This window comes from Ipomoea triloba, chromosome 4, assembly GCF_003576645.1.
Source record: "Ipomoea triloba cultivar NCNSP0323 chromosome 4, ASM357664v1".
NCBI classification, from domain to species: domain Eukaryota; kingdom Viridiplantae; phylum Streptophyta; class Magnoliopsida; order Solanales; family Convolvulaceae; genus Ipomoea; species Ipomoea triloba.
Genome location: NC_044919.1, coordinates 14,113,052 through 14,185,140, shown reverse-complemented (window position 1 = coordinate 14,185,140; position 72,089 = coordinate 14,113,052). Strand labels below are relative to the sequence as shown.

The 72,089-nt window shown below is 34.0% G+C and overlaps 2 protein-coding genes across 3 annotated transcripts; one reads left to right on the top strand and one right to left on the bottom strand.

Annotated features, from left to right (window-relative positions):
- Positions 1 to 1,394: 1,394 nt before the first annotated feature.
- LOC116017721 (equilibrative nucleotide transporter 3-like) lies at positions 1,395 to 3,698 on the top strand. Its single transcript, XM_031258348.1, has 8 exons — positions 1,395 to 1,433; positions 1,531 to 1,686; positions 1,770 to 1,913; positions 2,370 to 2,475; positions 2,569 to 2,741; positions 2,832 to 2,992; positions 3,322 to 3,572; positions 3,673 to 3,698. The coding sequence occupies exons 1-8, from the start codon at positions 1,395 to 1,397 to the stop codon at positions 3,696 to 3,698; spliced, it is 1,056 nt and encodes a 351-aa protein (XP_031114208.1).
- A 42,291-nt stretch (positions 3,699 to 45,989) lies between these two features.
- Positions 45,990 to 54,277, bottom strand: LOC116017771 (CDP-diacylglycerol--serine O-phosphatidyltransferase 1-like). 2 transcript variants are annotated; one of them, XM_031258406.1, is made up of 14 exons: positions 53,908 to 54,277; positions 51,978 to 52,032; positions 50,366 to 50,560; positions 49,248 to 49,313; positions 49,086 to 49,145; positions 48,817 to 48,907; positions 48,580 to 48,634; positions 48,397 to 48,476; positions 48,142 to 48,258; positions 47,927 to 48,011; positions 46,933 to 47,024; positions 46,594 to 46,847; positions 46,407 to 46,495; positions 45,990 to 46,320 (listed from the first exon to the last, which is right to left on the bottom strand). In XM_031258406.1, the coding sequence occupies exons 3-14, from the start codon at positions 50,527 to 50,529 to the stop codon at positions 46,202 to 46,204; spliced, it is 1,272 nt and encodes a 423-aa protein (XP_031114266.1). In that variant the 5' UTR covers positions 50,530 to 50,560; positions 51,978 to 52,032; positions 53,908 to 54,277; the 3' UTR covers positions 45,990 to 46,201. The 2 variants fall into 2 exon arrangements, with proteins under 2 accessions (XP_031114266.1, XP_031114265.1); XM_031258405.1 differs by lacking the exon at positions 51,978 to 52,032.
- Between the last annotated feature and the right edge of the window lie 17,812 nt (positions 54,278 to 72,089).

Genomic DNA, 72,089 nt, shown 5'->3' with positions numbered 1-72,089 from the left:
ATGTTAATGTACGTAATTAAATTCCTCTCATGATAATATTCAAAAGAAAATTCCAACAATCAAATTACAATATGATGTATATTATAGTATTCCAACAAAAATATTACTATATTATGTTAATGTACGTAATTAAATTTCTCTCATGATAATATTCAAAAAAAATTCTAACAATCAAATTACTATATGATCAATGTATATTATAGTATTCCAAAAAAAAATATTACTATATTATGTTAATGTACGTAATTAAATGCTATTCAATTATACGGTTCCGTGTTTGTAGGCTATATATGTATTTATATATTTATTAATTTATTTATTTAAAAATCTGAAATCAGTCAACATAATATTACAATACTTAACAAAATTATTTATGTACATATATTAACAAATATATATATATATATATATATATATATATATATATATATATATATATATATATATATAACTCTCGGATTCTAACCGCTTTTGGGTAACTAGAAATTCTTGTATTTGTTCTCAAAAAAAGAAATTCTTGTATTTCAAAAAAAAAAGGAGATGAAATTCATTTATTTCTATAATTGATAATTATGGGTTTCTTATCATCATATTTTGGTTATTTATTTATTATATTATTTTAATTAGATTTCATTGTACATTAAATTTATACAAATATTTTAATTTATAATCTCATTACGGATATAATTACCATTCTTGGTTTATGTATTACATCAGCCTTTATTGCTTTCCTAGATACCTGCACCAATTGTCAACTCCATGCACCTGTAATACGTTTGTTATGTTTTATTAAAAACCGTGAAATGCAAAAAGCAAATGCAACCATCAATTAGGGACGAACGGAGTAAAATTTTAGTAATATATTGTAATTTTATTAATGGAAAAGAAGGAAAATGATAAAATTTCTGGAATACTATTTTTTCTATATGAAACTAGAAATACGAATAAGATTACTCTCACAGTGGACCAGTTTAATGAATTCATAAAATTTGGGAGAAGATTACTCTCAGAGTTGACCAGTTTAAGTACTTAGTAAAAGCCATACCTTGAAAGAGGGAAAGAACGAATATCAAGAGTGTCGGAATCTTTAATTCACTGCAGAAGCTTTAACGTTAGAGGCCGGGGCAGACATTTTCCTAAACGTTAGCTTGTGTTATTGTAGCAGAGAAAATAAACAGACATGACTATCACCATTGATGAATCAAGCAGAAACACAATGAGGCTTGAGGTTATGTCATACTATTTTTCTTTTTTCTTTTTTCCTTGTGTTGAAAATGTGGTTTTTTTTGTTTTTTTCTTGGTGAAATGAAAAGAATTCTTTATTTCAGGGGAAACTGAGTGCAACAATAGTATGTTGGATTCTTGGACTTGGATCTCTCCTATCTTGGAATACCATGTTGACAATAGGAGATTACTATTATGAAGTGTTTCCTGTGAGAATCCTTTGTCTCATATGATTGTATTGAATCTGTTTTATGGTTTTTAATGAGAGCTGAGAATTATGTTTGTTGTCTTTGTTTTCCCCTCAAGAAATACCATCCTTCAAGGGTGCTTACCCTTGTCTATGAACCATTTGCAATTGGAACAATGGCAATTCTTGCATACAAAGATGAAAAGCTCAATACAAGAAACCGAAACTTAGTCGGATATATACTATATTTCTTGGGCACATTAGCTCTCCTACTGGTATATTTTGCTTGCCCTTTTTACTCTCGACATCAGTTTTGTAAGTAATTTATCCAAACTGATTCGATTCCCATTGTTGGTAGTTGGATTTAGGCACATCAGGGAAGGGTGGACTCGAAAATTACATAGGAATTTGTGTTATTGTTGCATCTTTTGGAGTTGGAGATGCCTATGCTCAAGGTGGAATGGTTGGAGACCTGTCTTTCATGTGTCCTGAATTCATGCAAGTATGTTTTCAGATTCAATCTTCTTGAATTTGTACATTTTCTTTTTAGAGGCAGAGTGCTTTTATCTGTCATCACTACATTTTCAAGAGGCAGGGTACGGTGCTAGACTTGCCCTTTCAAGCCTCCTTCCAAAATCCTCCTAACTACTTGGGGCTGGACTTTTATCCGTCATCACATTATCGAGAGGCAGGATACTGAACTTAGCCTTTCAGGGCTCTGCCAAACAATCTTCACATTTTGGAGAGGCAAAAGAGTTGAACTAGGCTCTTTAGGCCCTACCTAACAATCCCCACATTTTCGAGAGACAGGGTATTACTTGACCCTTCAACTCTTTGCCCAACAGTCCATTAACCACCTGGAGCTGGACTTGGCCCTTCACGACCTCCACCTAATTTAACAAAATATTTCATTTCACATACAGTCGAAGAGCTTTAATCTTTGTCAACTTAAATGCAGTCATACATAGCTGGTTCAGGTGCTTCAGGGGCACTGACTTCTGTGTTGAGATTAGTGACAAAAGCAGCTTTTGAGCACTCCAGCAATGGTCTCAGGAAAGGAGTTAGTATGTGCTTCTTTTCAACTTTACAAATCCAAAACATACTAAGCTATTATTAGTCTTTTGTAAAGTATTTTAGTTTTGGCTTTTAATTTGCAGTCTTGTTTCTGGCAATCTCCGCTTTCATTGAATTCCTATGTATTATTCTTTATGCAATCGTCTTCCCCAAATTTCCAATCGTCAAATACTATCGCTCAAAGGCAGCTTCAGAGGGATCAAAAACTGTTTTAGCAGATTTAGCTGCAGCGGGCATCACAACGCCAACTGAAATTGTACAGAAACTAAAATTTCCTCTTTATCCAACAACCTTAAACTTATAGCTAGTTGTTTTTATTTTTTAATGTATATTCTTGTGTACACAGGGTGATGATGCAAATAACCAGGTGGGGAGGCTGAGCCAGAAGGAGTTGTTCATAAAAAACATTGATTATGTTTTGCACCTCTACCTCATATATGTTTTAACCTTATCAATTTTCCCTGGATTTTTATACGAAAATACTGGAACCCACAACCTTGGCTCATGGTAATCATTGTATTTCTTCATTCTCTTTTGAATCCATATAAGAGTTATACCCTAGTTTTTACTCTTGGGACTCAAACCTATGACTTGCCTCTGATACCACACTATAGCTCGTAGTGAAGTGCAATTTTATTTTCTTATACCGCCACCTTTTCGAGAGGCAAAGTGCTAGACTTGGTCTTTCACCGCCCTACGCCCAACAATCTCTAGCCACCAATGGTTGGACTTGGCCCTCCACCCAACACTAAGTCCCACCTTCATAGATAAAATTGATTGCATCCTAAATTCAACTCTTCTGACAGCAATGTACAATATCAAAATACTCATTGCAGGTATGCTGTTGTTCTGATAGCAATGTACAATGTCTTGGATCTTGTAGCAAGATACATTCCCCTTATCAAGAAAATTGAGTTGAAATCTAGGAAGGGGCTGATGGTAGCAATATTATCCCGTTTCTTGCTGATCCCGTGTTTCTATTTCACTGCTAAATACGGCAATCAAGGATGGATGATCATGCTCGTATCTTTCCTCGGACTGACAAATGGTTATTTCACAGTTTGTGTCTTCACTGCTGCTCCTAAAGGTTACAAGGTAGGTTTTTCTGAATCTTGATAGATAGTGTTAATGGCAATCATTCAATTGTGTTTAACATAAAACTAACTTAATTATGTTCTTGTTCATAGGGACCAGAGGCAAATGCGTTGGGTAACATTCTAGTGCTATGTCTTCTTGTTGGCATATTTTCTGGTGTGGCTCTTGGCTGGTTGTGGCTAATTGGTAATAGTGATTTTTGAGGAAAAGTCAATTATACATGTTTAATTTACAATTAATATTGTATGCCTCCGCAGAGGTTAGAACAATGGACTGCCATGATGATTACAGACTTTCAAAGCAGACGTTTCAATATCGTAGAAGGTGATGAAATGATCTAAATTGTTGAAAATTACATGGGAGATATTGTTAGGGTTGCATGCGAAGTCTTTAAAACAAATTTTCCAGACCAATTAGCAGAATTAATTGCTCAAGGGAGCAATATACATAATTTTGCTTATTTGATACACATAATTATCACAGGCAGAGATGCCAACATGGATTAACAATTAGACAAGCAAAAGCTATATGAGACACTAGAAACAAATTCAACTATTTGATTGGAATCATGAAATAGAATTCCTCCAAAACTTTTATGCTTTAGCAAGTATCTTAGGAAATTATTTTTCTCCAAATTAGAGACTTTTTATAAAGTTACCCGGACCTTTGGTAAAGAATTCCATGAATCATGGAAATTGGTACAAGCCAATGATATTTTTGACAATATAGGAATAATAATTAAACACATTATTAGTGAATTAAAGAAAAAATGTACTTACATTCGAATTCAAAAAGAATTGAAACAATATAATGAAGTTTTTTGCAAATAAATTGACACTCCTCAACAGTACGGAAAACATCGTGATGATGGGTACCCAAGAAAAAAATTAAACAAAAGAAAAATTATTTAAGAAAATCAAGTGCAAGAAAACCTTATAACCTAAATAAGGCAAGGCATGTTAGGAAATATAATCCTAACAAAACATACAAGAAAACTGTTACTTGTTTTGCCCATAATAAACCTGGACATCCATCTTCTGTTTGCCCAAACAAACATAATTTCTTTACTATGGAATCAAATTTAGTTTCCACAACAAATGAAGATTTGGTAGATATAACATCTGATATTTCTAGTGAATCAGACATTTAAAGTATTTGTACGTTCCATAGATAAGTTTCACTATCACTTATTTTACTAATATGTTATATAAATATTTTTGGAAATAAAAAAGTATATTTTTACAATGAACAATATATTTCAAAAAGATTTATTAAAATTAACCATTCAAACTCAAAATATTAAAAGTAAAGAATTAAAAAATTATAAATAAAAATTCATATAATACTCAATCATCATCATCAACTTCCTCATCTTCAGTTGTTGGAATCTCATCATCATCATTAATAAAAACATCTCCATCACTATTAGTTTCATCTTCTTCGATACTCATGGTATTAATATTTGATGAGCTTACTTCAACAGTTGTAGCATCCAAATCGGGCCTATGCAATACTGTAACATTATTATCATCCTCCAAATTAGAACCTTGAATGGTAAAGCCAAAATTTTCATTTTCTTGACATGGTTCATCTTCTACAACATCATCAGGGAGATCATAGAAATCACGGGACTTGGTCTTGACAACAACATGCCAATTAGGCTCCTTAATATCACTTACATAGTAAACCTGCTCAGCTTGGGAAGCTAAAACATATGGTTCATCAGTTTGTAACTTCCGTGTAATATTGACCATAGGAAACCCAAATTTGTCAACTTTGAATCGCGTTTTATGATAAACATCCCACCAATCGGCCTTAAATAAAATAACATTATTTCCTCCCTGATAATTTAACTGTATGATATCTGTTAATACACCAAAATAATCCAAGTTACCTGTATCTGCATCACCTTTTACAAGAATTCCACTATTTTATGATTTTAGTTGCAAATCCCTGTCTTTTGTATTAAACTTCCGGCCGTTGACAAGTATGCTTTTGTATCGATAAATACGCCTGTCTGGCCCATAAGCTAAATGCAACAATTGATCAGTGGCTATTTCACTTCCTTCATTATGTAATTCATTGACCTATCATGAAGAATAGTTAATATTAAATTAAGTCCGTAAAAATTAAAAAGTTATATGTACAAATAGATTTTTATTACTCACATATTTTTTGAACCACAAATAAAATTCGGTTTTGTGTCTTTTTTTGACATTTCTCGGATCATCACTCATTAGTATTTTTTTATGCATGCTTTACATGTATAATAAAAAAAAATAGTAACCAGTAATATGATATATATATATATATATATATATATATATATAAATATAATGACTATTTAGAAGTTAAGGAAACTTACTTGGCAAACTCTGTAACTTCTTCACAATTTTCTAGTACATACATTCTTGCTTCGGCCCATTTAGTTAAAGTCAACTCAGCATATTTTTTTCCAAACAAAGGCTTACTAGCTTGTGAAAAAACTTGTAACCCAGAGTGAGAGGAGGCCGCATCACTTCCCTCATAATTTCTCCCAACACGATTCAATGTAGTTTTAGATCCATGCAAATATCTAGAACAAAAATGCATGCATTCTTGTACAATATAAGCCTCAGCAATTGATCCTTCTGGTCGTGCTTTGTTTCTCACATATGATTTCAGTGTACGCAAATATCGCTCTATTGGATACATCCATCGAAATTGTACTGGCCCACCAAGTTTATTTATTTTTTTAGTTGTGGTTCGTGTGTCTTCAATTTTATTTTTTATTTATTTTTTTTAGTTGTGGTTTTAACATTACAATATTTTAATTTTTAGTATGATACACTGCTTTTTATGTTGTTAATATTTTTTGCCATGACATTTATTTTTATTGTACGATAATTATAATATAATAAAATTGTACTGAAAATTGAAGGTTTTACAGTGTTCATATATTTTAATTATATGGTTGCTAAATGCCTAGATCACATTGCATAAACTGTTTTGGTATGGAATATATATTTTTTATTTATTAATCTATGCATATTAATCTTTATTCATTAATAACTCAATTTTTATTTATGTATGTGTAGAATGGTCAATTTTAAAAGATTGATATCATTAACAAGTTCAACTGATAAACATAATTCTCATGTGGTGGACAAGCCTCAAAATAATGAGGTTTCTAATCAACAACTCTCCAGGATAGTTGAAACATCAAACATTGCACCAAGATTAGAAGAACACGTTAGTGGTTGCGCAGGTGATGTGATTTTTTAAAAAACTTTTTTGAGTTTAAAATTTAATATTCTTTTTTATATATAATATTGTATACTTATATATTGTTTTTTTTATTGTATTGTAGGAAACGAAAATATTAAAAAGCGTGGTCGAGTAGGGCGAGCAATCAATACAGGACTTGCAAAGAAAAAAGTTAGAGGTGAAGAAATCTGTATTTTATTTCCTCCACCATACCATAAGGTTTGTGGTAAAGATGCTAGTTTGTTTAAAGCTGAAGTCACTATGTGCATTCGACAATTTGCGCCACTTCGAGTCTCTAGTTGGAAAGAGATTCCTAACAAGGATATTAATACAATGTGGATATTTTTAAAGGTAAGACTGAAACTTTAAATAATTTCAATATTATATTAGGTTTGGAATAAGAAGTTAGAATAAAATTGGAATTACTTGTTCAAATTAATGAATTTATATACTTTTATATTGCAGGACAAATTTAATTTGTCAAATGATGTGCAACACCATGCTATGAAACAAGTACAACTACAATATAAAAACAGACATTATCATTTACGCCAGAGCTATCTAAAATGCAAAGACTGTCCAAATGATGTCAATGAAGATGATTGGAGATGGCTAATTGAAAAAACATGGGAGACTCAAAAGTTTAAGGTAATTTTAATATATAATTATTTTATATTATAATTTTAATTGGTAGTTATTGTTACCCCAATTTGTGGTTTTTATGTCTCTTAATTCTCTTCTACTTTATTTTTAATTACTAATAACTTTTTTTTTATATATAGGACCAAAGCGAAAGAAACAAAAATAATAGAGAAAATCAAGAGATCAAATCAGTTAGTGGTACAAAGTCTATTGTACAAATTGCATATGAGATGGTAAAGTAAATTTTGTTTAATAAAAATTGAATTCATATTAGTTTATTCACAAAATTTGCACTTAATTATTTCTTTTTGTTATCTTTATTCTCTATTTTACAGAAAGACAAAGATTCTAATGAATGGCCAAATGCTGTTGAAGTTTGGAAGGCATCAAGAACAAAATCTGATCTAATGGAACTTGGTCTGTTCCAAATAGAGAGGAAATCATTGTATGAAAATTAGAGTCATATAAATGTTGTGACCTTTCTTAAATGAATTTAGTCAATTATTAATATTTATTTTAATTGTAGAATAAACTTCAAGAAGAGGGAGAGAAGAATAAAGAAAAGATTTCAGCTGCACCTCTACCACTTGTTGAACATTTTAGTTTGGTATTAAAAAGAAAGTCAAGCTATGCACGTGGTTTAGGTCTTGAGGGGATAACTTCAAAGGTCCAAGAAAAAATTCTTCTTTAAGCAGAAATAGAAGTTTCGAAGAAGCGTGAAAAGAATTTAGAAGAAAAAGTTGCAAAATTTAAAGAAATAGCACAAGCTGCTTTAGATAAACAAGCTGCTGAAATCAAGTAAATTTTTGCTCACTTAGCAAGCAATCAAGGGCTTCAAAATATGCTAAGCAATGCATCTCCATCAACTACCTCCAATGAAGAATAATCAAGACATTTTATTTTAAAAAGTTTTTATTTGGATTCTATTGTATTTCTTAAAACATATATTTTTTAGACAATGAAGTCTTTTTATATATATTTTTTAATTTGATGAGTAATATTTATTGAATGAATTATTTTATTCTAAATAATAATTAAATTAAAACATTTTAATTATGAAAACATTTTAAAATAAATAATTTTATATTTTGTGTGCATTACGCTAATATTATTTGAAGAAAAAAATTGTGACCAAGTACTGATCACTTATAAAAACATTAAGATTGACAATTGTGACACTATTTCAACTTATTTTAGTGACACATTTTCACCACTACTTTTCAGTATTTTAGTATCAAATATGTTGCCACTATTTTTAAACATATCAGTGACGAAGATGATGGCTACAAGAAATTGAATTATTGTACGACTTTAGTTAACGCTAATAATTGTTTTAGGGTTAACTTCTTTTGTCACAAATAAATACAATATTGGTTACCATGATTGTTGTAACAAAAAGTAATTATTTGTTACCACTTTTTAGGTCACTGATAATCATTTTTTGCGTCTAGAACATTTCTCACAAATAAGTACAACTACTGTGACTAAAGTGTTGTCACAATAAAATAATTAATTACAACGATTTTAGTTGTCACTAGATCAATGTTTTGTAATAACATATTTGGTCACAAAATGTACTTTTATTGTGACCACTATTGTTATCACTCAAATACTACTTTTAGTGTACGTAAGCATTGTCACAAAAGGCTTGACTAATTGTGACAATTTCTCAAAAGTCGTCACTACTACAATAGTGACGGAGGATATAGTGACGACGGGTGACGATTTCAAAAATTGGTCACTAATTTAAATAGTGACCAAAATCGATACTTTTGGAGACAACTTCTATTGTCACTAAATGTGAAATTTCTTGTAGTGAACAAGCCAAATATAATTTTGACAATATAGGAATAATAATTCAACACATTATTAGTGAAAAAAATGTACTTAATTACATTCAAATCCAAAAAGAATTGAAACAAAAGAATGTAGGTTTTTGCAAAAAAATTGACACTCCTCAACAGTATGGAAAACATCTTGATGATGGGTACCCAAGAAAACAAATTAAACAAAAGAATAATTATGTCAAGAAAAATTATTTAAGAAAATCAAGGGAAAGAAAACCTTACCTAAATAAGGCAAGGCATGTTAGGAAATTTAATCCTAACAAAACATACATGAAAACAATTACTTGTTTTGCTTGTAATAAACCTGGACATCTATCTTTTGTTTGCCCAAACAAACATAATTTCTTTACCAGGGAATCAAATTTAGTTTCCACAATAAATAAAGATTTAGTAGAAATAACATCTAATATTTCTAGTGAATCAGACATTTGGAGTATTTGTTCCTTAGAAGTAATGAAAATTGAAGAATTTGAAACTCAAGAAGATAATTTTCCAAATAATGGAATTCTTTCGGAAAAATTAAATAATTTCAATCTTTTCTAAAATGGAAAATTGCATACACAATTAGAAATTCAAATCAGGCAGTGACAATATTATGTGTCACAAATGTAATTGGTATCCAACTTTTAATAAAAGGTGGAAGTGCCAATTATGTAAGAAACAAATTTGCTCAAATTGCAATAAAAAACATTCTGAGATAGAAATACCAAATTCATAAAAAATTAACGTAATAAAAAATTGTGAAAATAAAACTGATCATTTAGAAATTAGAGTAATCAATTTAGAAAAAAGGGATGGATATGCCGCAAATTATATCGTGGACCGACCGTGGTCCACAATAGATTGTGGACCGCACATCAAAACGACGTCGTTTTGATTAATGAAAACAAACGGATGAATTCGCGCCACTCACTTTCAGTTCATATACACTGCAGTTACATTTCAACACAACTGCAGTTACATTTCAACACAACTACAGTTACATTTTGATATAACTACAGTTTCATTTGATAATATAAAAACACAAATGTGAAACTGTTATTCAGTATCAGTTCATATACACTGCAGTTACATTTCAGCACAACTACAGTTACATTTCGATATAACTACAGTTTCATTCGATAATATCAAAACAAATGTAAGGCAATATCATTTAAGATGAACTGTAGTGTCAATTACGGAGCTCCGTCTCCCACTTACTGAAACGACGTTGTTTTTGGACCACGGTCTATGATATAAACGACGAAATCACGGAATTTCCAACCACCCAAAAGTGGTCGGAAATACCATAGCGGTGGTCGGAATTTCCGACCACAATCAGGAGGGGTCGGAATGAAACGACCACCACCAAATTGGGTGGTCTGGCGTTTCCGACCACTAGTGGTCGGAAATTCCAACAATTGGGAAAAAAATTTATATTAAATTTAAAAAATTTTATATTTTACTGCTCTAATAATTTAATGCAGATTATCTACCCTGCAATAGTAATTTTGAAACAAATAATACTTTAATAACAATGTAACATCACTAAAAAAACAATTTTAATTGCATTTAAAGATTATCAAACTTCACATCTCCAAAAGTAGTAGCTATTTAGGTTTCAAAAAGTAGTAACCACTTTACAATTCCAAATATTTCTACATGTATATTGACAAATAGCGTCACAAGTTCTAACAAGTACTTAGTCAAAAATTGAACTGAGATTATGATGGAGATTGTGTATCATCATTCATGCTAAGATTATCCAACCCAACATCACTACTTTGACTACTATCGGCTGTAGGAACAACAGATTCTGGATTCCACTTACATGGTTCCTGTGAAAGTTTAAAAAAATGTAATTAGTAAACTTAAGTAAGAATTCTTGTCCCAATTGCAGTTTTATGTTGCCTGTCCTCCCCTAGCTGGGGCGATCAGAAACCTGGAGTGTATGGACTGGATGGTCTATAGAAGCTTCTCCTGTCATTCCACGCTCATCAGAGTACCAAAGACTATAATCCCCTGAAATCAGGGCTGGTCTTGAGCAAGTGCGGGTTGGGTACATTGCATATATATATATATATATATATTCCTTTTTAATAAATAGTGTTATTTACTTCTGCAATTTTGTACATTGCACACAAGCAACATAGGGGCTATTTTTTATTGTTGAAAATTTTCTAATCGTATTTCAATGTTATTTGATATTATTATATTTTTAGTATTATTAAATTTAAATTTTAGTATTTCATGTATGAGCCTTTTTTTAATTTCGTTCTAGGGTCTAAAATGTTTGGACGGTGTGGAACAGTGGAGGCTGTACTCCACTGTACTGGTCTAGTAGTTCAAATACTGGCATTCCCTATGTTCCTAACAATGCTGCTTAATAGGCTCATGTTTTTTCATCCAACTCTCAATTTCCTCACAAAAACGTTAATTCCTTTCTAAATAATCATCCTGAATTAGAAGAAAACATAAACAAAAATTGATTGCAGATATATAGAAACTAATTAAATATAATTTCATCATCTAGCAGCATATATATGCATTTAAACCTTATTTAAAATTTCCAAATTGGTAACCTGAGTTCAACACATGGAGCTCTATCTTGGTTGTAGGCTGATTGCATTCAATCCTTCCTTCCAATTCACACTAATTTAGAATTCATTATTATCTCTTTCTCCACGTACTACTGGCATGACAAAACCTGATGAGTTTAGGATAGTTTTTAAATTTTTTGTCCCAACTATTTTTTAGCACGACCAAGAATGTGTTGGCATGAAAGGGCTAAACAGTCTTGATTTTTTCTTTTTTAACATGTACTAAGGCTAAAACAACAATTAAGTAATTAAATTTATTTTTAAAAAGAAGAATAAAAAATCCATATAACCCCTAAAAATCCATATAACAATAACAATATAATTTCACACACAATGCAATAGCCGAAAAACTTGCTCACTTCTTTCTTTGGCTTCAAACCGAATTAAGTTGGCGGCGCGCCACTCTCTCTTTCTTCATTTCTTAATACAATCTTTTATTAAACTTACTTTCTAATTCAAATCATAGCATACAATCACCTAAAAGGGTGACTATGGGGTGAAATTAAACAAAATTCGATTGGTGGTAAAATGAGAAAATTTGAATTTGAATAAATTGAATAAAATTAGAAATGAGACTTATGAAAATACGAAAATTTATAAAAATTTCATACATAACGGGTCCTTAATAGTCAACCCGTTAACGTTAAGTCTAATACTGCTTTTGATCGATTTGTGTAAAATGGGAAAAATTGAATTGAACTAAATGCAGTGGTCATCCATAACTGCACTCCTGCTCGTTGATGAAGCGGTACGTGCTTCTTAATAAGTGCGTTGTGCTCTGCATAACCAGTTCACCTGCTCTATGCTACGCTCTTGACAATTACCATATGACAGCCTTAGCTGCCTTTAACGGGTCTGGTCGAGCCAGGTCTAGTACCATGCCCAATTATCTTGTCATAGGATAATTGCATTGGGCAGGATGCACCTGACCCAGAGAGCGGCCCCGGAAAACCCAAGGGCCACATAACAACCACTTAAGCTCCTCATTACTATGTATCATTACCTGAGTAAAGGGACGTTGTAAACTAGTATAAATAGTAGACCCTGTAGTAGGCAGGAGGACACAATATATTTTGTACTTTAATCATAGCAACAATAAGATTACTTTCCAAAGATATGTCTGTAACTTATTTACCGTCAATAACCATCAAATCATACATAAAAAAGAATCCAGATTAGCCCACTATTATCATTTAGGGAGTAGTTCTCGTATGAAGTAATTGATGGAGATTCCATTCTTGTAGAGAAGACCTCGGAGACGTAGAGGGAGCGAGGAACTGAGGAAATATGGTGGAAAATTAATTTTTAACTAGTATCAAAACTTACTAGTTTTATTTTGAGGGCCTTAGCTTGAGTTGTACAAAAGATACTAATAAATGAAGCAATAAATATTATACTAATCTAATATATATATATATATATATATATATATATATATATACACACACACACTAGTAAGAGCCAATCAAGTTAGGCCTATAATGAGAACTAAAAAATGTCTGTCAAATTATATGATAAAATGAATTGTTAATATTATTTTGATTTTAGTATTTTTATGATTTTCCTTCATTACCCTCTATTATATTATTTTTCTTCCCTTAAATAACCCACATTCCGTTAGTATTAAACTTTAGTAACAGAATATAATAGTCTGTTAATTTTTAACTTACCCATTAATTTCTATAAGAAAGGTCTTAGTTGGAACCCATACCAATTAGAGTTGGCATTATTATTAACATATACTATGAATATGTTAAAGTATATTATTGAAAAGTAAGTACCACTCTATTATTCTTATTAAATTAAACAAATTATATTAGTAGCTACAAAAAAAATACATATCCATTTCTTTAATTTAGAATTCGATCTATACAATGCCTTTATTAAAAAAATTATTCATTATCGAAAAATTTAAAAAGAGACCTAATTTCATTAGTTATATTATCTTTATTTTCTACAATGTAAAGATTCATTACCTTCAAATTCATTAATTATTAATTAATTATATTCACTACATTGCTCATTGTTTTCTTTTACACTAATGTTACATATTTATTTACGAATTATTCTATTACAAACATGGAATTTAAAAAAATAACAGTTTGAAACCAATCATATTAACTTCTTGGTGAAGATTTGTTGACAAAGAAGACATTCAAATAACCCAATAAATTGAAGCGTGAAAACTATCTCGTAATATCTTTGGACTATATCACAATTGTTCACTTTAAAGGTAAACCGTATTGCTTTATTAATATGATATAAAGAGAGAGAGAGGGGCACTTTAATTTTTTTAAAGAATAGATTGCCGCACAACCGCACGGGAATCCTTCCACGCATGCACCTGAACCATTCCCTGTATATATATAAAATGAGGATGATAAGTATTGATAAAAATATTTGAGCTTTTTGAGAATTCAAATATTGCATAAAACAAATCCTGTACATACATTCACTAATGAGGCAATCATTGAATTTTGTAAGAAAGAAAGAATATTATAATTTTTTGAGTATTACTGACTCTGCTATAATGCAGTATCTGTTTATAACTATTTTTTCAACCTTCCATATGGGAGTGTAACTTGGTGTCACTAGACCACAAAGTTTTGGTAGAAAAAATATTATATAATCACCATTGAATTGAGAAAAATATTATGTAAAAATGTAAACACGGTTTATATTAAGATGGCCAATTTTAAAACTTTCATAAAATATATAGGCATAGATAATGTTGGATGTTTATATAGTAATGGAGATTAATGGTTCAGATGTCTACCATGAAAGCTTAAATGATGTTTTGGAGTTGTGGAGTAATAAATATTATTTAGTTTGGTAGAGATGGTTTTGGGATGTTCGAGAGATCTCGAGAGATGTTCGAGAGATCGCGAGAGATGCATCGAGAGGTCAGTTCGCACGAGAGATTGGTTCGCGAAAACCGATGTCTCGCAGGTTCGCGTGGAAACAATGTCTCGAAGGCAATCTGCGTACTGCATTTTATCTCTCGAATATAATGGTGTTGTATCTCTCGAAGGTGATGTCTAGCTAAGCAAAAATACATGCATGGAAATTGGGTTATGTCTTCATCAAAGGTGATGCACCTTTTACTGCCCTTTTTGGTTAATATATTACGTGGCATTTTTGCATGGATAAAATGCATTAAAGTCATTAATATATATTGCTTGTTATTTTTAAGTAAGATTATTGTTACGTAAGAGCCTTTTACCTCTCGAATTAGGTAGTGAGATTATTACTGTGCTGACTTCACTTTGATTATTTCATAATGGCATGTACTCATGCTTTGAAATATTAAAGTAATTATATAATTGTTTGAATTATATTTTCATGCATACTAAGATAATCCTACATACACTAATCCAAAATCAGATATATATTTCATATATATCTTTGGAAGTTGGTTTTAAAACTGGTATAAACTTCCAGTAACTGTTCCTAACAGTTAGAATTTATCTCTATAAATTCTAGGAGTGTCATCTGATCAAACACGCAATTATTTTGCATGATATCTTGATATATCACAGTACAATAACTCTCCAGTAAGTTCTTATCAAAGCAACTTAAGAACTTTGTTTCCATCTTCTTGTATCCCATAAGATTTAATCTTGATACCTCGTTGCTTTCATAGAGGAAAGATTAAAAGTTTATAGGAAAGTGATATCACGCCTGAAGATCTCATTTCCTCTCCTGTTTTCTCCTCTTACCCGAAATTTCTCCAACAATCTATAAGCTTTTAATTCCGTTTCTGAGGAATGATGAATTCTGGGTACCTTGACTTTGCTGTCAACATCCCAAAGTTGGAGCACTTTGAAGGCGTGGGCTTTCGCAGATGGCAAAAGAAGATGAAGTTCCTCCTTGCGGCCCTGAACGTGGCATATGTGTTGAGCACCCCGAAACCAGTGGAGCAAGAGGATGAGACGCTTGAAGCTACCCGTCGCCGGCTCAAGTGGGAAAATGATGATCTCGCCTGCCGTGGCCATATTCTGAACGGTATGTCTTGAAACCCTCTTTGATATTTATCAATATGAGGAATCCTCTAAGGACCTGTGGGATGTGCTTGAGGCAAAATATATATATCTGAGGATGCCTCTAGCAAGAAATTCCTGGTCAGTGAATTCAATGAATTCAAAATGGTGGACAATCGTTCTGTCATGGAACAATTCCATGAGATTGTCAGAATCCTTGGACAGATAAGGCAACATGGCATGAATATGGATGACTCCATTGCCATTGCCAGTATCATAGACAAGTTGCCACCTTCATGGAAAAAGGTGCATCGTGCCTTGATGCAAAGGAAGGAAGAAATTACCATGGAGCAACTTGGTTCCCACCTGTATGTTGAGGAAGGGATCAGACAGAAGGAGAGTAAGAATAAAGGCGGTGCAAGAGTCACCGGGGCATCGGGTTCTACCATCAACCTTGTTGATGAAGGCAAACCAAATGGGAACCGCAAAGGGAAAGGGAAACCGGGAAAGGTCACCAAATCTTCTAAGTTTAAGAAGAATGGAAAAGGAAAAGGGAAGGAATCTGTTAAATGCTGGGTGTGCAACGGTCCACACTTTAAAAAAGACTGTGAAGTTTGGAAGAAAAGAAAGGCACAAATGGAAGGTAAATCTTCTGGTGATCATGGCCAAGTAAGTGGCCAATGGAAACAAGGTAAACTTATTAATCTTTTTTCTGATAGTATTGAAAATTTCATTGCTATGATATCTGAAATTTGTGTCATGCAGACTGATGACTCGTGGTGGGTTGACACTGGGGCAACCAGACATGTCTGAAAAGATATAAATCTTTATAAGACTTATAAGAGTCTTGAAAATGGTCAAAGCTTGTACATGGAAAATGATTCCATGGTGAAGGTGAAAGGGATTGGACAAGTTGAGTTGTTGCTCACTTGTGGAAAGAAATTGACACTCACAGATGTGTATCATGCCCCAGATGTTAGGAAAAATTTAGTTTCTGGCATTGTATTAAACAAGTGTGGTTTTAAGCTTGTATTTGAAGCAGACCGTTTTATTTTATCCAAGGCCGGTACGTTTGTAGGCCAAGGATTTCTATGTTGTAATATGTTTAAATTAAACATTAGTAAAGTTGATGGTTGTGTTTACACAGTGTGTTCATCATCTTTATGGCATTCACGGTTATGTCACGTAAATTATGTGCGTTTATTTGACATGGCTAAAGATGGATTAATTCCGTCATTGGAATTAACCAAAGAACCATGCACTGCATGCATGTTGAATAAAATAACTAGGAATTCTTTTCCTAGTATAAAAAGAGATTATTCAAATTTACTTGAATTAGTGCACAGTGACTTGTGTGATTTTCATAGCACCCCTTCACTGGGAAATAAAAAATATGTTGTCACCTTTATTGATGACTATTCAAGATATTGCTATGTGTACCTCCTGCATTCTAAGGATGAAGCCTTAGAAAAATTTAAAATATTTAAATTGGAGGTGGAATTGCAAACTAGTCAGTTCGTAAAAATTTTACGTACTGACAGGGGTGGTGAATATTATGACCTGGCATTTTTCCAATCTGTGGGTATCATTCATGAGACAACAGCACCCTACACACCACAACAAAATGGTGTAGTAGAAAGGAAAAATAGAGTACTCAAGGAAATGGTAAACTGCATGTTATCAGTTTCCAGTCTGAGTGAAGGATTCTGGGGAGAAGCCATGTTGACTGCATGTTATGTACTCAACAGAGTTCCAAATAAAAGAAATAGGGTAACACCCTATGAACTTTGGCACAACAGAAAACCCCATTTGAATTATTTGAAAATATGGGGATGTAGGGCCGTGGTACGGTTGCCCGATCCTAAACGAAAGGCTCTGGGAGAAAAGGGCATTGATTCTATTTTTATAGGATATGCAGTACACAGTAAAGCATACCGGTTCTATGTTATAGAACCAAATGACTTTGTTTCGGTTCATACCGTAATAGAGTCCCGGGATGCTATTTTTGATGAAAATAGATTCTCATCAATAAATAGAACTAAGGATTTAATTCCTAGTTTTAGTGGGTTCAAAGTTGATGATCAAATTCATGATCATGCAGTGTCAAAGGAACCTGAACTTAGAAAAAGTAAAAGAGCAAGAAAGATGAAAACATTTGGTCCAGATTTCCAAATGTATTTAATTGAAGGATCAAGGGAGTCTATAGAGACGAAAAATCTATATTTTAATATAGAAGATGATCCTAAGACTTTTGAGGAAGCTATAAATTCTCATGATGTTGCTTTCTGGAAAGAAGCAATTAATGATGAGATGGATTCCATAATGGGAAATAATACATGGATTTTAATTGATCCACCAAATGGTTGTAAACCCATAGGGTGCAAGTGGATTTTCAAAAAGAAAATGAAAGTTGATGGTTCAATTGACAAATTTAAGGCCAGGCTTGTCGCACAGGGCTTTAAACAAAAAGAAGGAGTTGACTTCTTTGACACTTATGCGCCAGTAGCAAGGATTGCTACTATTAGATTGTTAATTGCCATTTCGGCTATACACAATCTAGTAATTCATCAAATGGATGTGAAGACTGCATTCTTAAATGGTGAATTAGAGGAGGAGGTTTACATGAAGCAACCAGAAGGTTTCGTGGTTGCAGGACAAGAACATAAAGTTTGCAAATTAATTAAGTCACTTTATGACTTAAAACAGGCCCCTAAGCAATGGCATGATTGGTTTGATCAAGTAGTGCTGGCTAATGGGTACAAAATAAATCAGTCTGATAAATGCATCTACAGTAAATTTAATAACCAAAGACAAGGGGTTATTATTTGCTTGTATGTAGATGACCTATTAATTTTTGGAACTAGTCTGGAAAAGGTTAAGGAAACTAAAGAGTTTCTTAGTTCCAGTTTCTCCATGAAAGATTTGGGAGAAGCAGAAGTTATTCTTGGAATAAAAATAACTAAAGTACAGGATGGTGTTAGATTAACACAATCTCATTATATTGAGAAAGTGTTAAAAGATTTAATCACTTGACTGGTTCTCCAGTTTCTACTCCTATGGATCCTTCATTGAAATTAATTCCAAATGAAGGTGATCCGGTTTCACAGTTGGAGTATTCGAAAGTGATAGGATGCTTAATGTATGCAATCACAAGTACTCGTCCCGATATTGCATTTGCAGTAGGAAAGATGAGTAGATACACTAGCAATCCTAGTGCAATGCATTGGATGGCATTAAAAAGAATATTGAAATATCTTAATAAAACCATTAATTATGGTTTGGTATATTCAAAAGATATTTCCATCCTGGAAGGATATTCTGATGCTAGTTGGATATCAAATCAGGAAGATTATTCCTCAACTAGTGGATGGGTTTTTCTGCTTGGAGGAGGTGCAATTTCCTGGGCATCCAAAAAGCAAAGTGATGAGCACAAATGATGAGTGTAAAAAGGGTGTAATGTCGTTCCGCTGAGGATTGGTGTTATGGCACGTAACTGTGTGAATTACCAGGCACTAGAGTATATGAATTTATAGAATCCAAGCAACAAAGACTGAATGATGTGGAGTAAAAGAAAATAATTGATTAAGATGAAAACTATATGATAAAGGTATGGGCCAGATCAGGGGGATTGTAACCTTGATGTTCTAACAAACTCAGAATTAGGAAAAGAATGATTAACCAAGGGATTTATGGGCAATGCACAAAAGAATTCAACTCAGCTACTTTCGTAATCAATAAGTGAATTAGGCTGCAATTGCCCCACTGTCGTGATGCATCAATTATAACCTTAAGCACCTAAGCATTGTAAGCCCCCAAAATTACCCCTATTTTCATAGTAGGAAAATTAGGTTGAAATTGGTAAGGCTCGAGGTCTCCATCCAACTTTCGTTGTAATGAATCCCTCTCCCAGACTAGCAATTAATTGTGGCCATCAATCAATAACAAGTACAAAGAAATCCCCAATTCAACATAAACCCTAGGCAAAGATTCAATCCCTTTATGCAATTATCATAAACTGAACATCAAGATTAACAAAGAACCCCTAATCCAAACCCATAAACGAATTACTCCCACATGATGAGAGTAAACACAGCAAAGCAAGAATAAATAACCATAAACATCATAAGAAATAAAAGGGAAGAGAAACTTAACTAATAAATAACAAATCCAACTTCAATCCAAGATTCCAAGCATGAAATAAAATAATCTAATGTCAAACTAGTCTAAACTATGCTGGGGAAATATAAACTAAAATCTAGGGTTCAGAACTCTGTAAGGGAACATCCTCCAACTGTAGAGAATATGTAGAATATATAGGAGATAGATGGGCCTTGGCCCATTAGGCAACTTCTAATCCTTTTCCCATTTGTATTCTTGTTTCCTTTCTTCCTTATAATTCCCTTTTCTTCCAGAACTTGTCCAAAATGCTCCAAAATTCCTCCTTTGTAGTTCCTTGTAGATAATTCAACACTTGGACAATATAACGCACAAACAATTCCCAATTTCACTAGGATAAGGGAAATACAATTGAAATAAAGGGGTGAATTATTGTATAGGCAATGTTTATAATGGCAAGTCAAGGCACATAGGCATGCGACATAGCTATGTGCGAGAGCTCCTAATTAATGGTGTTGTAGCACTTGACTTTGTACTGTCCCGGTTCAATTTAGCGGATCCATTTACTAAAGCCTTGGCAAGGGACATGGTGTTAAAAACATCGGAAGGGATAGGTTTAAAACCCGCATCTAGTCGAGAGGTGAAGGAAATCACAACTCACGCCTAAGTTATAACGTTAGGTCTTGTGTTCAATGATTGATGAGTACTTCATTAATTGGCTGCAAGTACTAAATAAAAGGTATCCCTAAAGTCAGTACTTGGTCTGCATTGTTATAGGGATGAGTCTTACTCTTAACTAATATTTTGAGAAAATGATTGGTGCATGGCATGAATGTAAAGATTAGCCTATGTGAACATGAGGTGTGGCCGCTTCAAAGAGCTTTGGGTTTTGGCTTGGATATGTTCATGAAAGGATACGGACACATGGCCTTCAATAGTGTCAAGTTTATTGAGTATTGTGACTGTAAAACTTGTGTGTATTTTACCTACATTTCTTCAAAGAGACTACATTTCTTCAATAGTGTCATGTTTATTGATGTATCGCGTATTATACTAAGTGAAAGTTCAATCTTTAAGACACTTTCATTTATGCATGAGTTTTGGATTTATCTTGGTACAATATTTACTATATAAATAGAGGAGGATTGTTGGATATTTATATAGTAATGGAGATTAATGGTTCAGATGTCTACCATGAAAGCTTAAATGATGTTTTGGAGTTGTGCAGTAATAAATATTATTTAGTTTGGTAGAGATGGTTTTGGGATGTTCGAGAGATTGCGAGAGATGCATCGAGAGGTCAGTTCGCACGAGAGATTAGTTCCGGAAAACGATGTCTCGCAGGTCCGCGTGGAAACAATGTCTCGAAGGCAATCTGCGTACTGCATTTTATCTCTCGAATATAATGGTGTTGTATCTCTCGAGGGTGATGTCTAGCTAAGCAAAAAGACATGCATGGAAATTGGGTTATGTCTTCATCAAAGGTGATGCACCTTTTACTGCCCTTTTTGGTTAATATATTACGTGGCATTTTTGCATGGATAAAATGCATTAAAGTCATTAATATATATTGCTTGTTATTTTTACGTAAGATTATTGTTACGTAAGAGCCTTTTACCTCTCGAATTAGGTAGTGAGATTATTACTGTGCATGTGACTTCACTTTGATTATTTCATAATGGCATGTACTCATGCTTTGAAATATTAAAGTAATTATATAATTGTTTGAATTATATTTTCATGCATACTAAGATAATCCTACATACACTAATCTAAAATCAGATATATATTTCATATATATCTTTGGAAGTTGGTTTTAAAACTGGTATAAACTTCCAGTAACTGCTCCTAACAGTTAGAATTTATCTCTATAAATTCTAGGAGTGTCATCTGATCAAACACGCAATTATTTTGCTTATTTTGCATGATATCTTGATATATCACAGTACAATAACTCTCCAGTAAGTTCTTATCAAAGCAACCTAAGAACTCTGTTTCCATCTTCTTGTATTCCATAAGATTTAATCTTGATACCTCGTTGCTTTCATAGAGGAAAGATTAAAAGCTTATAGGAAAGTGATATCACGCCTGAAGATCTCATTTCCTCTCCTGTTTTCTCCTCTTACCCGAAATTTCTCCAATAGATAATGAGAAACAAAATATTAGTGGTGCCACTTGACACACTAAAAATAACATAACTCCAACCATGCCGATGAAATACGTACTAGTGGAGAATTATAAGTTATAACTATAACCAAATTAAAATAGATTTTAAATAGGTGATATAAGCAAATATTATTGAGTAATCAATTCATGCTAATGAAATCTTACCAAAACTTGAGTTAGTTAATCATTTTTTCAAAAATAAATAAATAAATAAACTTTCCATTAATCAAAATGCCCTTAAGTAGAACAGACCAAAAGTGGTCTTAATGGCAGAAAGCCAATGTACAAATTAAATTAAAGATCCTAACCACCAGCTTTATCAGCACAATTGATGCCCCACCCTGGCACTACAAAATTCTTTGCACTTTTTTTATGGGTGCAATAGTTGCCGTTCTCACCTCACTATATTCTGATCTCCTATTTGGACAGCAATAGCCTTGATGAAACGTTCACCTCACTTGAACTTAGCCTCTTATTTATCCAGTGATTTCCCACTTACAGATCAGGCGTTGCTCAGTTGGGGTTTTATCTGCCTTCTGTATCTTGCCAACTCCCTCCTCCTCTACTTTGATGGTTAAATGTGAAGAATTATTATATTCTAGTTTGTTGGGTACGGGATGAATACTTATCTGTGTTTTATGATACATTGGAATATGTTTAAGAAAAATATATTTTGATTGAAAATGTAAATTAGAATAATAATAATAATAATAATAATAATAATAATAATCTAAAAAGAAAAATCAGCCCAAATGGATGCAAGGCAGGATGTCAAATTCACTGTTTGGGGAGGTCACCCACCAATTATTATAAAATAGATCAGGTCTATCTTACATATTTTGTGTGGCGTAGTCCAAATATTATGTGTCTACTATTAATATATTGTGTTCATTAATAAATTAGGTGGCTATATATATATATATATATATATATATACACACGTGAGACAGATATGCGACAACGTGAATGCACACAGTCTAAAGTGTATGCACTTAGCCTACATGAGTGCACACAGTTTAGGGTGTGTGCATTCGTGAAGTAGACTCTGTGCACTCACGTTGTTGCACTGTCTCACGGGAAGGTGTTGTCTCATATGAAGTCACCCCTATATATATATATATATATATATACACACGCGAGACAGATATGCGACAACGTGAATGCACACAGTCTAAAGTGTATGCACTTAGCCTACATGAGTGCACACAGTGTAGGGTGTGTGCATTCGTGAAGTAGACTCTGTGCACTCACGTGGTTGCACTGTCTCACGGGAAGGTGTTGTCTCATATGAAGTCACCCCTATATATATATATATATATATATATATATATATATATATATATATATATATATATATATATATATATTTATATTTGAAGGTGCATAATTTGTTTACTACAAACAAATAATATGTTAAATGTACTACATGTATGTAATATGCAGTTAACATATTATGTGACTGTAGTTAATAAATTATGCGCATTATTGATGATATGAAATAATCTCCCCATGTATTCAATTGTATGGAAATAATATGAACCATAAATTAGCTCCAACCCACCTCTTTTATTGCTTAATCAGGAATGATAATTTAGAAAGAGGGGAGAGTCTCTAGAGAGAGGAATGGAGGAGACCAAAAAGCCAAAAAAAACCCTAACATAGAGGACTCAAGTCCCTTATTAAAAACCTTGGACTCAGATCCATACTCGAATTACACCATGTTTGCAAAATTCTTGGATGAGACACATTCCATACAACCCCGGAATCACCGTTTGAAGACTGAAAAGAGGTGAACTTTGCGTGCAGTTTTCTATTGGTCAGTGGGGGTGGCAATCGTCTCTCTCATGGCAGTTAACTTCTACGAGCTTGATTTACCTGCCTATCTTTGTTTTTGGGCATGCAATAAGCAGCTTTCAATGAAAAGTCCACCTGCAGGAACCTGGTAATATAAAATATGAAAAGTAAAAAATTCAAAAGTTATAAATAAAAATTCGTATAATACTCAATCATCATCGTCATCACCAACTTCCCCATCTTCAGTTACTGAGGATATAGTGACCACAGGTGACGACTTCAAAAATTGGTCACTAATTTCAATAGAGACCAAAATACATAGTTTTGGTGAAAAATTAATCCTCTATTCATCGTAGGTGCATTTTTTATCGACGATACCATTTTGTTTGTCGGTTTGGGCCCATTGTCGATTCTAACTTGTAAGTTGTTATTCTATTTGTAATTTGTTTTGTCTTTATTTCCCTCTGCAATTTTGCACACTCCACACAAGCAACATAGGGGTCATTTTTTAATGTTGAAAATTTTCTAATTGTATTTCAATGTTATTTGATATTATTATTTTTTTTAGTATTATTAAATTTTAATTTTAATTTTTCATATAGGGGCCTTTTTTTAATTTCGCCCAGGCGTCTAAAATGTTTGGACTGACCCTGCCTGAAAATCGCAGTTGAACCTTTTAATTAGGGTTTAGGGTTTAGGATTTGATACAATAAAGTTTGATACAAAATCGCAGCTGAACCTTTTAATTAACTAATTAAAGGTTGCCTACGTACTCCAGATTTTTTCTGGGATCAATTGCCGCACGTAGTTCTTGGGTTACATATATATGTAAACTCCAGGCCACATGGATGGATCGATCAAATGTAGGTTTTGTTTGAATATAAAGTGTAGTTCGATTTCAGGTTTTGATTTTTCTTCTTGAGCCTCTTCATTTTTGTAAGCACTCTTTCTCGTACATCACCATGGTCGAGAGCTCGAGCTTTCACCTTACTACTACTGTGTGCATGATTCTTGAGATTTGAGCAATCATCAATGCGTTGTATCTTCTTCTTCGCTTTCTTCTCCGCTTCTTCGCCGTACCTTTGCTCCAACTTCCTCTTCGTGACTTCTAACTTTAGTTTCATTGAATTATTCTCTGATGACGATGAAACCAGCGCAGGGGCAGGAACTACTATTTCTTCAATCTCTTTCTTCAACTTCAGAATGATCTTCATTTTCCTTGGCGGTGCGGCAATCGTAATTTCTTGATGAATGGGCACTGGCGGCAGATCAAGAACGAGTGGTTCTTGATATGGATATGAACACCAAAGAGAGGCGGTGTCGGAGAGAGGAGGATTCGCGGCGGCGTGCGGATGAGCAGCTACAGCCTCATCCTCCATTGCGCTATATATTTTTAGAGTAGGTGTATATATGTGAACGATGAAATATGTTATCATTTTAGGAAACTATGTATATATATAGGGGAATAGCTAGAATAACCTAATTCTAATGCTGGTGGGATTAGGAAACCGTTAATGATATATATTTTCCCGCTCCCATCTGGACTAGGAAATTAATTTTGAAAACCCTACCATTTCATTAAACCCACATTTCATTGGGCAACAAATTATACTTTTGAACCACAAATAAATATTCATTCTTAGTATTAAAATTTATTATACCTTTAATGTATTCAATGATTATTTTTAGTTAAAATAATAATAATAATAATAATAATAATAATAATACCTTAAAAAATAACAATTAATGTATTACTAAAAATAAACATTATATCGGTGGTCTAAGGTCTAAGGCATAATGAATGATTTCATTGTCTTACAGTTTGGTTTGTTTCCTTTTATGCTTGCGCTTAGAATGTTCATATGATTCTTCCTTCTTCTTGTTACACTTAATGGAGTTGGTTCTAGCTTATGTTAAAAAATGGAGAAAACTCTAGAATTGCACTGCAAAAAGTCTAAAAGTGATTATATGCACATACACACTGGAAACATAGTTCGCATTTGATCCAAATTAGATATTGATAAGTTTCATTTCGTATTGGTTTTCCTTAACGGGAGACAAATTCAGCAGAGTGGGGGAGTTCTCAGACAAATTCAGCATAATTTATCTATGATTGTATGCATAACATTATACCTTGAGGACCAACCAAAACTATACTACTCAATTCTTGTTTACAAAAGCGTAACAGACTCTATATGTTCACGTGAAGGACCCCACAAGCAAAGTAGTGGAGGCACACTACACTAAATATGTTATTTAACGATACTTTAAGGCTGTGTTTGGAAACCCGGAAAATGATTTCTGGAAATCATTTTCCGGGTTTCTCATGTTTGGCTTCACTTGGAAAACCCAGTAAACGGAAAATGATTTCCGTTGACTAGGGAAAATAGGCTCAAATTGGCGGAAAATGACTTCCGCTCAAAATGGGCGGAAATCATTTTTCGCCCATGGAAAATACATTCTGAGTCGGCCTTGGCCTTGGTTTCCGTATGGTTTCCGCCGGAAACCAAAGTGGAGTTTAATTTTTTTTTAATTTTACTTATATAAAAATATTAGTTTTGTATTATTATAAATATTTTTATATTTTAAATAAAATAATAAAAATATATAATTATACATTTTCCACTTATTTTCCGGAAAATGAACCAAACATCCAAAGACAATTTTCCAGAATACATCCAAACACAGAAAATGAACTCATTTTCCGGAAAATAACTCATTTTCCGGAAAACATTTTCCAGAAGTCATTTTCCTGCTTTCCAAACACACCCTAAAAGTTATTTAGTGGCAGTTGCAAATCATCACGATTGTACGTTTCCCAGCACTTATTTAAATTTAACGAAATACCAGTGTTGCAAACAATCCAGCCTAGGCACCGATTAATCAGCGCCTAGGCACTAGGCGCTGGCCGGCCACCTAGTGTATCACCATAATCGGTGATTTAGGCGTCTGGCGGACTAGGCCGCTTAAGTGTCGCCTAGGCCTCTTAGGCACTGATTAGGTCGCCTAGCCGGCCAATTAACTATTGTTCTCTTCGTTTTTTAAATGGGTTATTTCCTCAAAATGACATCTTTTTGAGTGAAATAACACTAAATTGTTCAAGCTCTAAGACGTTTTTAGGTTAATATTTAATATTTTAGTATTAATTATTAAAGTATTAAATAGTTTTCAAGCATACTAAATACTGTGTTGCAGGAAGGTTTTAGCGACGGTTTTTTACAACCACATGTATTATCAATTATTTCCTAGCGGTTTTTATTGTATATCAATTATTTCCCATCGGTTTTTATTGTTTCTCACTGTCGCGAATAATTAATTATTTTTATTTAGGATTTAGTGACATTTACGCAACCACCACTAAATATTTAATTTAATGTTTACTTAAAATATAAGTGGCAGTGGCAGTTAAAAAACCACCGCTAAAATATGTTTTATTTTAAAATTATTTTCTTATCTAATTGCAGTGACATTTTTTAATTGCCACTAAATTTTAATTATATTTTGCTTTTTATTTTTATGATCCTTATTAAATTATATTTTTTCTCCTAAATCTCTACATTTAAATATGCATTGCAACCACAAATAAACACTGTATATGCATTCAATTGAAAAGAAAATCAATTGTAACAAATATTTACCAAATAATAACATCGTCAAACAATATTCAAATACAACCATCTACATATTAATTAAATCGCATACATAACTCAAAAGTATTTTTACATGGAAAGTATAAAGTAACATAGTAGTTAATTTAATATGATGATTTCATGCAAAAGAAAATTGTCCGTTTATACAGTGGTAATAATTCTGTCTGGACTCATGTAAAGGGTACATGAATTTTCCCCACACACAACACAATATTCTAAAACAGAAGAGACAAAACATAAAGTAAGGAATCAACATATTTTCACATAATTAAATTAGTGTTGATTAAATGATATCAATTTTCCAATCCATTCCATTTAACATTGATCGAATCATTGCAAGATACTTAGATATAGATAGTCTTATGGTTTAGCACACAATAATACCTGGAAGATCATTGAGTGCAAGCTAATCAAGTATTTATTTCACCTGATAGCAAAGCCGCCTCTCTTCTTTCAGCAGAAAGGATGAAATATAATGGATTGACCATTTTACCCTTCAATTTAACAGCTATTGAACGAATTTTGTAATTAAGAACTAAATTTAGTGTCATTTTTAATATCATCATAACACTAAAGTCAATGACTAAATTAAACAATAGTCAATGGACCAAAATAGGTATTAACTCTAATTAGAATAAAAGTGAAAGCATTCAACACCTACAAAAATCTCACAATGAAAAGCTGAATTCAATTCCATGCATGCAAATAACAAACGGAAGAAAAGAAAACTCCACACCGGCCTTGAAATCCGGCCTTCTTCCAATTCAGAAATCTCATTTCTCTCTAAAAAATAATAAGAATAAAACAAACGCGCATTCAAAACACATCCACTTGATCGCAAAAAAAAAATAAAGACAATGAAACCAGATTTCATAATTTCGTCATCAAAAGGGAGGTAGATTTTATGCAATTAATGGAAACTGCATACATGAAAATATAGAGATCGAACTATGACTATAACAAAATGATCTGATGCAAAATAAATTTGAAGTCAATAATATTTTTTTTTGGAAGGATATGAAGTCAATAATATTTACTACTAATGAATTGATACAAATGGAAAGTACAAAATGGTGCAGCCAATTAAGTACATATGGAGGGAGATGGATCATATCCTACCAAAATTTGATGGAATTAGTTAATGATTGAATTTGATTCTAAGATTATTAGGCATTGAACTTGCGGAACAAGAACCTTAGATTCTCAAAGTCCCAACACATGGAGATGGTGTCACCCTCATGCAAACTCCTCCTTTTCACAAACTCTGTATTCCAATTGCTATTGAGAAGAAAGCTGCCAGTCTTCCATTGCTTGAGGCTGAGTTGATGCTCTGACTCAGTATCTAAATCCCATATTTTGACTCTCAACCCATCCCTGTTTTGACAAGCTATAAATCTCTCCATACCCATGAGAGGCAAGACGTATTTTATAATTTCCTCTTTGGGCAGCAAAAGCCTTGATGAAAGGTTGACATCACTTGTACTTAGGCGCTTATGTATCCAGTGATGATTTCCCAGTGCCCCAGTTGGGGATGTTTTATCCACCACCACCTTCTGTTTCTTGGCGAAGACTCCCTTTTTCTCCTCTACTTGTATGGAATTATTTTGTGGTTTCTTGGGACCAATATATAATTATCAATCTTTTGCGTTTGGTTGGGAGGGAGAGAGAGAGGGAGGAAGCTAGCAGCGTCAATAAGCTCATCGTCCCAATATTTATCTTCTTGGTTGGCGGGAACAGTGAGAGGGAGAAAGAGGAAGCAGCGTCAATGAGCTCCGCCAAATTACCAAAATCCCTACGATGATGATTGTTGATCGGCAAGTGATGTTTAATTGTTGGGGCACTTAGAGTATTAGGGTAGGTGATCTACTTGTATCGAGTTATTTTCTGGTTTCTTGGAATCAATAATAAAGAATCTTTTGCGTTTCTTGATCGGCAAGTGATCTTCAATTCTTGGTGCACAAGGAAAGAGACTTAGAGCAGTGGGGTGGTCTTCTTGTGATCCTGTACAAAGTGTAAGCTTCGTAATTTCTTGTTGATGATGATGATTGGTCTAAGGTGTGTGATGAATGATTTCATTGTCTGACAGTTTCTTTTGTTTCAATTCCATCTATGCTTCTCCTGCCGTTCCACGCTCATCAGAGCACCAAAGACCATAATCCCCTGAAATACATACTGGCATTTCCTATGTAGATACTGAGCAATGAATCACTGGAGGGCGGAGGCTGACTCCACTATACTGGTCTAGTTCAAATACTGGCATTCCCTATGTTCCTAATAATTCTTTTAATAGGCTCATATTTTTTTTTTCATCCAACTCTCAATTTCCTCACAAAAACGTTAATTCCTTTCTAAATAATCCTCCTAAAACTGGATAGAATCAGAAGAAAAGATAAAACAAAAATTGATTGCAGATATATAGAAACTAATTAAATATAATTTCATCATCTTAACTAACAGCATATGCATTTAAACCTTATTTAAAATTTACAAATTGGTAACCTGAGTTCAACACATGAGCTCTAGCTTGGTTGTAGGCTGATTGCATTCATTCCTTTCTTCCAATTCACACTAATTTAGAATTCCTTATCTCTTTCTCCACGTACTATTGGCATGAAAAGACCTGATGAGTTTAGGATGGTTTTTAAATTTTTTGTGCCAACTATTTTTTAGCACAACGACTAAGGATGTGTTGGCATGAAAGGGCTAAATAGTCTTGATTTTTTTTAACATGTACTAAAGCTAAAACAACAATTAAGCAATTAAATTTATTTATAAAAAAAAAACAAGAATAAAAAATCCATATAACACCTAAAAAATCCATATAACAATGACAATAGAATTTCACACACAATTTCAAACCAAATTAAGTTGGCGGCGCGCCACTCTCTCTTTCTTCATTTTCTTAATAAAATCTTTTATTAAACTTACTTTATAATTCAAATCATAGCATACAATCACCAAAAAAGGTGCCTACAGGGGTGAAATTAAACAAAATTCGATTTGTGTAAAATGAGAAAATATGAATTTCAATAAATTGAATAAAATTAGAAATGAGACTTATGAAAATACAAAAATTTATAAAAATTTCATGCATAACGGTTCCTTAACAAGTCAACCTGTTAACATTAAGTCTAATAATGCTTTTGATAGATTTGTGTAAAATGAGAAAAATTGAATTGAACAGGTTATTAATAGGTTTAACGAGTTGACCCATTAAATATAAACGGATTCATGTAAATACGAAATATAACGGATCCTTCTATTCACACGTAAAGATTGGACCATCAACTCTAATAATGCTTTAGATTTGTGTAAAATGTGAAAATTAAATTAAATGAAATTAGAAATAAAACATGAAAGTTTGATACAAATTAAAATCGCAGCTGAACCTTTCAACATGGTTACTTACATTGGAAACACGAAGGATTTCACACTGGCATTACATCCCCGTCTTCCCCTCATCAGGCGATCGGAAACCTGGAGTGTATGGACTGGACGGTCTATAGAAGTTTCTCCTGTCGTTCCATGCTCATCAACACCAAAGACTATAATCCCCTGAAATCAGGGCCGATTCTGAGAAGGGCGGGCTAGGAAATCGCCCAGGGCTCATCATGCTGGGAGTGGCTCATATATATATATATATATATATGGTCATATTCAGGTGTGGTCGCTCTTTAACGTGCGGTCAGTGCGACCTCACCACTATATATACATATATACACTACTCAATGTTAAAAAATGTACCACTCAAATATGCATCATTAGCTATGCATCACAAAAAAACACACCACTAGGTATGCAAATATACACCACATAGTATTAGCAAATGCACCATTAGGGACAAGGGAGTTTTGGTGCATTATTTTGGTTATGTGGTGTGTTTTATGATGTTTTTGTGTATATTCATTGTGGTGCATTTTCTAACATTGAGTGATGTATTTTCTAATATTGAGTGGTGTGAACTGCACCGACCACACGGGAAGGCGCGACCATATTTGAACAAATTTATATATATATATATATATATATATTCTTTTTTTAATAAATAATGTTATAATTATATTAGAAAACAAAAAACTTAAAAATAGATGGAAGCCTAATCGATGTGGGACTGCAGGGAAGCTGAGAATTGACACTCAATAAAATAATTTAGAATCAGACACCTAATTATCTAACTCATTCATCTTCTTCAATAAATTTTTTCCCCAATTTCAACTAATCCTCTATTAAAATATTCAATAGGCAGGAAGCCAGGAATCGACAGCTAATCAAATAATTTAGAATTGACACAGTAACCCATTCGTCTTCTTCAATAAAATTTTTTCCCAATTTCGATTAATCCTCTATTCATCTTAGCCGCATTTTCGTTGACGGTTCCATTTTGTTTGTCGATTTGGGCCCATTGTCCGTTGTAACTTGTAAGTTCTTATTCTATTTGTAATTTTTTCTGTCTTTATTTCTCTCTGCAATTTTGCACACTGCACACAAGCAACATAGGGGCCTTTTTTATTATTGAAAATTTTCTAATCCTATTTCAATATTATTTGAGACTATTATTTTTTTAGTATTATTAAATTTAAATTTTAGTTTTTTATATAGGGACCATTTTTTCTTCATTTCGCTTAGGGCATCTAAAATGTTTGGATCAGTCCTGCCTGAATTTTTCATGCATCACGCGTATAAAATATTAGTGTGATCTTATATCACTCATAAAAATATAACATATAAGTAATTAAATTTATTTTTGAAAAGAAGAATAAAAAATCCATATAAAAGCTAAAAAAAATACATATAACAATGACAATATAATTTTCCCCACACAATGCAATAGCCGAAAAACTTGCTCACTTCTTTCTTTGGCTTCAAACCGAATTAAGTTGGCGGGGCGCCACTCTCTCTTTCTCCATTTTCTTAATACAATCTTTTATTAAACTTACTTTCTAGTTCAGATCATAGCATACAGTCACCTAAAAAGGGTGACTAAGGGGTGAAATTAAACAAAATTAGATTTATGCAAAATGAGAAAAATTGATTGAATTTTTTTTTTTGAAAAAAAAAAATTGATCGAATTTGAATAAATTGAATAAAATTAGAAATGAGACTTATCAAAATACAAAAATTTATAAAAATTTCATACATAATAGGTCCTTCACAGTCAACCCGTTAAACTTAAGTCTATAATGTTTTTGATTGATTTGTGTAAAATGAGAAAAATTGAATTGAATAGTTTATTAATATGTTTAACGAGTTGACCTTTTATGTATAATAGGGCTCTTAACGGGTCAACCCGTTAATAATCCGGGACACGTTAAAGATAAACACTAACTCTTTATTTTCGTGCCGTGTGTTAACAGATGGTGTTGATAATTGTCAGGTCTTGGGTGACTATTTCCTAGATAATTGAATTTGAATAAATTGAATGAAATTAGAAATGAAACAATAAAGTTTGATACAAAATCGCAGCTGAACCTTTTAATTAACGAATTAAAGGCTGCCTACGTACTCCAGATTTTGTCTGGGATCAAGCCGCACGTAGTTCTTGGGCTACATATATATGTAAACTCGAGGCCACATGGATGGATCGATCAAATGTAGGTCTTTTTTGAATATAAAGTGTACTTTGGTTTGAGGTTTTGATTTTTCTGGTTGAGCCTATTCATTTTTGTAAGCACTCTTTCTCGGATGTCAAGGTGGTTGAGAGTTCGATCTTTCACCTTAGTACTACTGCGTGCACGATTCTTGAGATTTGGGAAATCATCAATGCGTTGTATCTTCTTCTTCGCTTTCTTCTCCGATTCTTCGCCGTAGCTTTGCTCCAACTTCCTCTTCGTGACTTGTAACTTCAGTTTCATTGAATTATTCTCTGATGACGATGAAACCAGCGCAGGGGCAGGAACTACTATTTCTTCAATCTCTTTCTTCAACTTCAGAATGATCTTCATTTTCCTTGGCGGTGCGGGGTTGAGCGTAATTTCTTGATGATTGGGCACTGGCTTTAGATCAAGAACGAGTGGTTGTTGATATGGATATGAACACCAAAGAGAGGCGGTGTCGGAGAGAGGAGGATTCGCGGCGGCCTGTGGATGAACAGCTACAGCCTCATCCTCCATTGCGCTATTTTCAGAGTATCCGTAGGTGTATATATGTGAACGATGAAACTATGTTTCATTTTAGGAAACTATATATATTATATATATAGGGGAATAGCTAGAATAACCTAATTCTAATGCCGCTGGGATTAGGAAACCGTTAATGAGATATATTTTCCCGCTCCCATCTGGACTAGGAAATGAATTTTAAAAACCCTACCATTTCATTAAACCCACATTTCATTATTGGGCAACAAATTATATACTTTGAACCACAAATAAATATTCATTATATTGTTAGTATTAAAAATTTATTATATTTTTAATGTATTCAATGTTTATTTTTAGTTAATATACTGAAAAATGAATCTTTGATATACAAAATAATAATAATAATAATAATAATAATAATAATAATAATAATAAAAATTGTAATTTATGTCCATCCATAATATGTCAATTATCAATATCGCCCCTGAATTATTAGTAGTGTAAATGTTGCCCTTCAAGACGTAGTAGATTTGTCGTCTTGGGTAGTGTTGCCAGACTCGGAGACCATAAGGGAGGGGTAATATATGTACCGTTTTGAAAATTGAGGGAAAAATTTTTTATATCACTAATAATTTAGGGGTGACATTGATAATTGACATATTATGAAGGGGCATAAATTACAATTTTCCCTAATAATAATAATAATAATAATAATAATAATACCTTAAAAAATAACAATTAATGTATTAAAAATAAACTTTATATCGGTGGTCTATAAGGCATAATGAATGATTTCATTGTCTTACAATTTCTTTTGTTTCCTTTTATGCTTGCGCTTAATTAGAATGTTCATATGATTCTTCTTCTTGTTACAGTAAATTGAGTTGGTTCTAGCTTATGTTCAAAAATGGAGAAAACTCTAGAATTGCACAGCAAAAAGTCTAAAAGTGATTATATGCACATACGCACTGGAAACTTTTGTGCGTGGTTCTCCTTCTTAAGGTGCATGGTTTGTGTGCTTAAGGCGCGTTAGTTGTTGAAATTTAAGGTGCGTTTTTTTTTTTTTTTCCATAACACAAACAATATTCTTTATAAGATTTTCTCTACAAAGTCATTTTTATGTTAATTCAGCGTAAGGTGATTAGATTAGGAGTTTAATGTGCATAGTTTAATTTTTTTTTTTAAGAATAGATCGCCGCACAATCGCACGAGAATCCTTCCACGCACCTGAACCACTCCCTATATATATATATATATATATATATATATATATATGTTAGGACTCTAGACTTTGTGTTAGTTCAGGACTCCCTCTCCTAGGTTTATATATTATCATGTGTACACTTACGTTAATGTTGTTAATGTGATTTAATCCTCATCTGGTATCAGACGTTTCCGGGTTTTTTTTTTTTTGTTTTCTCTCGTTCCCGTTCTTTTCTTCTGCAATGGCGCACACGGCTTCGAACAATAACAGCTCTGCCAATGACTCTGAGCGGACTGTTTCGGCCGTTGCTACCATTCCTCCGGTTCCTGCGACCACCTCGCTCTCTTCTGCGCATCACTACGTCTCTATCAAGTTGACGATGCGCAATTATCTCTTTTGGCGAACTCAGATGCTCCCCTTCCTCCGCGGTCAGGAGCTTCTTGGATTTTTTGATGGAACGCTGCCGTGCCCGGTGGTTTCTGCTCCTGCTGCTTCTGCTTCAGCTCTGTCGGCGTCAACAGCGGACAGCACTTCTCTGGCTTGTTTGCATTGGCTCCGGCAGGATCAAGCGGTGCTTTCCTTGCTGATTTCGGCGATGTCTGAGGACACAATGCACCTGGCTATTGGGCAGAACACTTCACGGCAGCTATGGTTGACGATTGAGCGATCGTTGGGGTCCTCGACGCGGGCTTGGACTCTCCGGTTGCTTGGCGAATTATAGGGGCTGCGGCAAGGGGGTCTCTCAATTTCGGACTACCTCAATCGCGCCCAGGTACTGGTGGAGGACTTAGCGCTCACTGGTCGCCCGGTCTCGCTGGATGACCAAAACCTATATGTCTTCCGGGGGTTGCGTGCTGAGTTCAGACCATTGGTGGCGTCGTTGACGCGTGGTGATCCCCTCACATTGGAAGAAATTGCAGATTTTTTGGTGCATCAGGAGTTTATATGTGCTGATGATGGTCTAGACCTGGGTGCACCGGTGGCGTTGGCAGCTCGTCGTGGTGGCCGGACTGGTGGTGTTCCGCAGCAGCTGCAGCAGCGCGGCGGGCGTTCTGGTGGCTCGACGGGTGGTCGAGGCCGCTGGAATCGCGGTCGTGGCCGAGGAGGGCGTTCTCGGTCTCCTAGAGTTCGCTGTCAGATTTGCTCCTGCCAAGTCCATTCGGCTCTAAATTGCTATCGCCGATATTCGGACTCCCCGGGTCAGCAAGCCCATATGGCTGTTCCTTCGGATGGTGCTGGCTCAGTGAGTTCACATCAGTGGTTTCCGGATACTGGAGCCACTAATCACGCAACGCCTGACGTTTCGGTGATGTCATCTGCTGATAATTACGATGGACCAGACACGCTCCGCGTTGGTAATGGTACAGGTTTGCCCATTATTAGTGTTGGTTCTGCATCGTTAGCCTCCTCCTCAAGGTTATTTAAGTTGTGTGATGTCTTGCATGTTCCTGGTCTGTCATCTTCCTTGTTGTCCGTTCATAAATTTGCTAGGGACAATAACGTGTTTTTTGAATTTCACTCTTCTTGTTTCTTTGTGAAGGATTGTTTAACCAAGAAGATTCTTTTTAAAGGGGGTACGTCGGGTGGCTTGTATGCGTGGCCTAGTTCGAAGTCTGTTCCTGCTGCTTTTGTCGCTGCTCGTGTGTCTCCGTCTACTTGGCACATGCAGCTTGGTCATCCTCACTTGCGAGTGTTGCGTCAAATTTTGCAGTCTTCTGTTAGTTCGTTTAATATTAGTGATTTGTCAAATGTTTGTTCTGCTTGTCAGTTAGGGAAATCTTCCCTTTTCCTTTGTCTCGCGTTTCAACTACTACCACTCGTGTTTTAGAACTTATTTATACTGATATTTGGGGCCCCGCGCCATTACTTTCTACGAATGGTTTCAAGTATTTTGTATTATTTGTTAATGACTATACACGATATGTTTGGTTTTATCCTATGCGAGCTAAGTCTGATTTGTATTCAATCTTTAATCAGTTTCGGTCACTTGTTGAACGGTCATTTTCTGCTAAAATTCTCTCTATTCAATCGGACTTAGGGGCAGAGTACAAAAAGCTTCATAAAACTTTAGCTTCTCTGGGTATACGTCATAGGTAATCCTGTGCATATACGCACGAACAAAATGGTAGGGTTGAACGCAGGCATAGGCACGTTGTAGAGACTAGGCTTGCCTTGATGGCCCAGGCGTCTGTTCCTTCTCGTTTTTGGGACTACGCATTCAAAACAACTGTTTATCTAATTAACAAGATGCCTACTCGAGTTTTGAATAATGAGTCTCCTAATTTTCGTTTACATCGGTCACCACCTTCATACTCGTTTTTGCGGGTATTTGGTTGTCTTTGCTTTCCGTTACTTCGTTCCTATAATCGTCATAAGTTGCAGTTTCGGTCTTCTCCTTGTGTGTTCTTGGGGTATCCTGATTCTTTTCGGGGCTATCGTTGTCTAGATATTAACACTAATAAGGTTTTTACCTGTCGCCATGTGCGCTTTGACGAGTCTGTGTTTCCTTTTGCAGCTTCTGGTTCTGTGCAGGCTCCGGTGCTAGCTTCTGCTCCGCCATGGGGTGTTGCTGCTTTACCGACTAGTTCAGTTACTGTGTCTGATCCGCCTGATGTTCCTTTGGGTGATCGCTCGAGTGAACGCACGGTTACTGCTGATGTGCAGCCTATTCACCGGGGTAGGCGTCCTGCGTCACAGCCTCCTCCGCCTCGGTCTCATGTCATGGCGACCCGCAGTATAGGCCCGACTTAGCATGTGGCTTTGTCTGCTGCGGTTGCACCTGAGCCGACTTGCTACTCTCAGGATGTGCGTCATCTAGAGTGGCGTGAAGCCATGGATTTGGAGTTCAATGCCTTGCCTTGCTGCAGAATAATACATGGCGTTTAGTCCCTGCGGCTCCGGGTATGAATATTGTTGGCTGCAAATGGGTCTTCCGGACCAAGCGGAAGGTGGATGGCACAGTTGAGCGTCACAAGGCTCGCCTTGTGGCCAAGGGTTTCAACCAGGTTGCTGGCCAGGACTTCTTTGAGACGTTCAGTCCGGTTGTTAAGCCGGCCACTATGCGTCTTCTTTTGTCACTGCGGTGTCTAGGGGCTGGACGATTCGGCAGTTGGATATCCATAACGCCTTTCTTAATGGTGCGTTGGCGGAGACTGTCTACATGCGTCAACCTCCCGGTTATGAGGATCAGTCATCGCCTACTCATGTTTGTTTGCTTCAGCGGTCTCTCTATGGCCTTAAGCAGGCACCCCATGCTTGGTTTGTGCATCTGCAGACTTTTCTGGTCTTAGTTGGCTTTGCCCCGTCCAAGACTGATGTGTCGCTTTTTGTTTATACTCTTGGTGCGGTTCAATTGTATTTCCTGATGTATGTTGATGACATTCTGGTCATGGGGTCGGATTCTGCTCGTGTTATCGATCTTGTTGCTAAGTTGGCATCGGAATTTAAGGTGCGTGACATGGGCGCTCCGACTTTCTTTCTTGGGATTGAGACTATTCCGCTGTCTGGTGGCATGCTTCTCTCGCAGCAACGTTACATGACTGATATTCTGAAGCATTCGGGTATGGTTGACTGCAAACCGGTGTCTACTCCTATTTCTCTTGTCAAGTCTGCTGATGGTTCGGAGGCGCCCTATGCTGATCCTACTTAGTATCGTAGACTTGCAGGTGCTCTTCAGTATCTCACGGTGACCCGTCCGGATTTGTCTTAAGCTGTCAATCTCATCTGTCAGCGTATGCATACCCCTACCACGGCTGATTGGTGCATGCTCAAGCGGGTCTTACGGTACGTTAAAGGGACTTTGCATTATGGTCTTCATATTACGAAGTCCTTATCTGTTGATCTTCATGCCTCTTCGGATTCGGATTGGGCTGGTAATCCTGATGACCGAAAATCTACTAGCGAGTTTGCGGTCTACTTTGAGAGTAATCTGGTCTCTTGGTCATGCCGGAAGCAGCGTACGGTTGCTCGGTCTTCTATTGAGGCGGAATATAAAGCCTTGGCGGATATCACTGCTGAAGTTACTTGGCTTGTGTCGCTTCTAAAGGAAATTGGTTTGCCTGTGCGTTCTGTTTCGCGGTTGTGGTGTGATAACTTGGGTGCCACGTATCTATGTGCGAATCCTGTTTTCCATGCTCGCACGAAGCACGTGGAAATAGACTATCATTTTGTTCGAGACAAGGTGTCTAAGAAGGAGCTGCAGGTTCATTTCATCTCTACAAAGGACCAGTTGGTTGACATATTTACTAAACCGCTCTCCACTTCTCGTTTTACTTTTTTACGTGACAAGCTCAAGGTTACTTCTCACCCTTGTGCTTGAGGGGGAGTGTTAGGACTCTAGACTTTGTGTTAGTTCAGGACTCCCTCTCCTAGGTTTATATATTATCATGTGTACACTTACGTTAATGTTGTTAATGTGATTTAATCCTCATCATATATATATATATATATATATATATATATATATATATATATATATATATATATAGAGGATGATAAGAATTAATAAAAATATTTGAGCTTTTTGAGAATTCAAATATTGCATAAAACAAATCCTATGCATACATCACTAATGAGGCAATCATTGAATTTTGTAAGAATAAAGAAAAACTATTATATTTTTTTGGAGTATTACTGACTCTGTTATAATACAATATATGTTCATATATAACTATTTTCTCAACCTCTCATATGGGAGTGTAACTTAGTGTCACTAAACCACAAAGTCTTTGATAGAAAAAATATTATATAATCACCATTGAATTGAGAAAAATATTATGTAAAAATTTAATCACGATTTATATTAAGATGGGTCAATTTTTAAAATTTTCATAAAATATATAAGCATAGTTAATGAGAAACAAAATATTAGTGGTGCCACTCGACCCACTAAAAATAACGTCCATGCGGATCAAATACTAGTGGAGAATTATAACTATAACCAATTGATACAAATTAAAATAGATTTTAAATAGCTGATATAAGCCAATATTATTTAGTAACCAATTCATTCAAATGAAATCCTACCGAAACTTGAGTTAGTTAATCATATTTTTCAAAAATAAATAAATAAATAAATAAACTTTCCATTAATCAAAACGCCCTTAACTACAAGTGACAAAAATTGGTCTTAATGGCAAAAAGCCAATGTACAATCGACGCCCCAACCTGGCACTACAAACCGAGTCTTCATTGTGTCTCCCCTTACCTTGTATTCATAGTGAGGTGAGAATGGGCAAGCCCATTTAGAATAACGAATCGACTGCCTTGAAGAAAATCTTTGCACTTTTTTTATGGGTGCAATAGTTGCCCTTCTCACCTCACTATATTAAATTTATGGAACAAGAATAATCTTCCATTTTGGGAGTCCCAAGACAACCAAATGCTGTCACCTTCTAACAAACTCTGTATTCCAGTTGCCGGTGAGCAGAAAGCACGTCACCCAATCTTCCATTGCTTGAGGCTTACTTCATGCTCAGACCGAGTATCCAAATCCGAAATTCTAGCTTACTCTCACCCCATCCCTATTTTGACCAGCTCTACACCTCTCTACATTCTTATATCCAAGGCAACACGTATTTCCTGATCTCGTATTTGGGCAGCAATAGCCTTGATGAACTTAGCATCTTATTTATCTAGTGATTCCCCACTTCCAGACGTAGCTCAGTTAGGGTTTTATCTACCTTCTGTATCTTGTCAACTCCCTCCTCTACTTTGATGGTTAAATTAGAACAATAATAATTTAAAAAGCAAATAAGCCCAAATGGATGCAAGGATGTCAAATTTACAGTTGGGGAGGTCACCCACCAATTATTATAAAATAGATCGAGGTCTACCGTTAAATGAACGGAGGAGGAGGAAGATCCAGTGAATTTACAATATCTCAATATGATACAATGATCAATAAGATGGAGTTCTTGAATTCTGCAATTTCCAGTTCCGATTGCTTTCTCTCCCTCCCTCTTCTTCTTTCTATGGTTTTGAGCGGTGTTATAAGCGTATAATCACACAAGATTAATAAGGCGATACACTATAATTTACAACACGTTATCAGCACAATTATTCTACTTCCTTAATGAATCTGTTTTGGTTATTCTAGTCATCATTGGTGGAAACTCAGCGTCACATGAAGCTGGAGTATCATAGTGAAAAGTATCGAGATTATCTGCAGCAGCCACCATGGAACTCAATTGCTTTTGTCTGGAGAAAAAAGCCTCCTTCACCCTCCAATTCCAAGCTCTTCGAAAACTAATTAATAATAATCTTGAGTTTCTTAAGAATGTGATTGCTACTGTCTCCGTTGGTTGTGTATCCATGAGTTTATTGCTTGTCAGAGGTTTAAGGTTCTATCACGATGAATTATTGTTAGAGATTGTTATGCTATGTATTTGGAGGAGAAAAAAAAGTTGTATAAGCTATTCTTCACTTAGGGTATGTATCACCTACCATGGACACTTGGACATCAATGCAAAGGGAAAATTATATGTGCCTTACTTGTTACTTTATTGACAATAATTGGAGATTGCAAAAGAGAATAATTAATTTTTGTCCAATTACCAGTCATAAAAGTGAAGATATTGGTAAGATGATTGAAAAATGCACTTGTGTGGTTGGGCAATAGACTTGGTTTTCACAATTACCATGGATAATGCTACTTCAAATGGTGTAGCCACTATATACTTGAGAAAGAATTGAATAATGTAGGTGAGACTATCTTAGAGGAAAAATTTATTCATATGAGACGTGTTAAAGGTTATAAAAATCGCACCTAAACGCTAAGCGGCGCCCGGTCGCATTGAGGAAGTGTTGTGTTACGTTGTGTTGCTTTGACAGTAGGCATGTTAGCGTGTAGCAGTGTATCTATGTATGCAATTATACTCCGTATATTGCTTGATGTACTTCATATATATATATATATATATATATAAACTAATCGGGCGCCTAGCGATTTTTTCAACCTCGGATGTGTTGCACACATAATTAATTTCGTTGCTTGTCACAGAATGGTTGAAGGAAGTGCATAAATCAATTGCACGTGTTAGAGCCACGGAGAGGTATGTGAGGCAATCACGGGCTAGATTGCATAGGTTTAAAGAATGTGTACAATTTAAAAAAATCAATCTTAATCTTTAATTTGTTGAGCATGGATTGTAGCAATAGGTGGAACTCTACCGACTTGATGTTAGATCATAGATGCAGCTCAAAAATTTTAAAAACATTTGACAGACTTAAAGAGATTTACCATAATTATAGGCATAAACTTGTGTTAACTAATGACCCACTGGATCATGAGGATTGAGAAAATGTTAGGAAGTTGAGCAAGTTTTTGCAACATTTCTATGACTTCTCATTGAAAATTTCTAGCACTACATATGGCATTTAATTTGCTATGCTTACTTTGCTTAAATTTGTGAATTGTATTATAATTTGCATGATTGGATAAGGAGTCCTGGCCCTCATTTTATTGATATGGCAGAAAGAATGAAGGAGAAGTTTAATAAATATTAGGGGAATGTTGAGACGATGAATATGATTTTATATGTTGCAACTATTCTTGATTCTAGAAGGAAATACATATTTATTACTAATTTTTGTTTTAAGAGAATGTATATATTCACTTTATCAAGATTTAGTATTCTATTCTAAACTTAGAGAAGTGACCTTATTAATGAATAAAGTGAGTTGTTGAAACAACATGTGAGTGTACCAATTTTACTTAACCAATAAGTGCCACTAATGAGGATTGGGAACATGAACTTCGTAGTCCAAATAATACTCTAAGCATTTAAAATGACTTTCAAAAGTATTTGATAGAAATTGGATGTCGGTAGCAGAAAACAAAATTGGATAAACAATGAAGAACTTGATATTCATAGTGGTGGATGATGGTGAACAGTTTGATGTTCTTTGATGGTGGAAAGAAAATGTCCATAGATTTCTCATTCTTTCATGGCTGGCTCGTGATATATTGACAATTCATCATATACCCACTATCGCATCTGAATCTGCGTTCAGCACCGGTGGACGTGTGCATGATACTTATAGGAATTCATTAGCTCCTAAAATTGTACAAGCTCTTGTTTGCACTCTGGATTAGTTATGAGAAAAAATAAATATTATTTCAATTTTCAATGGCTTGATTTAGTTGAGCATGATGTTGGAAAGATGTATAAACTTGACATGTGTGAGGAGTATATATCAAATTAATTTCTTTTTCTTAAATATTATAATTTTATTATTGTACTTTCTTTATTTAATCACTTTAAGTTGATATGTTTTAAATATGACAAAAATGAGTTTGGATATTGTGATTGATTAGAAGAACAATTAGTCATCATCATTCATCAAGAGTCAAGAAGAAGAGAATTGATAGTGTAAGGTCTTAAGTTACTAACTGCTGCTCACAATTTGAAATCTAATTTTTTTTCTAGTATTTATTGAGTTATTTTAACAATAAAAATTAGATTAATTTATTGTGGATGGATTAGTTATAATATCTCATGCATATAATCATATATTCACTTTTAATTAACTTTTGGATGCAAATGGTCTGAAATATTAAACTGAAAGTCTAAAATTGAAAGTGTTTGCTAATAAATGAAGATTGAAGAATGAATAGTGTTGATATATATATGTACGCTATTGAATGTTGATCAACTTTGGATTTTATTTATTTAGTTTTGCTTATTGAATGTGTTATGAACTTTGGAGACAGACTTTGGACTATGATTTTTGAATGTTATGAATTTGGAGTCAGACTTTGGAGTTTGGAGTTTTGCACTATGCTTAATGTCTTAAGAATTTTCTTATGGAGGCGATATTGAATGTCTTATGCCAAAGATCTTGTGGTCATAGTGGCACCCGATTGCACTCACGTGGGATGAGGTGGGTTCGAGCCTTAATGGAGGCGATATTGGCTCTTTCTGTTTCATTTAGTTGAGAGAGTAGTTATGAACATACTACATTGACTTCTAATTACAACAACTTTAATTTGTCTCTGTTTTCATTAATCAAAACCGCGGTCCATGATATAATTTGTGCTCACCGGCCCGTATAAAAATATTACATTTTTGTTTATATGTATTACATTTTTTCTTATAAGTAACAAACATTTGTCAACATTATAAAAAAAAATTAAAAAAAAAAAAAGTGTAATACTTTTGAGGACAAATGAAAATATTACATTTTTATTATTCTTATTCCTCTTATGAGTAAGAACCACTTTATTCCTGATTAGCATTATATTTTTAGCATAAGTATTACATTTTCATATTGACCTAACCTGACTCAACCCGTTTCACGGATCGTTATCCGTATGATGGTCTCACGCAAGTGTGATCCTCTCCAAAAAATTTGTGTGAAAAAATCTGTGAGACAGATTGCGTCAGAATAAAAATGTAATACTTTTGATTAAAAATGCAATTCACCTCTTTACTGTATCTATTATCTATTGCAAAAAGTCTCCTATTTTCTCTCTATCAGGGTAAATTTACTGCAAAGTGCAAAAAGTCTCCTCTTTCTCCCTCCTGCTCTACTGTAAACGTGCTGTTAGAGTAGTAGAAGACACGCTCTCCATTGCGTTATTTTTCTTAACGGGCGGGAGACAAATTCAGCAGAGTGGAGGAATTCTCAGACATTTTGAGATCAGAGTGTAAACGATGAATGGGCACATCTTTCCGTCCGGGGAAAAATGAGGAATAGTACATATAGGGGGAAAAACCAAATTCGAATGCCGATGAGATTAGCTAGGCAACTAGCTAGTTAGCTGTTAATAGTAGCCATGGCAGAATAATGTATTTTTAAAGTCAATGACTAAGTTAAACAATACTCAATAGTCAATGTACCAAAATAGGTATTAACTCTAATTAGAATAAAAGTGAAAGCATTCAACACGTACAAAAATCTCACAATGAAAAGCTGAATTCAATTCCATGCATGCAAATAACAAACGGAAGAAAAGAAAACTCAACACTGGCGTTGAAATCCTTCTTCCAATTTCTCTCTAAAAAAATAATAAGAATAAAACAAAATCGCATTCAAAACACATCCACTTGATCGCAAAAAAATAAAGACAATGAAACCAGATTTCATCAAAAGGGAGGTAGAGTTTATGCACTTAATGGAAACTGCATACATGAAAATATGGAGAACTATGACTATAACAAAGTGATCTGATGCAAAATAGATTTGAAGTCAATAATATTTACTACTAATCATCAATTGATAGAAATGGAAAGTACAAAATGGTGCAGCCAATTAAGTACACATATGGAGATGGATCATATATATCCTAGCAAAATCTAGGAAATTCACATTTCATTGGAAAATAAATATTCATGGTTAATATTGAAAATTCATTTTTTATGTATTGAATGTTTATTTTTGGTTAATATACTTAAAAATAAATGTTTTGTACATAAAAATAAATAAATAAATAAATAATGAACCTTAACAAAAAAAATAAATTTTATATATGTCCGTGGTCTATGGCCTAAGGTATGATGAATGATTTCTTTGTCTGACAATTTCTTTTGTTTCAATTCCTTTTATCCTCGCGTTTAGAATGTTCATATGATTCTTTCTTCTTCTTACACTTGGTTGAGTTAGCTCTAGCTTATGTTGTCTTTTAAAGAGGTTTTGGAACAAAATCATGTATATATTAATTGAATGTTGATTACTTACCAATTAGATCATACTAATTGTGATAGCAATTGCGATAATCCACAAATTTGATCAAACAAATGAATTTTTTAGTTGATATATGTTGCTTTCACATAAAATATTACATTCCTGTATTTAAGGTTGTATTGACCAGCCAGCTGACTGCATGCTACTTATTTTACCTTTTTCCTTGATTAGGAACCAATAAAGGATAGGAAGTGATTATCTATGGGATATGGATGCTATTGCTATGCAACAGGTAAATGAGAACAATTATCCCAAATGAAAAACATTAAATGAACATTTGGCAAATGTTCTTAAAGAGATAAGAATAGATTACTAATCAAGAGATGGTACAAATACAAGATTTTGGAAAGTAAATTTGATACTTCAAAAAATGAGAGTTCATAGGACATCAAATGATAAGGGAAATTGCACCTGTCAAAGACAACAAAATTTGAATTTTTGAGATTAAAAACACCTGCCAAACTTTTAACCAATGAATTGAAGTAAAAATGAGGTTCTCTACATGCTTCATCTGTGATCTCTAACCTAATAGAATAAAGCATATACAATTACCAGCATAAGGGGTATTTACAACATATAGTTATGGAAAACATCAGAAAGAAATCAATGAATTAGGCACCCACACTATGGTTCACTGCTGCTTTCTCCTAATAAGTTGCCATGACCACGCCGACAAGAAGATCACATGCCCAACCCCAATGGATGTCCAAAGAATAACCAACCATTTCGGCATGTGTTCATGAAACAATCCTGAAGGGTTGAAAACCAAAAGTCACGTTATAAGATTCAAAAATTACATAATCAGGACAAGAATTACAAAAAGGTAGAGAGCCCACCATGCCCAAACTTGATGCATATTAGAAGTTCAACGATGCAGATGGCAAGGGAAAGCCAACAAAATGTTCCCACCTTTTTAACTGGTTTTCTGAAAATTCACAGTGGTAAAGAGCAGTAAGGAAGGGGAATGACACAAAGGCCAGCTTATGGAGAAGTAACTGCATTCGAGGCTAAGGAAGGAAATACCTGTCTTGTAGGTAAGAATTGTACTCTCGGATGGTTGGTATTGCAATCAGCCACCATAACACTAATCTATATATTATCAAAGGGTTTTGGGGAGGAACCCAAAGACAAAACTTGAGGAAGAATGTGTTCAATTCCACCGTCAAGAACACAACACAGAGGCTCAGAACTTGAAGGAAACGCCAAGGACCAAGAAGTGGATGCCATTCATCTTTATCCCAATGTGCTGGAGTAAACTGACCAAGTGTTCGCTTGACCTAAAACATGACAAGATGCAGCAGCAATCAATCTCCTCAATAGTAAAGCATCAAAATAACGAACCCATCATAATGAATTACATACTTTACCAATAATATTTGGTTGTTGGCTGATACCAACCCACTCATATGTTCTACCATCAAAATAACGAACAGTACGCATCCCTGCCCAAATACCTATAAAGCATACCAAGAGATTATTCATCATACTAGTTCAGCATGTTATTATGTGAATGCACAAGTGAACAAGAGAAAAGACACATTATGCTAATACGGATATCATAATGAATTAAAAAGCAGGACATAGAGGTTTCAGAGTTTTTTTTTTTTTTTTTTTGGTTGATTTTAAAAAGCACTGCAACCAACAAGAGAAAAGGCAGATTATGCCAAATACAGACATCAGAATGAATTAGAAAGAAGGATATAGAGATTTCAGAGTTTTTATTTTTCTTGATTTTAAATAACTGCAACCAAACAAGAGAAAAGACACATAATGCCAATACAGAAATCATTAGGAACTATGGAAAGCAGGGCATAGAGGTTTATGTTTTTTTTTCCTCTTGATTTTGAGCAAGTAACACAGCAACCAAACAAGAGAAAAGTCACATTATGCCAATACAGACATCATTATGAATTAGAAAGCAGGACATGGAGGTTTCAATGTATTTTTGTCTAGATTTCAATTTGGAACATGCTTTGCCCCTTTATTACAAGTATTGATCTAGTTTTTTAAAAACAAATTATAACAATAATAAAAATAATGATGATGATGATGATGATAATAATAATAATAATAATAATAATAAGGTGCATCATAAAGAATCTGCCTTGTAATAAAAATTCTAAAACAGACAACATTGACCATTGTTTACAAATAATCAAATCATAAATCTGCACAAATGCACTAGAGACTTGTTCAGCAACCTAACAAATATCATGTCTACAAAATTTAGTAAAGCTAGAGTATCATACAGAATCTACCTTCCCTAATTTCTTGAGGGTTGAATCAAACAATTCTGGAATTAGTCATAAATACATACACCCCAAACAGCAAAATAACAAGAATTCAATATTCATACCAAACCAATTGCAGATTAATATGTCAAGAACAATGCTGTCCCACCAGCACTCGTTGAAATTTGGTAACATATGACGGAAGGTAAGCTGAAAGCATAAGAATAAGAACATATGTTCAGAATATAAAGAATAATCTGCCAGTGACTCCTAAAGGAGTGATGTAAAAAAGATTAAAGAGCAACGCATAAACTAAAGGGAAGTTGGCAAAGACTTGCACCTCCATTGACTCAAATCCAATTGATAGCACCCATAAAAGAGGTTGATTGCGAATCATGATGGCTTTACCCCACCACCCAAGGATATGAGCCAGAACAAATTCATCAAACACAGTATCCTGCCAAACAAGAAAATGAATCAGACAGACCTCAGAGCTTGAGATAAAAACTGAAACCAAAAGATGAAAAAGAAAAACTAAGGTAAAAAGAACCCAAAGAAAAAGGAAATTACAAGATTGTGAAAGTAGAAACCATACATAAACATTCTTAAACCTGTTCGTGGGATTTTCAGGTACATAAATTCTGCAATCAGCACCATAGGATCTTTCAGGAAGTTCTGCAGGAAGTAATAGTTAAACTTAAGCAACGGACCTAGAAAATGAAAAGGAAAATTAGCTAATCCATGTATAATTGCTGGAGGACAAGCCCTAAATTGTTACCAACACCAAGATCAGGATGTAGATACTTCATAAATTGGCGAGCATCATCACGGTTCTGAAGTCAGAAAAGAAAAATAAGACCAAAATAAAGAATATATAGGCAAATCACATTTGTAGCAGAAACAAAAATTGATTAAAAAACTAACGAATTGAGAAGGAGGAAGCAACGGATTACATTAACTCAGGAATGAATTAAATAAATAAATAAGCAAACTAAACCTTGACAAAAGAACCTACCTGAAAGAGCAAAAATGTTAATGAAACAAGGTAGATGACAGCCATTCCATGAACTAGGCGCCAAATCGCAGGATGTGGCCTAATAAGAATCCTGCAACCAGATGGGCCTGAGAAATTAAGGGTGCAGAAAGCAATCACTCTGCAATAAAAAACTTAAATGCAGGGTGTCCAAGATGCCAAAATTGCAATATATCCAGTTCCCTTCCACAGACATAATACCTCCGCCTTATATTTTGGTGTTTAATCTAAATTGTTAGCCATTAACTTACGTCGAAGGGGCTTGTAGTAAAGAGTAAGCAAGATAGACTGCAATCATTGCCCAGACACCCCTAGAACATTCATATAAAGCATAAGTTAGAAATTTTCCCTGAAAAATTGTGGAATAACAGATGAAAAAAATTGTAATAACATCACAAAGGGAATGAACGCACCTTTTCACAGTTGCAACCAGATCATCAACTGAGGTACGTTCAGGATCAAGAGCTCCACTTGCCCAACTGAAATAAATTTAGCACAACAGCAACAAAGTGCAATTAGAACACAAGTAAGCCCTTCCAGGTTATGTGGTATTCATAATCCAAGCAAATAAGGAAAAACTGATTCCACAATTTAGAAAGATGATGCAACTAGAACTTTTAAACTATAGCAACTCCAAAAAAAAAAAAAACAGCAGCAGATCCATAAAGGGGGGAAATTAATACAACTCTAGATCAATTACAAACGATTAGTAATTGCTAGTGTTTGCTTCCCAAAAGTTAACTAGGTGCAAAGGAATACACCCTTGTTTACACTCAACTTTGAAGAGAAACTAAATTATCGAAATATGTGTGGGCATAATCGATGTCCTTGCACTGAAATTTCCAAGCAGGATGCAGTGAAAAACAAAAAAGGACAGGTCATTTGAAAGAATCAGCGGGCATGCCCATAAAAATGCTAATCGTCTGTTATAAGTCCTTAGTAGCACATCATAAATGAGGAAAACACCACAAGTTAGGCATGAGCTAGTGAAACAAGAAACAGTTAAATCAATGGCAGAGCCACAAATACAGTACTAACCAGGAATAAGAGAGACTATCAAGCATGAGAAAGAGAGACAAGCAAGCACACAAAACTACAAATGCCTTTAAAACAAAATAAACAACAAAAAATTAAAAGGAGGGGGAGGAGGAAATAACTACAAAGGAAATATCTCAATATCCCACAGATTAATACGACATTACTGAATAGAACCTCAACAGTATGGTATTTGAAAAGTCAGTAATGATTAATGAACTCCATTAAATAGATAGCTTTCGTGTTGGAGTGTACAGATTTACATGATTAGGTACGTGGAACCTCCACTAAGTGCAAAGGGCCAAAGGCTGTTTGGAAAAGCATGATTCTTATATTGGCTCATTGTTGAATACATGTGTATTAATCACGGATACCTTACATCAGTGTGAACAGTGGCATATTCATTATAATAAATCTCTCAAAAAAATGAACCACTCCGAACAAAAGTTTACCCTAATTAATGACGCATGTATAGCATGTAGATCAGGCAACTCACATGAGAAAACATGCACCAATAAACAACAATGTAACTGTGCGGGGTTTGTATAGCCAAGCAGTCCATGGATCCAGCTCATCAACAGAACTTGTTGAGTTCACCTCACCATTTTGCATAGAAACAAGATTCTTTTTGTTACCCTGTCTATGGCCATTAGGCTCCATAAGCCTAGTCTTCCAAAATTCTGATTCTTGCCTGCAAATCACAAAATTTCAACAGGTAAATGAGCCCAACCACACAACTCTGAACAGCATATTTTAGGTAAAAATATTAAAGTGGGAACTTTTGCAAGGCCTTTGCCTTTGGTCCTTTTTTCAAAAATGGAAAGGGTAGGGCATTTTGGCAATTTCAACCAGTTCAGAAAAAAAATTGAAAATAGTGTAAAATCACCAACATGCCCATGTCCTTTAGATTTTTTAAAATAAAAAAAGGCACCAAAGGCATTGTAGAACAATCCTTATATCATAATATGAACAATTGGCAAGAATAATGATTGCTCTCAGTAAATGAAAAACTCAAGATCAAATTCCATCAAATAACTCAACACATTAAAATGAATTCTTATAAATCAAGGAATATAAAAGATTAGACAATTTGTGGAGCAAGTCTAATATATGGCTTTAAGAATCAAAATCGTTATATTTGTTCATGAAGTAAGTTGTCATTACTAGCCTCTAAGGTTTTGTAGAAGCAATTAAAGAAAACGTATTCCCTCTACTATCCACTGAGGGAATTGGCAATTCCATAGTTTTGAATTTCATTTTACAACTTTAAGTTATGCTATTGTTGTGATCACAACACAGTATAACTTTGTGTGGTAAAAACATTTTAAAAAATATAATAAAATAAAAAATCCAACACTTCCACTCATTTCATTTGGCATCTTTTCACCAACTAAAAACTTTTAGCAAAATCAGACTGCATCAGAAGTTTCTTCTCAAGCTCAAATCAATAGTTGAAATTAAAACGACTTCATGAAGGAACAAAAACGTACATCATTTTGAAGTGCTCACATATTTCTTAAAATCAAAATAAATAGAAATGAACTTAACTATGGACAAAGCAGACTACATCAGCTGCTTCTTTACATCTTTACTCACTATTTGACAAACAAAACCAACTTAAGGAAACATAAAGTTGCATGATCTCAAAGCAAACTCAAAATTATATAAATCAAATTAAATTCAAGTGAAAAACTAAAAAGATGTGCACCAGCATATTCAAGTTAAGAGACTTTAATTTAAAACACACCAAACTTTGAGATCCCTACCATACACAAGCATCTGCTGAAGTCCTAAAGAAAATTGTTCATAGTGGTACCTTTGAACAGTCAAATGCAACGATCAATTGCAGTAACATCTTTCTTTAAATATAAAAATTACACATTCTAATGAAATTATTACTGTATACACATAACTAAAACCCTGTTCAAAATAAGTAAATGTCACCAACTAAACAACATCATCTAATTTAACTGAAGAGTAAAAGATAATTCAAAATAATTAGAATAAAATTGAAAGCATTCAACAGTTAAATCTGACAAACAAAGGCTGAATTCAAGAATATTTCCATGCATGCAAATAATAAGCCGGAGAAAAGAAAATTCAAACACCTTGAAATCCTTCTTCCAATTCAGAAATGTCATGCACCACCCCCGTCAATTCTCTCTAGAAAAAAAAAAAAAAAAAAAAAAAAAAAAAAACAAAAAAAAAACCAAAAAAAAAAAAAAAAAAACAAAAAAAAAACCAAAAAAAAAAAAAAAAAAACAAAAAAAAAACCAAAAAAAAAAAAAAAAAAACAAAAAAAAAACCAAAAAAAAAAAAAAAAAAACAAAAAAAAAACCAAAAAAAAAAAAAAAAAAACAAAAAAAAAACCAAAAAAAAAAAAAAAAAAACAAAAAAAAAACCAAAAAAAAAAAAAAAAAAACAAAAAAAAAACCAAAAAAAAAAAAAAAAAAACAAAAAAAAAACCAAAAAAAAAAAAAAAAAAACAAAAAAAAAACCAAAAAAAAAAAAAAAAAAACAAAAAAAAAACCAAAAAAAAAAAAAAAAAAACAAAAAAAAAACCAAAAAAAAAAAAAAAAAAACAAAAAAAAAACCAAAAAAAAAAAAAAAAAAACAAAAAAAAAACCAAAAAAAAAAAAAAAAAAACAAAAAAAAAACCAAAAAAAAAAAAAAAAAAACAAAAAAAAAACCAAAAAAAAAAAAAAAAAAACAAAAAAAAAACCAAAAAAAAAAAAAAAAAAACAAAAAAAAAACCAAAAAAAAAAAAAAAAAAACAAAAAAAAAACCAAAAAAAAAAAAAAAAAAACAAAAAAAAAACCAAAAAAAAAAAAAAAAAAACAAAAAAAAAACCAAAAAAAAAAAAAAAAAAACAAAAAAAAAACCAAAAAAAAAAAAAAAAAAACAAAAAAAAAACCAAAAAAAAAAAAAAAAAAACAAAAAAAAAACCAAAAAAAAAAAAAAAAAAACAAAAAAAAAACCAAAAAAAAAAAAAAAAAAACAAAAAAAAAACCAAAAAAAAAAAAAAAAAAACAAAAAAAAAACCAAAAAAAAAAAAAAAAAAACAAAAAAAAAACCAAAAAAAAAAAAAAAAAAACAAAAAAAAAACCAAAAAAAAAAAAAAAAAAACAAAAAAAAAACCAAAAAAAAAAAAAAAAAAACAAAAAAAAAACCAAAAAAAAAAAAAAAAAAACAAAAAAAAAACCAAAAAAAAAAAAAAAAAAACAAAAAAAAAACCAAAAAAAAAAAAAAAAAAACAAAAAAAAAACCAAAAAAAAAAAAAAAAAAACAAAAAAAAAACCAAAAAAAAAAAAAAAAAAACAAAAAAAAAACCAAAAAAAAAAAAAAAAAAACAAAAAAAAAACCAAAAAAAAAAAAAAAAAAACAAAAAAAAAACCAAAAAAAAAAAAAAAAAAACAAAAAAAAAACCAAAAAAAAAAAAAAAAAAACAAAAAAAAAACCAAAAAAAAAAAAAAAAAAACAAAAAAAAAACCAAAAAAAAAAAAAAAAAAACAAAAAAAAAACCAAAAAAAAAAAAAAAAAAACAAAAAAAAAACCAAAAAAAAAAAAAAAAAAACAAAAAAAAAACCAAAAAAAAAAAAAAAAAAACAAAAAAAAAACCAAAAAAAAAAAAAAAAAAACAAAAAAAAAACCAAAAAAAAAAAAAAAAAAACAAAAAAAAAACCAAAAAAAAAAAAAAAAAAAAAAAAAAAAAAAAACTAAAGCGCATTCAAAACCCACTTAATCGCAGAAAATAAAGACAATCAGATTTCAGAAACTCATCAAAAGTAGCGTATGGTGCATGCCTATCATCGCCCAATTCAGAAATGATTTCTTTCTGTTACGTGGCAGTTTACTTTTAAATAGGCGTAATAATGCTGTACAAATACAATATTAATTACACTGAAGAGTATACACCGTACATATACACACACGCGCGCACAGAGCTAGAGGGGGAGAGAGAGGATCAGCTAAACAGGCAAGTTCCTCCGTCAGGAAAATTAATCACGAAAGAAAAATGATAAAGAGGAGGGCACTGACGTTTATAAAGCTGACAGCCAAGGCCTAGCCGTCCGATTGGTAAGAGTGGTGATCGTGGCCGTCGGATCAGACTGGCAACCAGAGTCGTAGAGATTGAGAAATGGCTATTATGGCCACCGCCGCCGCCGCCGCCGCCGCCGTCGACCGTATTTGAGTGAGCAGGAACTAGTTGAGATGTGAAAGAGGAAGAAGAAGAAGCAGACAACTAGAGCTCTTTCTCTTCTCTAGTATAGGAGGATACGTACATCCCTGCGTGTATGTATAGGTCGGGGGAGAAAGAGAGTCGTCACTGCTCTTCGGTGGAAGTTCGCAGCGGCGAAGAGAGAGAGAGAGAGAGAGAGAGGAGAGAGAGTATGTGTGTGTGGGTGTACGATGGTCAAAGAGAAAGGGAGAGAGGGGTTTTTGAAGATTGTAAAGATACGAAATAGGAATTTTAAATAATTACTGAAATTTAATTATTGGGGCCTTTAAGATGCTCAAAGTGCCCTTTTCGGATATTCTTATCTTATTTGCTTTGTGGGAAAGGACCAATTAATGAGCTAATGCCAATATGCTTTCTTTTGTTTGCCAATTTAATTCAAATTTACTCAAATGCCCTTCACTCAAACTTTGGTCGAATTCTTTTTAGAAACTTATTTATGAAAAGAATTTTTTTTATAGGTTGGTGATCTCAGCTTTGTTAGATTAATCATACGTAATCAGTTCACCAATAAGATCTTAGTCTTTCGTGTGTACAAGAGATCCAAACTTTCTAACATTTTTTGGGCTTTTTCTCATATATGCTTCCAGCCGAATTCGAATCTCCACATTGTCACTTACAGTTATGACCTTTAAGTCATGCGACAAACCAACTACACCAAGCCTCGGGGCATCAAAAGAAAATTATTATTTGCATGGTTGCACCCCCAAATTCTATTCCTAACTTCTATTCCATCATTTAAAATTTTGATGTAGACTAAGATTTAATTTGTTGTGCACACATAAAGACTAAGATATGACTTGTAGACTGATTGTGCAGTTCGCAATTTACATCCGCAAAGCCACTAGGGGTAGGTCTTGTGAGTTTAGGATTAATTTGACAAAACTAGAATCACTTAAATTTTTTAAAAAAAAAAGTTGATGTAGATCTTTTTCTTAGGACCCACAAGATGAAAATAACTTATCATTAAATTGCATGTATAGCATGAGATAAAAATGATAGTAGAAATTGAGAGTCCATGTAATACAACTCTTGTCAATGACCTTGTGGTCAATGAGCATGTAGTAACTCTCCCAAATGGGAGGTCATAAGATTGAGCCTTAGTGGATGCGGTATTGACTCTTTGTATTTGGTTGAAGTTATATAGCATTCCTTTGGAATTGAACATTGCATCCATATCAGATTTTTTCCCATTTTTGGGGGGAATGTGATTCCGTTGTTAATCTTAGGTAATGTTAGATTACCTCCCAATTTTACGTTATTTGCCCTTAACATCAACGCACCACATTTCTCGGCTCTCCACCATTTCTCCTCGGCATTTCTTCACTCTCCACCGTTCTCCACTGCCGGATTTGAGGATAATGAACCAAGAGGCAATCACCTTTCATTTTCATTTCTAGATCTATCAACGAATCAATTTTCAGTTTTCAATTTTAGATTCCCTTGCAGAAACACAAACAACCTGCAATATTCATCTTCTCCAAGTCTCAATTTAGGGTTCTTATCTTCTCAATCACACATGTAATATCTTTTGTTTCTTATTTCTTCATAAATTTGAGGATTAAACTAGAATCTCAAAAATATCATTACTACTTTGAAACTAATTTTGCCTGAGGGGGAGGGAGATGGTTTCTTCATTTTTCAATTTCTTCATCTTATTTCTATAGGAATTTGTTATTTATCTATTGAGTGCTCAAGAATTACTCTCTGCACGTTGTTTATTTATTGGATGTGATATTAGTGCTCCACTTATCAAGTTTGTTCTTTGTTGTTTTTGTTTTTTTGGTTCGTTGCTATGTGTGGATTCTGTAAATTTTTAGTGGGTTCCTTACCTCCTTGATGTTACAGGTCTTGAGCATTTAGATCTAACGTTTTGATAGGCTTTCGAATTTGTATTGTTATCACTGTATAAAGCTATCCTCTTTTCTTTTTTTCCAAACCTAATAAAATTTTGTCTAACTAAGATTTTCACTACTACAGAAAAAGAATACTACATTGCCTAATCAACGTCAGTTTTTGACAAACCGACGTTATATGTCAATAAAATAAAGCAAAAATAATATATATTGACTCTGTTTGGCAGAGCTTATTTAGGAGCTTATAGCTTATTTTAAACTACTTATTTTAAACTACTAATAAGCTATAAGCTATATTTGGTAATGTTTCTCAAATAAGCTAGTAGCTTAAAATAAGAGCTTATTTTTTATTTTTTAACGCTACCTAAGGTAGCATTTCAAAATAAGCTAGTAGCTTCCTAACTTTTTTTTCCATCTTTAACCTTATTATTTTAAAGAAATGACATCATTTACACTTCCAAATTAAAACTTTTTTAGCTAAACTTTTTTTACTTTTTTTCTTCAATATGTTTAGTTGTAATTTCAATTTGACATTTTTGTTTGAACATTGATTTTTGTATGAATTAATCTTATAAATTATAAACATTTTATTTTACTTTATATGTTTTCAAATATATGCTCTTACTTTATATTTTATTAAAATATATTGATTTCATTATTTTATTTTTAAATATATAAACAAACCTATTTAAATTTAAACTATTTAAATTGTATGAAGATGTTCTTTTTAGTCATTTTACATTTATCAGCTTATCAAAAAGCTAATTTTACCAAACACTTTTAAGCATAACAGCTAACTTAACAGCTCTTTAGATTTCAGCTTCGAGCTTATAACTTTTCAGTTTTCAGCTACTTTTCAACTTTCAGCTACCTTTTCAGCTAGGTTTGCCAAACATAGCCATTATTTACGATATTGGTTTATGGAAAAAACTAACATAATAAATATTTTTTTTAATATTAAGACATACGACATCGGACATCGTATGTTTTAAATATTTTTTTTTAAATTAAAGGCATACGATATCAGTTCTATAAAGAACCGACGTCATATGTTCTAAATAAAATTTTAAAAAAAAATCATATTCTAAATATTTTTTTTAAAAAAATATTAAAGACATACGGCGTTGACGTCGTATGTTTTAAATAATTTTGTTAAAAAAATTAAAGATATACGACATCAGTTCTATATAGAACCGACGTCGTATGTTCCAAATAAAATTTAAAAAAATCGTATGTTCTAAATATTTTTTTTTTAAATATTAAAGACATACGACGTCGTTAAATATTTTTTTTTTTAAATTAAAGATATACGACGTCATAGAACCGACGTCGTATGTTCCAAATAAAATTAAAAAAATTGTATGTTCTAAATAATTATTTAAAAAAAATTAAAGACATACGATGTTGGTTCTATGTGTAGAACTGACGTCATATGTTTATGCCTTTTTCTTTTATTTAAGAGATCAAATCAGTACGTCGTCACCAACGCACAGTAGAACCAACGCATAGCTTCATCACCAATGCACAATACGCCGTCTTCTTCCTTCATATTTTAGAGATCAGATCGTTGTCTTCCTTCATCACCAACGCACAGCTTCATCGTCGTCTTCCTCGTTCAATTGCAGCTTGCTTCGAATCCTCCGTGCGTATATGAATCCTTAGTATATTGCTCAGATTTACATTTCACATTTCAGATTTCTTAGTATATTATATTGCTCATATTTCTTAGTATATTTCAAAATCCTTCGTTCAAGTGCTCTGTGTCCTGTGGATCTCGTCGAACACTAATCACGCTCATCAACTGTCTAGGTGCTCAGATTTCTTAGTATATTCCTCACCAACTAGTCCCCCATCAATTGCTCGTCGCTAATCACGCTCTTGATCCTCTCACTTACCTTAATTATAAGAATAGTTGTATTTATTATAGTAACATTATAATATGAATTATTATATTATTAGAATTAGTGGAACTTAAGAATTAGTTAGGTTTTAAGAATATAATATTATAAATAATACGCACCATGTATTGTGATGGTGGTGGTTATGATAATGAAGTAAATTATTTCGAGTTGGTTGAATGTGATCGAAAATCTAATTATAGATGAAATAAGATGGTCAAGAAGTTAAATGAAGGTTCGACCACATGAGGTCGGGAAGTTAATTGAATGGGATTGATGTGACTGGGATGTTAATTAAGGGCCCGACCATGTGAGGTTGGTAGGCTCCGAGTGGAGTGGTGTAGGTTGGGAGCCCAAAAATCCCTCTCAAAGGTGCAATAAATGTTCTATTTATAGAGGGGAAGAGGGGTCACGTGATGGGTGCTCAACATGCTCTCCATGTGTCCTAGGTGGATTCAGTGGTGAGGTTATACTTATCAAGTGTTCTTAGAGATTTGACACGTGAAGGGGTGCTTGGAGACCGGGGAGTCTACTAATAATGAGATTGAGATGTGTAATAATAATGAGGCCGGGAAGTCTAATGAGTTGTGAGACTAGGAGGTCTACTAATAATGAGACCGGAGGTCTAATGATAGTGAAACCACCGAGATGTCTACTAATAATGAAACAGAGAGGTTGAGAAATGAAATAACTAGTGTGCTCGACAAGTACACCAATGAGGTCAGAAAATATACTAGTGAAGTCAAAAAATACACTAATGAGCTTCGTATAACAAGCCCTATAACCCTATCACAAGTCTTTCTCAATATACTATATTTCTCCTTACTTTTTGTCTCCCTCTCTATATTATGTCTCCCTTAATATTCTAAACTCTGTCCCCTCTTATTCTTTGTTATTATTTTCCTAGAGTCAACACATATTTGAAGTGATTGTGGTTACTTGATATAAGATCGTATCAATTGAGAGAATTTGTAAAATTATTACTGAGTACGTATCAATTAAAAAATAAAAGAAAAATTGCAACTACGAGAAAGAATTCTCTCCACGATTTTGTATTTTTGTTACCAATTCCATTTGGTATACTATGTTCTTTGGTTAGGAAAAAAAAGTTCAACAGAAATAAAAAACTTACAAAAAAAAAGTATTAAAGAATTATTATGAAACATCTCGAATCGGTTCCTATTAGTTTTTGTATTACATCTATTGTTCTTGATATATATATGATGCTTTTTCTACGAAACGAATGATATAAAATATTGAGATATTACAAGATGATGCATGATAAAACAATCCAAACTATATTATATATACTTTAACTCCATAGCTAGCGAACTAAATTGCAGAAAAATACACACTTCATGGTCAAAGTATTTATGATGGCCGGTGTATTATGGACCATGGTTAAAAAAATCGCTAGGCGCTGCTCGGACACTCGGGGAGCGCCTAGCGCCTAGGATGCCTAGGCTGAGGTTAATTGCCGCCTAGGCGTCAGTGTATTTTTTTTACTTTATTTTTTATTTTTTAAAAATGTGTTTAAGTATTTTTAATTTTTTAAAGACTAATAATTATAAATTATATAATACTTTAATAGTTAATTCTAAAATATTAAATATTAACCTAAAAAATATAGTTTGTACAATTTAAGATTATTTCGCTCAAAACGATATTGCTTTGAGTGAAATAACCCATTACAAGAAAAAGAACAATAGTTAATCGATCGTCGGGGCCTAAGAGGCTTAGGCGGTCCGCGCCTAAGCGGCCTAGGCTGTTGCCTAGCCAGCCAGCCGCCTAGACCACCATTTAAGGTGATACGCTAGGCGGTCGAACGGCGCCTAGCGCCTAGATGGGGATTAATTGGTGTCTAGGCAGGATTTTTACAACATTGCTGTGGGCATCAGGTTTCTTGACCTATTGTCATCAATCACCACATCCACCTTCAAGCCTGCCTCTAACGTTGGCGTCACCAAAAACCCCCGTCCGGATATCCTGCCAGTTGTTGAGGAACTCATAAAGAGTTAATTTCATTTTTGGTCCTAGATTTATAGGTGACAATCTACTTTTAGTTCTTTTTTATTAAAACATCATCATTTGGTCCTAGTATTATTGTGGCATGACCAATTTTGGTCCTCCATCAATAAAATCGTTAAAATATCGTTAAATACAAAGACATTTCAACCTTTTTTTATACAAAATATGTTAAACCACTATATTTTTTATGTTTATTTTTTTGAAAACATTCATAATTGAAGATCGAAATATCTTTGTATTTAACGATATTTAAACAGATTTGTTGATAAAGGACCAAAAATGGTCATGTCACAATAATATTAGGACCAAAATGGATGTTTTAATAAAAAAAGGACTAAAAGTGGATTGCCACCTATAAATTTAGGACTAAAAATGAAATTAACTCTTCCACAAGATGTTAAGGATCTAGTAGATCTTGATATTTCATGAGTTGTTGAGGAACCTAAAGATCCTAATATTCTACCAATTACTGAGGAGCCAATAAATCTAGTATCTGAAGAACTAGTAGATCTTGATACTCCATCAATTATTGAAGAGGCCGTAGATGTTGTACGTTATTCAACTAGTTCTTGATGATCCTATAGAAGCTGCAAAGATTGTTATAATTTTCAATTGCAATTTTGAGCAACTAAGCATGGATAAAAGTTTAAACTCGTCACCAAAAAATCTGCTGTTGTTTCAAAAAATCATTTCTTATACCACTGGTGTGGTTGGAAAGATATATCACCTCTACGGTAAAAGTGGTTCACAAAATGCTCCAAGACAAGGGCATCACATGGTACAAGGATTTATGTTACAAGGCAAATCATTGCATGCACAAGTTATCTATACCTTCATCCGGCGACTCAATCAAGTTGTATTGTTGGAAACAATCTATTCATAACATTGATTCTTATAATAAATGATGTAATTCCATAAGGTGATGATTAGTGATGTATAAAAGCGAAATTACTGGGTAAAATTCCCTCTCTCTCTGATAAAATATAAAGGTTAAAAGATGTATGTCAGAAAAGGTTATGAGTTCTTTTAAAAATATTGTATTTTCTGGGCGCCTTTAAGAAATACTGCCACCAACATTTAATCAACGTCCTTTGGCGCAGTAATCTGTTAAGAGTTTTCTCATCAAATCTTCCACGGACTGAGGAGAACTCTTGGAATTAAGGGACTTTCTAGTCTCCATATCATCAAGAGGTGATTAATGTATATAGATTAGAGATGTGAAACAATTCTTGATTTATTCGGTCTAGAGATTACGTCTCCAATGGAATCAAGTAAGTTTTATCTTTATTTTGTTTTAATTAAAAAATCATGATCATTAACATTGTTTAGTTGATTGATTTAATTTATATGCAATTGAATGGTAAATGTGCTTCCGTATTCAATTTATATAGCGCATAAATGTTTGATTACCATTTAGTATTAGAGCCTACTTGTAAATTGATTAATAACTAAAATTTGGATTCATGATATTTAGGGATTTTTAATTATAAGGTTTATTAATTGTGAAAAGTCAAGTGAGGTTTATTAGGGTTTATGATATTTGGGTTTATTAGTTGGTATTACTAATATGTGATTATATGATCATTTTTATCGCAAATCATATTGTGGACAATGATCATGGCTGAAACTGCAGTTGTGTTGAACGGATAGTGCAGTTGTGTTGAAAGGAAACTGCAATTGCGCGGAACAGAGACCGTTCATCCGTTCAACACAACTGCAGTATCCTTTCAACACAGCTGCAGTATCCGTTCAACACAACTGCAGTATTAGTCCAACACAACTGCAGTTTCAGACGGATGACACGGCCTTTGTTCCATGCAACTGCAGTTCCCTTTCAACATAATTGTAGTATCCGTTCAACACAACTACAGTATCAGTTCAACATAACTACAGTATCAGCCATGATCCATGGTCCACGACTGCATTTTCACACCCACCAGGAGGACAAGGTGTTTTTTGATGGGTGGAGAGTGATATCAGATCCATCATTTATAGATCATCTGTGCGTATTTCCTAATATAAACTTTACTGCTTTGTAGAAGCCTTTTGGTCCATTTTTTTTCCCTGGTGAAATCATTTATCTTTTCCTCTTCTTTCCTTCTTATCTCCATGGCAGTAGCTGAAAGCTAAGGCAAAGATCAGACCGGGATATGTTGGGTCAGTGTGCGTGACTAAAAATCAACATACATATATAGGTCACGAATATCAATGTAATTCTAAAAAGTAACTACTAATGATGGTTTAACTTTAACTTTATATTGTCATATAGTTATTAAAGGTGATTATGGTCAAGATATGGATTTGATTGGGGAAGAGTTTGGATGAAGATGATTGTTAGGTACTATTATTGTTGTTATTTTGTTGATGATGAAAAAATGCGGTGGAAATGAAGAAATTAAAGGCATATAAAGGTGTGTTGCGTTTGAAAAGTGAATTTGCAATCTTGGAATATTGTTAAAGGTCAAAGATTGCATTTTGAATAACCAAATCATTTCATTAGCATCAAGATTACCTTAAATTATTATTTTATATAAAAAGTTAGAATTACATATGCTTTTTATCCATCTTAATTCTCGCGCCATTTCTAACCCGCCTCAATATTAATTATATGTAAAAACTTTCGTGAGACCGTCACACACGGATCTTTATTCGTGAGATGGATCGTTAATATGAAAATATAAAATTTACATAAAAAAGATAAAATATAATACTTTCAGTATAATAAGTATTATCATAACCCGACCCCGTCTCATGGATAAGGTTCCGTGAAACTCTCATAGTCGCTCTAATTATATATGTCAAAATATTTCAATATCAAATATTCAACAAAAGAAATATATAATATTATATTATTTCATAATTATTTTACTAAAATAAGTGTATAGATGACAAAATGAGTGAATAGAGCAGAGTGGTATGTGATCATTCGTTCGTTTGAGGAGCCATCGGCATTTGCTAAATCTAGATAATTGGAGTTGATTTTGAAATTAAAGAGCGAAGTTTTAATGTGATTTTTCGGTTCTTTAGCTTCTTTTATGGTGCTTGGACTTTAAGTGTGAGCATAAATATAATTTATGTGCAGTTAAACTATCAGCTTAGGCTTTTAGTTGGATGGAGCACATGCTTCAATTTGGTATCAGAGCCATGCAAAAGGTCAATCGGCCCGCACACGTGAGGGGGTGTGTGAGCATAAATATAATTTATGTGTAGTCCAACTATAGACTTTTAATTGGATGGAGCACATGCTTCAATTTTAAGTATATCAACAAGAATTAATTATTTCAAAGAAACTTGAAATTATGCAACTTATTGCCAGTAGTCCGATGACTTAAGAATGATTTGCATAGGCTAAAACAGTAACGGACTCAACATCAGCAATGCTTGCTCCTAGAGGAGATAGTTCCACGTTGGTTAAAGAGTTCATCACGGACGGCAGCACGTGGAATATTCCGGCAATAGAGGAGCTTCTACCTAACAACGGGATCTCCAGAATCAGGGCGGTTCCACTTCCCGTCGACAACAATCAAGAAGACAGCCTCTATTGGCTTCATTCAGGTACGGGCACAATTACGGTTAACTAGGCTTATTCACAGGGTCGTTCCAATAAAAATGGGGTCTTGTGCAATATTTTAAATTGGGCCCTTTAATTTTTTCAAATAATTTGTATATATATAAATAATAGTTGTTCAAAAAGTTGCTTCAAAAATTCAAAATATAAATATTGTATAAAAAATAAATCTAAAATTTCATTTAAAAAGTGTCATGCGCCGTACACATTTAGACACAAAAACATCTACCAAACTTTTGATATCAACTACTTCTTCTAAAATCTCATTTTCAATAGAGATTAAAGTTAATCCATTGAGTCTCTCTTGCAACATACACGATCGTAAGTAAGATTTCAACAATTTCAATTTTGAAAAACTTCTTTCTCCATTTGGCAAATATCTTGTGTAAAATGCCGAGGAAAATCTTCTAAAGAATTTATCTTTAGGATCTTTACTTTTGATTTATGGGACTTGCTAAATAACTACTATAAGTGTTTGATAAATGACTTTTGAGATAAGTATTTTGTTTCGATCACACGCTTGATTTTGAAAAACTTATTTTGAGTAGTTTATCACTTTGACTTTTTGAGAATGCACAAATTCCTCTAATTCTCTTATTAAATTGTAGAATCCCTTTCATTCATTTTATGAATTACTCCGTATTTCTTATTTTAAAGTATGTATTTTTATTTTTATTTTAAATTTTAATGTATTTATTTATGAAAAATAGTGAAAAATAATTTGTATTAAATTTTCTGTATCTTTATTATTATAAAAATATTATTAAAGGATTTTTTATATGTAATTATTAATAATTAATATATTATTATTATTATAAATTAAATTCTTATTATCAAAAATCATTTTACATGTTATCAGCTAAAGTTAATAATTATTGTACTAGTTAATTTGAATAATTGATAGTAGAACTAATACATTTGCTAACGGCTAATAATTAATTGCAAAACAAAGCAAATAAGCAATAGGCTTTTGTGTTGAGTACGATGTAAAGAATTTATTTTGTGGACTTATAGAATTATCTTATATTTAAGAAGGTATACTAGAAGTTTCGATAATGCCCTTTTTATTAAATAGGAACATATTATTATTATTATTATTATTATTATTATTATTATTATTATTAGGCAAAAACTTGTGTGAGACCGTCACACCATGAGACGGGTCGGGTCGGGTCGGGTCAAGTTGCAACTGTAACACTTATATGCACAATTGTCATACTTATATGCTCAAATGTAATACTAATCAGGAATAAAATTTTTGTTACTTATAAGAGTAAATGTAATACTTTTAAGTGAAAATACAATACTTTTACATTTCGATTTAAAAGTATTACATTTTCCCACAAAAGTATTATAGTTGCCCTTATAAGTAAGGGGCACTTGTCAGCATTACTTATTATGAAAAATGTATTACTTTTTCTCTAATAAGTAACAAAAATTGTATTCCTGATTAGTGTTATATTTGAGCATATAAGTATGACATTTGCACATATAAGTATGATATTTGCATGGTGCATTGACCCGACCCGACCCGTCTCACGAATAAGGATCCGTGAGATGGTCTCACACAAGTGTGACCCTTATTATTATTATTATTATTATTATTATTATTATTATTATTATTATTATTTTGTGTACATTAATTATTATTGTTGAACCTAAAATGAATTACCAACTAATAATTGTTAGAATATAACATAGAAATTAAAATATTAATTACAGAGGTCAAAAGAACCGAGCACCATGATGCACTTTAAAGACCAAACATGGTGCCTCAAGCATTTTATCTTGCATCTCTTTATCATCTTTCGCCTAATGTTCATTTAAATATGATCTTTATTATCTTATTACATTCACAAAGAGAAAAGAATAATTAAGATTCAAATGCCCACACTTTTTTGTAGGCAAGATAAGATATTTTTTTTCTTTTGGTGGAATAAAGTGTTTATGTTTGTGAGGTTTAATTTGAAAGCAATTCATGAGTGACAATCGAGAATATTAAAAAGAGTGAAAATATAAGGGATAATTCATATTACCATAAATTTGTGGGAAGCTGTCAAGGATTCAAGGCGTTGCTTAATCAAGAATAGAGGTATTCGTCATGTTCACGGATAAATAAATTACTATGAGGGTTGGATGGTAAAGCATCAGAGTAGTCTGAATCTTGATATTCACGTGTTTGATGTCCTTCTAGTAGCATTAATCCTTAGCTTTTGCTGACTAAATTGAAGTTATTGCCTATTTTCTTGTAAAGGTTGGTTCGATTTCTTTCTCACATATAAAAAAAAAAGGTAAAAACTTGTGTGAGACCGTCTTACCGTAAGTCGGGTCGGGTCGGGTTAAGATACACATGTGATACTTATATACAGATATCATACTTATATACTCAAATGTAATACTAATCAGGAATGAAATTTTTGATACTTATAAGGATAAACGTAATACTTTTAAGGGAAAATATAATACTTTTACATTTCGATTTAAAAGTATTACATTTTTCCTCAAAAGTATTATATTTGCCCTTATAAGTAAGAGGCACTTGTCAACATTACTTATTATGAAAAATGTATTACTTTTTTTCTTATAAGTAACAAAAATTGTATTATTGATTAGTATTATATTTGAGCATATAAGTATGACATTTACATATATAAGTATGACATTTGCATGTTGCTTCGACTTGACCCGACCCGTCTCACGAATAAGGATCCGTGAGACAGTCTCACACAAGTGTTGTGACCCTAAAATAAATAAGTAAATTTGAGTTAAACCACCTTTTTCTTAAAAATAAATGAGGGATTGATGCATGTGTTCCATCTCAATTACCCCTCACGTGTGCACGAACTCATGACCTTTGGCATGGGGCTAGCTCTGATAGCAAATTGAAGTGTGCACTCTATTTCAACTAAAAGTTTAAAGAGATAATTGAATTGCACATTTATGTATATATATTATATGCTCAATCGAGATTGGAATTCCGGGCGAAAGCCTCAGAAGACATAGAAATTCTTATCGTTGAGGGAGACCAGCCAGCTAAAGCAAGGTCCTCCAAGATAACCCGCGTACAGCCGAGATGATCAACGACCTACCTACTCATGTCTTGCCGAAGAGCCTAAAGCTGCCCAAGTAACTGGAAAGCATGAGCCCTTGTCGATGAGCCCAAGGCCTATTTGATTGATGCCCGGACCTGTTGGGACTTAGTTTCTTAATACGACCAATGACCGAATGCATCAGTTCTTCAAAGAGAGAAGAAATCAACATGGAGAGGATAACTTGGTCTTGTTGAATCTATGCAATACGGGAGAGAGAACCCACTACTATGCCGGACATGGATGCCGACAATGCTGTTTCGACCGGACATGGGAACGAGCTGTCCACATAGCCAAGAAGATTTTGCTAGTGAAGGAACGATACCAATTGAGTTCTCCAGAGTAGAAAATTTTGGGTTGTAAGTATGATAAAAACAGAATGATGGGCAATAGACAATGCATTGTTAATCACAAGAGAGATGGCAGCCTTGGAGATAGTATGCTTGGAAGACACTCAGATAGCGTTGTCATGCACATCCGAAGATGTTAATGCCATGAGAGAACATGAGACTTCTGATATCATATGAGAACAACAATTCAGGAATATTATTCACAATAAAATCATTCAATACATAAATACACCGGATAGATGATGATGATGATGATGATGATGAATAATAGGAGACCTAATACAAGTATAATAGTAGAGTCCTAATAAAGAGAAACTATGGGCCCGTTTACTAAATGGAAATTTTCTCCAGTTCTCTGAAAATTTGGAAAATTGGAAAACAAAAAACAGAAAACATGTTTACTATCACAGTTTTCCATTTTTAAGACAGGAAACAATTTTTCAGTTTTCTAGAAAACTGAAACACTATTAAAAATTGTTTTCTAAATGGAAAATAGAATCATTTATCATCTATTAGACTATATGTTACTATAACCACATTATCACCATTATCTACACACACACACACACACACACACATATATATCCATTACTATGATTACATTTATTATTATCTTCTTTTACTTATCATCATCTTCTATCTTTTCTACTTGCATTACTTATTTAAGCATAACTTATTTGCTTATGTTTAAAATTATACATCATTCACATTACCAAAATTAAAAATTAAAATTTATACCACGTTTTGTATTTTGATTGAACTCAATTGATTATTGGTTCGGATATTTTTAATTATGTTATAACGGATAAAAGTTTGATCTAGATATCGGATATCAAAATTTCACATATATTATCTTTATTCTATTTAAACCAAATATATTTTAAAATATTTTAAATATAAGGTCTAAAAATCATTCGAAATTAAACATATGTTAATTTTATAATGTAAATCTAAAAAAATTTTTTTTTTTAAAATAAGGATTAGTAAACAAGTTTTCTAAACAAAAAATAGAGAATGAAAACTGAAAAATTAGAAAATAGAAAATAGTTTTCTGTTAGTAAACAGATCCTAAACTTTTTGTCCCCTGATCATACCGTCACCACTTTTTACCTCTCAATTATTTACAAAATGATATTTTGTCCTTCAATTATTTACAAAGTGATTTTTTTTAATGTAACTCTAATATAACTCACAAACTAAAATACCAATTTAAAAATAATTAAGGGGCAAAAGTATTATGTTTCTATAATTTAAGGGTGAAGTATGTCATTTAGGAAAGAAATGCCAGGGAAACTGGGAAGGTGTCACTGATGTAAAAAATAAATTGAGGGGCAATTTGACAATTAACTAAAAAATGACAAAAATAATTTTATTTGAATTTTATTTAAAAAAGATTTTGTTAAAGCTTTAATTGCTAAGGGCCCAAAAAGATATTATTATTATTAGGACTCTACATAATAGAGTCATACTATAAGTCTCAGTCCTAGTTTACTTATGATTCTCAGTCCTAGTTTACTTATGATTCTCTTGTATATATACTCTTGTATTCCTACAGTTATATTTTGTGAACTCTAATACAAACATAATTGTTCTCATCTGGTATCAGTCGCTAGGGTTTCGTTCTTGTTCCCATGGCTACGAATGACGGCTCTGCCTCTGAGCGGACCGTTTCAGATGTTGCTGTGAGTTCTGCGGCGCCGGCTCCCGTGTCGTCGCTCTCTTCTGCTCATCACTACATTAGCATCAAACTCAACCACCGCAATTTTTGGTTTTGGCGTACTCAGGTTCTCCCGTTTCTACGTGGCCATGATCGCATTGATCTTGTTGATGGATCGTGTCCTTGCCCGGAGGAGTTCCTCCCTGCCGTGTCTGCTGCTACCTCGTCCGCTGCTGCTGCCCGCGTTCGGAATCCGGCGTTTGTTGCGTGGTCTCGCCGTGATCAAGGGTTGCTGTCTCTCCTGGTTTCTTCGCTGTCCGAGGAGGTGCTCTCCATCGCCGTCGGCTGTCGGACATCGAAGGAGTTGTGGGATGCCATTGAGCAGTCCCTCGCTTCCGCCTCTCAATCCCGCCAACTTCACTTGCTTAGCAAACTCCATGGTCTCCGGCAAGGAGATTCATCGACGGCAGAGTATCTCGGGCGAGCTCGGCTTATTGTTGAAGATTTAGCTCTCGCCGGCCGGAAGGTAACGCTGGAAGAACAGAACCTGTACGTGTTCCGCGGCCTTCGACCGGAGTTCAAGGGTGTCACCTCTTCGCTGGCGGTTCGAGGATATCCGGTGACGCTCCTTGAGCTTGCTGACTTGCTGGGCGCGCAAGACTTTATCGCCGGTGATGATTACGCATTGCCTGGAGGTGCTGCACCGGCGGCTTTCGCTGCTCAGGGAGGTCGCCAGTCGCGTGGTCGTGGAGGAGGCCGTTCGGCTGGCGGAGCACCGTTCGGTCGTGCTGGTTCTAGTTCTGCTCGCGGTCGCGGAGGTTCTGCATGGCGCGGCGGCGGCGGTTCTGGTCGGCAGTCACGTGGCGGTGGGAGAGGCCGTGGCAGAGGCTCTTCCATCCAGTGTCAAATTTGCGGTTCATTTGGTCACTCGGCTTTGTCTTGTTACAAGTTGTCTTATGTTGTTTCTCCGCAAGCGAATTTTATTCATCAGGGTGATTCGGCAAATAACGTGACTGCTCATACCTGGTTGCCTGATACTGGTGCAACACATCATGCCACACCTGATATAGCTGCCCTCTCTACTTCTGAAGAATATGGTGGTAACGACACTTTACGTGTTGGTGACGGTACGCCTTTACTTATTAGTAACGTGGGTCATGCTTCTATTTCTACGCCTTCTAGGTCTCTTAAGTTGTCTCATATTTTACATGTTCCTCGTCTTTCTGCCTCTTTATTATCCGTTCAGCGCTTTGCGTCGGATAATCAGGTGTTTTTTGAGTTTCACCCTTCCTTCTTTGTTGTGAAGGATATTCGGACCAAGGAAATTCTTTTGCGGGGCAATAGTTCCGGTGGGCTCTATACCTTGCCGGTTCCTTCTGGTTCACCTTCCGCGTTTATTTCTGCTCGTGCTTCGGCGTCTACGTGGCATGATCGTTTGGGTCATCCGCATCAGCGTGTTTTACATCGAGTCTTGGAGTCTTGTTCTGTTAGTGAGTCGAATAAAACTTCTCATACTGTGTGTTCTGCGTGTCAAATGGGTAAATCTGCACGTTTCCCATTGCCACGTGTTGTCTCTGTTAGTTCGAATGTGCTAGATTTAGTTTATACGGACATTTGGGGCCCTGCTCCTGTACTCTCTTCTGAGGGTTATCGTTATTTTGTTTTATTTGTGGATGACTTTTCTCGTTATACTTGGTATTTTCCTATGAAATTAAAGTCAGATATATATTCTGTTTTTGAGCGTTTTCGATGTTTAGTTGAACGTGCCTTCAATCGTAAAATCAAAGCTGTTCAATCTGATTTAGGGCCTGAGTATAAAAAGTTACATTCTGTTTTTGTTCAGCTTGGTATTAGTCACAGGCAATCTTGTGCGTACACACACGAACAGAATGGTCGTGTGGAACGGAAGCACAGGCATGTGGTTGAAACCGGGCTAGCACTTATGGCTCGTGCCTCTGTGCCGTCTCGGTTCTGGCATTTTGCTTTTGAGGCTGCTGTTTTCCTTATTAACAAAATGCCCTCACATACTCTCCATAACTCTAGTCCTCATGTCTTAGTGCACAGATCTCAGCCATCATATTCCTTTCTTCGTGTCTTTGGCTGTCTGTGCTATCCGCACTTACGGCCATATAATCGTCATAAACTGTCTTACAGGTCTTCTCCATGTGTCTTTCTGGGCTATCCTGATTCGTTTTGGGGTTATAGGTGCATGGACCTGCGTACTAATAAAGTTTTTGTGTGCCGTCATGTGCGGTTTGATGAAGCTGTGTTTCCTTTTGGTGCTAAGTCTGTTTTGCAGGCTCCATCAGAATCTATTGCACGACCTTGGGCTGAATCTGTTTTTCATCCTGTGGCTGATCCATCTGTGGTAGCTCCCTCGCCTCCTGCTGATGTGGCTCAGAAGAGGCCTCGTGGTCGGCCACGTGGTCATACTGTGCGTCCCACGGAGAGGTCTCACTCCATGGCCACTAGGAGTCGGTCTGTGGCTCCGGTTGCGGGTTTGACTGTGCAAGTTTCCTCTGTTGATCCTACTTGTTATACTCAGGCAGTCAAACACTCTGAATGGAGGGAGGCAATGGATCAGGAGTTCAATGCCTTGTTGCAGAATCAGACATGGTGCTTGGTTCCTCCCACTGCGTCTATGAATATTATTGGCTGCAAGTGGGTGTTTCGCACGAAAAGGAAGGCTGATGGATCTGTTGAGCGCTACAAGGCCAGGCTCGTGGCTAAAGGGTTTAATCAGGTCCCGGTCAAGATTTCTTTGACACTTTCAGCCCGGTGGTTAAACCTACTACAGTCAGGTTGTTGCTCTCTCTTGCTCTTTCTTCTGGCTGGCTAGTCAGGCAATTGGATGTGCATAATGCATTCCTTAATGGTAATCTTACAGAAACTGTTTACATGCGTCAGCCTCCGGGGTATGTTGATTCTCAGCACCCTGATCATGTTTGCTTGTTGAAACGCTCCCTGTATGGTTTGAAGCAGGCTCCCCGGGCTTGGTTCACTCGTTTGCACACTTTTCTGTTATCTGCTGGTTTTAATGCCTCTAAAACTGATGTTTCGTTATTTTATTATTCTCGTGGATCGGCTACTGTTTACCTGCTTGTTTATGTGGATGATATTCTTGTTATGAGCAATGAGCATGGTGCATTGGAGGCTTTGCTCTCCAAGCTCTCTAGTACTTTCAAGATTAGAGATCTTGGTGTGCCTGGGTTTTTCCTTGGGATTGAAACAGTCAAGTGTGCAGATGGAGTGTTGCTTTCTCAGCGCAGGTATATGACTGACATACTTAAACGAGCTGGTATGACAGACTGCAAACCTGTGTCTACACCTACTACGACTTCAAAGACAATATCTACCTGTACAGATCCATATGATGATCCCACACAATACCGGAGCATTGCAGGTGCACTACAGTACCTAACTATCACGAGACCAGATTTATCCTTTGCAGTTAATCTGCTTTGTCAGCACATGCATGCTCCAACCACTGCACATTGGGAACAACTGAAACGTGTGTTAAGGTATGTTAAAGGTACT

What these genes read in the sequence shown, in the direction of transcription:
- LOC116017771 (XM_031258406.1), bottom strand. Translation starts at nt 50,529, where the DNA reads ATGGAGCCTAATGGCCATAGACAGGGTAACAAAAAGAATCTTGTTTCT. An exon ending in ATTGGTGCATGTTTTCTCAT is followed by an intron (nt 49,314 to 50,365) that starts GTGAGTTGCCTG and finishes AATTTATTTCAG; the next exon opens with TTGGGCAAGTGGAGCTCTTG. An exon ending in TTGGATTTGAGTCAATGGAG is followed by an intron (nt 48,012 to 48,141) that starts GTGCAAGTCTTT and finishes TTATGCTTTCAG; the next exon opens with CTTACCTTCCGTCATATGTT.
- LOC116017721 (XM_031258348.1), top strand. Translation starts at nt 1,395, where the DNA reads ATGTTGACAATAGGAGATTACTATTATGAAGTGTTTCCT. An exon ending in GCACATTAGCTCTCCTACTG is followed by an intron (nt 1,687 to 1,769) that starts GTATATTTTGCT and finishes CATTGTTGGTAG; the next exon opens with TTGGATTTAGGCACATCAGG. An exon ending in CTTCACTGCTGCTCCTAAAG is followed by an intron (nt 3,573 to 3,672) that starts GTTACAAGGTAG and finishes TCTTGTTCATAG; the next exon opens with GGACCAGAGGCAAATGCGTT.